This window comes from Solea senegalensis, linkage group LG13, assembly GCF_019176455.1.
Source record: "Solea senegalensis isolate Sse05_10M linkage group LG13, IFAPA_SoseM_1, whole genome shotgun sequence".
NCBI lineage: Eukaryota > Metazoa > Chordata > Actinopteri > Pleuronectiformes > Soleidae > Solea > Solea senegalensis.
The window spans coordinates 12,609,360-12,679,372 of record NC_058033.1 but is presented as its reverse complement, the minus strand read 5'-3'; the positions used below and the strand labels follow the sequence as shown (position 1 = coordinate 12,679,372).

The window sequence follows — 70,013 nt, the reverse complement described above, 5'->3', positions numbered from 1 at the left end:
GTCAATATACAGGGACACTAAACAGACAAGAGCCATGTTTGATGTTATAAAGCACGCACCTTCTGTGTCATATCAAAATGTCTACTGTGAAAAAATACCTATTCATTTCCTTGTCTATTATCTAGCTTTACATATTGTTTTTTGTGTTTTAAAGGGTACCTGTCTGTTTATGTAAAAGTTACACTCACTGTACCACTTACTATATTTATATAGAGAGTGGGTGAGAGTGGTGAGATGTCTTCTTTGTATAAACTGGTTTAAATATTGCTAATGACTGCTCTAATGTCTTTTCCATGACAGTCACACATGTTCAGACACACGTCTTGCCAACAGGTGGAGCTACAACAACATGTTACATATCTACAGCTGATTGAGCAGAATCCACAGTGGTGGAGTGATGACAACAATCAGCTGAAACTGTTGCAATTTGGTGGCTGATCAGTGCAAAGCCACGAAAGAAAGGAGAGACCCTCATCTTGTGAAGCTATTTCATCATCTACACACGAGTGACCTCATTTTTTTGTGTGACTGAACACATGGATCAATTGTTTCAAATCACAATTTTTCCAGTCCTCCAATTTACTACAGCTTTATATATACATAGACACACACACATATTGCGTGTGTGTATTGTCATGAACTGACATAAGATCAAACAACAAACAATAATAACAATGAGATATTACATCTGTATTTTCTCACTACCCATACAGTATTGATTATTAGTGAGATATAGCCTGCGATATTCAGAGAGAGAGAGAATTTTCTACATTACATTATTCTACAGAATATTATTTTCATGTGAAGCTGCTCATTAAAGATTAAACCATGTTTAAACTCAAATGCAATGATGCAAAACGTATACAACAATCTGCTTTTTTATAATTGAAGACAATGGCTGTGTGTTGTGAAAGAAATGTGTGTGTGGGCTTAATGGTCCATTATTATTTTGAAATCAGTTCTAACCCTATAATTCATACTCACTGCTATGCAACCAACTGAAGCAGGGCCGGTCCAAGCGTTTATGGGGGCCATTAGCAGAGTTTGATTATGGGGCCACTCCCACCACCTCGGTCAAGCACACCTCTTTTTATTGATACAAACGTAACACTATAAATTGCATTATTTATAATTGTGTTATTGACACCAAACCAGTTTTTTTAACCTTAGAGGGCAGTAAAATCACAAAAAGGGTGTAGTGTTAATTTACACTTTACTTCCTATTCAGAATGTGGTGATACTGAACTTGAATTAAACAAGCCGAATCACAACACCTTCCACTGTATTTGTCAGACAGAGACCTTTTTAATGAACTGATTTTAATGATCCAGTTACACGTTTGTGTGTTTGTGTCAGGTATAAAACGACGACCGTGTTATGACTAACACACATATGCCTTGGGCCGGCTCTGAACCAACCCACCAACTGACCAAACAGTCAACTAAACAACCAATTAAATAAACAAACAACCAACTAATCCCCTAATGGACCCGATATGCACAACGGGCCATTTTGACTAGTTTCAGGAGGGAAAGCACAGGTGTGACAGATCACAGTAACGATGGCTGTGTTCAGTCCATGTAAGTCAGGAACCAGCCTGCACCCTGGAACTCATTAACTCAATACTTTACACCTGTGCCTCTCCTTCTGTGACCTATCAAAAATGTCTGCAGTGTGCAAAAGGCACATTAACTGTAAAAAAATAATGTTTAAACTTTCCTTCCACAGCACTGCTCTGTGAAACATCAGCAGAGGGAGAGGAACACTGTAAGTGTGAAAATCACACCTGTCAGGATGAGGCACAGAGGTGGGGGGAGAAAAAAAAGTTCTGTTGCTTTGACTCTTCTTGTTCCACAGCAGGAGCCACAGGTCACAGAGCAGGAACTAGCTTCACATCCAATTAATGCATCAAACTCTGCTCCTGTAGCTGGAAACGTCCCCTCGCCTTCTCCTGTCGACCTGTTTAAGACGGAGCTGCTCCCTGCAGTTACACATCATTTCCTGCTGTTCCAATTTCACCTGTGTGCAGCGTGCGTTAGTCATGCTGTCATGGAAATGTCATTTGCTCTCGCCGTCTGTCCGTCTGCCAAATTGCCAACGTGAACGCGATATCACAGGACTGACTCGAGGGAATTTCCTGCAATATGGAACAAAATGTTAATTTGGACTCAAGGATCGGATGATTTGATTTAAAAGAAAATGATGAAATTACACTTTACATAAAATGCCAGCTTCGCTCTAACATCGTAATATTCAGAAAAACATATTTTAGATTTGCTCAACAGTTGACGAGGCGGGTCAAATATCTGTTTTTGAATTTGATTTTTTTACAGCAAGATATTTTCACATACACACATACAAAATGACTTTGGAATGAAATGTGTGAGCAGAACATCAACCACCAAAGCATGAAGTCAGATTATTGTATTACAATCAGTCAAACTTTATTTGCATAATTCCCTTCCTACAGTTTAGTGCAGTTGAATGTGTTTTATAATAATAAGACAGTAAATCATATGCCACAGATAATAATTATGAGCAAATCTCATTTATGGGAAATAAACTTGTGAACCTGTTAGCAGAGGTGTAAACGTGTGAGACATGAGTGAGGTGTGAGGTGTTTCTAATAAGAAAAGAAAATGTAACATGCAGGTCTTTGATTATGTCAAAAACAGGACAGGCAGCAGAATCCGTCACAGCACGATGGAGACTTTCAGTGGGGAACTGCCTGTAGTTCTTTTGCTTTGATCCCCAGACACCACAGACCCAGTAGCTACTGTGCAGTTGTGCTATTTATAATGTGGCTGTCCATCATGATGCCTGATGCCTGATGCCTTCCCTTGGGGGGGCAGGGGGGGGATTTACCACAGAACATTAACTCAAGTCTTCTGAAATGACATCCTGACAAACTTTCAACTAAAGTTGATATGATGCCGTTTAATTTGTGTAAATCTGTGTAAACACTTAAAATAAGGTCAAACGAGAGCTACACCATGGCTGCTTTATATGTTTATGTTGAAATGTAGGTGTGAGAGGCTGATGACATCTGAATATCAACATCACTTGACGCTGTTGTTTGATTTCTTCATTGACACAGATGAAAGGGAGGGACAAGACGAGGTGACAGAGGGATGAAGAGAGAGAGAGAGAGAGAGAGAGAGACGAGGTCAGTGTGATGTGAGTAAAATTATATAAAATAATTTCCACAGTAATACTCACAATCTGCATCACTCTACATACTGCATATTTATACATCTTGTATAAAGTACCTTAAAGGGATAGTTGAGTAAAAGAACGGCAAGTATCTTACCAGAAACTGACTTACATTTACTGTACTTAAGTACATTTTATATCATATATATATGATATATATATATGTATATATATATTACAGGGGGAACATTTAGGCTCACTTCAGTTGCACATTACACAACAAAAATTTTTTTATTAATGAGACAGAACCTAATTTTTGGGGACCTGGTTAAGTTTAGGGCCAATATTTTAATAGTAGCCCTTCACTGGCTATGGTTAAGGCAGTGTGTTTCTCAATCCTGGTCCTCAGGGACCCACTCCCCGCATGTTTTCGAGGTTTGCCTGCTCCAACACACCTGCATCAAATGAATAGGTGATTATCAAGCTTTGGCAGAGCATACTGATGAGCTGACCATGTGAATCAGGTGTGCTGGAGCACGGAAACTTCTAAAACATGCAGGGAGGGAATGTTCTCCAACCACCTCAACCCCAGCTATGGACTTTATAAACAATGTTGTGAGGCAGTAAATGCAGGTTCAGTCACTTGCTCAATTGAATCCTGTTTTTAGGGAAATTAATAAAAAAAAAAAGATCAAATTAAAACATTACAGCACTTGGGAAATATGTGAAAATACACACAATGCTCTCTACCAATATGCAAATTGCTTACTGTGGGTGTTTGCATGCATATGTGTTATTAAAGATTCACTGCAACTGGACACAGTTGTGTGTCACTCGTCTGCAGCAGCGAAAACTGTCACGCACAAAGTGGGAGTGGGAGATTAGAGGTGCTCTGGCCCCCCCAAAAAAATACAATATGGAAATTTAATAAAAATGTAAATTTTTCTCAAGAGTTCTCGAAAGCAATTTGAGGATCTGCAGAACCATGTTCAGATAATTGGATGGTGAGCACACTGATGGGTAGAGGTGATTGTTTACTGAGGTGTTCGGTTCCTGAAGTCCTGAAACTTGTTCTACGTGAACGTGTAATTATTGCAAACCAACAGAATCACAGAGTACAGTGTGAGTGGCCCTATCAGCGCACGTACTTGTGTTAATAAAAAACTGAGGAGAGTGAAATACATAGAAAAGGGCTGCCACTTATAATCAACGGCTGTTGATTAGGCGTGCGCTGGACCGGACTATTAATGACTTATCTCCATGCAAGCTGTAATGATAAACAGGAAACAGCACGGTTATGATTAGACTTTAATTACTAGATACCTGCTCTAACATAAATTACTCAGCCAGGGGTAAATTATGCAGGAATATCAGGTTAATCTAAGATACATGTTAATATAACAGAATAGATGACAAAAAGTGGACGGAAGTGAAAGGAAAGAAAGGATTGGACTGGATTAAAAATCCTTGTTCCCAGTTTAATATCCACAGCTTTGAATCATTGCCTCATTTTCACTCCACTGACTTACACACACGTGTCGGAGAACAACCACTGGCAGTTTGAACGGCTTCACCCGTTAATTTCAGTGTGAAAGAGGCTACAGTGACTTATGCAGCGTGACAAACTTGTTTCTTATTAAAGTAAAAAATGAAATTCTCTCTCTCACTCTCTCTCTTTGTGTGTCCAGCAGCTGTGAGCAGACATTTAGAGAAGCTGTTACACAAGAGGAAAACATTTCCCCTCCTACACTCACACTTTGAAAGATGGAAATGAAAAGTAGGTCAGATTAAAAATACATATATACTTAAAGCTACTATGACGTCATTTTAAAGGTGCAATGTGCCTTACAATGTGTCCAGAAACAAAAATTACTCATGATGTCCTGATTTCTTGTGGAGTGGAGAGTCGAGAGTGATGTCACATGTTACACTGGCTGGTCTGGATGTGGCATTTGAACCTTGGTGTTCAAATGAGGGTAGTTGTACTGTGTTCACAAGACAAGCCCATGTACTCTAAAGGCCCTGGTATACTTTCACGCATAGCGGGCGCGGACGCAACGCACACTCTTGTGTAGACTGCAGCCCAAATCGGATTTTTAAGCATATCCAGTCTGGACGGCCAAAAAACACATCCAATTTTTCCAAAAGCTGATTCAAACCACATACAGAGGTGGTTTCGAGCGCAATTCTGATCTAATTTTTACAGATCCGTATCAATGTGAATGTCTCGGTCGCACAGATAAGTCTTCAAAGTGTCAACCACCATGGCAACACCAAAGGCGGCACAGCTCTTCCATTTCTGTCACTTCCTTGCAATCAGAAGAAAGAGTCTGTGCCCTGGCTCCACGTAACCATTTGGGAAAGAAACATGATTACAAACACGATTTGGGCTGCAGTCTAAAAAGGTTTTCTGAAGGCGCCTCCTTTTGCATTTGCCCCCTTTTCTGGGACTTATGCTGTATCTTCAGAGCTCTATGTCACTGAAGACTAACAATACTATGTTTCATTTAGAGGTCAGAGCTTACAGTAAAGTGGAGGATGTAAAGCTGAGATGAACGTCTCTAGGAAACCTTTAATTATGCTTGTTTGTTATCGCCTTCAATACCAGCTGTGTGGTATTTTGCATATATAGCATGTCCACAGGATGAGGTCGCTGCATGTCTGATTCAGTGACACACAGACAAGACTAGACACGTAGTATAATACACTTTGTCCTTTGTCATGATCTGCCCTTTAAAGAGTGAGTGATTATGGTTTTTTGTAATGTTTGTTTTTCCTTACTGGTTTTAAAACACTGTTCCGTTTTTTCAGATTTATATTTTAATTATTTTACATTTATATTTTACTTTCTGCTTTACTTTGGCGGTTCCTTCCTGCCTGCTGTGTGTTGCACTCGCTGCACCTGTGTTTCCCCTGATTACCTGCTGATTGTTTTCACCTGTGTCTAGTTTACTTATATGTGGAATGTTTTCTCCCCATCTGCAGACTCAGCTCCTGTTTGTGCTGGAGTCTTTGTATTCTTCATGCCTGAACTGTCAAACCTTGTTTTGAGTGTCCAGTATTTCAGTGGAGCACACAAAGTCAATTCCAATGATTATTAAGGGCTCTCTCTTTCTCTCTCTCTCTCTCATGAGGCTTTTGGTGTCATGATCTAACCATATTATGACTAATCAATGGAGATAAACCATTTAATGCCCTTTTCAAGATATAACTGGATCTAAAGTTATCACTCAAAGACCATAATCCATGGCGAAGGAAAGAAATGTTAATTTTTCTATAAAAACATTTACCACTAAGGAAAGATTTTTACAGTGTTACTAACAAACTGACACAAATTGTACATGGTATAATTTATACATTTCATTCATTCATTCCTACTAACAAGGAAAATTAAAATAGTTTATTCATATTACTGAATCATATATTTTCTGTGGGTTTCCTGTTTTATTTGTGCACATCCTGTTTTGTTTCTCTTGTCATGTCACTTCATCACTTTCTCGCCTTTTTAATTACCTTGCCCCGCCCTAATTACCTAGTTTCACCTGTGCCTTCCCTTTGTTGAATCTGGTTTGCTCCTTGTATCCTGTTTCCCCTGGGGTTATTTTCTACGTAGGGTTGTTTTTTTTGTGTGTTACTTAACCCCTGTGTCCTTTCGCTTTGCTGTACTTGCTTTGTTCTTCTTTTATTTTTGCTTGAGTCTGCAATTACCCCTAAACTGTCCTGTAACAGAGGCCTGAAAAGAGCACTGAGATCCTGACGTCACTCTCTGCTCAAGACATGAGTTCTAAATGTATTTACACGGGTGATATTTGTCTTTGAGATTTCTTGTGTTGCATATTGGTTCTTTTCAGAAACAGAACATCACCGGTGATTGAAGTTTAATGCGTGTATATGTCTGTTTTCAATGGCTACAACAGAAGTTATTCACTGTGGAATCCCATAGTTGGTGAATGGAACATCAGATTGACAAAAGAAACATATTTATCTCCTCAACTGCTCAGAAACAATGAGCTCCAGGTTTCTCCTCACATTCATGAGTCTGTGAACTGACAGACCATCGATGTAATGTACCGACATTACATCGACGGTTAATATGCAGCTGTTGAAGAGCTTAATGGGCAGAATAATCCTCTTGAGTGGCAGAAAACATGCGTTCTGTGGAACATCTGAACACCTGACATGATGGATGCCACAGTCGGGGCTTGGCCCGTGTTGCAAGATGGGTTTTCATGTTTCCATAGAGCCCAGAGCTATAGTGTAATTTGTCATGTGAGCGTGGCTGACAGATGGAGAAGAATGAATCACATACTATGTGAGACTTGCAAATAGCCAAGATTGCCCCCAGAAAACCTAGATATATGAGATTTGTTTGACATGACTGACAGCAGGTCAGGACATGACATCGAGAAAATACTGGAGAATATTTACATTCCAATTCTTAATATAAATCAGCGCAAAATGAAAAGAAAATTCACCCTGGTACCCCATACTACATTATGTAGAGCCATGGTTCTCAAACTGTGGTATGTGTACCACAGTGGTACGCAAGCTTCCCCTGGTGGTACTTGGAGAAAAATCAGAAGTGCTGTTCGAGTGCGTAGAAAATGAAACAAATAACATAAAAATTTAAAATAAACTTTATATCAGTGTCTGAAGTATATGTGAGAAGTATTTGAGGCAAAATTCACACTCACAAAGAGTCAAAGGTTGAACAAAACCGGGAGAATATTGAACCTTAATCAGGTGTCTTTTGTGCCTAAAGCTAAACACATATATAACCAGAAAATGGTTATCTTCACCCCCAATTTTTTTTGCCACAGTATTACATTACATTGCATTACATTAAGTGCATTTCAACATTTCTTTTCCTCATTTTCATAAATGATCAAGGTATGGTGATTTATCGCAGCCTGTCACAGCAGCACAAAAGGACGCCGCAGCAAACCCTGGAACAAATCATAGATTTTACTACAAGTTTACAAAGTTACTTGCAGCTTCTACTGGATCCAAAATAACACAAAAACAAGAAGTGTTGAGTCGCAGCTCATCCTCCTCCCTGCACAGTTTTACAAACAGTCGCTGTAGTGAGCAGGTACAGTTTGTCAAATCACATCAGGCAACAGAGTCAACACAGGCAAATCGAGGCGGTGGAATGACTGTGGGGTTTCATAGGATGTCTCGGTATGGAGTAACTCATTGTTTCTCCAGTCACCTCCTGAGATACAGGTCCTCTTGCTCAGGCTCTAATTATAAAACACAAGGTTGTTTGTGTTCTTATGTTGGAGGAGGGATGTGGAAATAAAAGCTGAAGGTCTCATTTAAAGTGAGGGCCTCTTCTTTCTGGGAAGAACAGGTTCCTATCTGACATAATTTGACTATATATGCAAAAACATGAATGCTCCACATTTTTTTTAATGAATTGAAGTAAAAAATGTCATATTTCTTATACCAAAACAAATAACAGGCTTATTTCTCTCAAATTTGGTTCACAAAGGTGAATCATACCACAATGCTGATTAAAGAACATGATTATTGCACAGTTGTGCCTTGGACTGGTCCCAATAAAAGCCAATGTCAGTGTAAAGGATGTAGTGGGGTTCTAGGGTGGGCAGGTGTGAGCTGTGGACAATAAACAAAAGGTTAATTTTATTGAATGAGCAGATAAACATTTATGTCTTGCACAGCCCCATGGGCCCAGGATCTATACACACTTCCTGGAAACTGAAATCGTTCCACGTCTTGTGAAGACAATGTGTTGCACTGCATGAGATAAATGTTCTATCATTTTGAATATTGATAAACTGTACATTTGAGTGTCCCTATATAAACCCCTTTTCCACCAACATTTCCAGAAACCTTTATGACCAGGAACATATTTAACTGGGGAATATAATCCCCAGTAATCTGGTCCGGTTTGCTTTTCCACCGCACCTCAAAGTTCCGGAGAATGTATTCAAATCAGGCTGATGACAAAACAAAAATTGAATGCCAAACAAACACGAAGATGTTATGAAACGCACCCGACAAGCACAACCGCACTGGTTCCGGGTAATCGGTGTCTTTGTCGCATTTAGATACTTGAAAGTTTGGGGTCGAGTTTTTTTATGAAATGCAGCAAGGGTTTTCCAAAATCCCGGGTAAATGAGAAAAGTTCCTGCGGTGCTACAACCATGTTAATCATGATTAATGAGCTCATCACTTTTAAAGTTTAAGAAATAATGAATTCATTTTCAGTTATAAATGAAAAACAAAATGAACGGTCAAAATGACCACTTTGGTCATTCTAGTAGGTTCATCATTTCCGGTAGTTGGAGTGTTAATCAGCAACTTGATGTGTCTCACCTGCCAGGAGGTTAAATATTTATAGTAAAGGTGTAGAGCAGCAGCGTGTTGCAGCAGCACTTTAGGAGCAGACAAGCTAATGAAGAAGCTGATCATGGTTCTGAAACCCCAGGAAATGTTTGAGGAGATGAAAACAAGATCTATGAGAACATAGAACATGCAGTAGATATTGTAATCTGTTTTTTAATAAATGATTTGTTTATTGTATATCATAGACAGTCATTTTTAAAGAATTTTTTGCATGACAGCTGCAACTGAACAATTTATGTGGTACATTTCCAAAAAGCCTCACTGAGTCACAGAGTCTCTGCAGCAGTGGCTTCATCTATAGCTTTTTGTGGAGGGAGAATTTCTGCCCACATGATTTAGCCTGTCACAATGGGCTCCATTATTCAGCGTTATACATCATGTGGAGAAGAAATGATTGGACGTGATTTCTGCAAGGATTTATAAACAGAGGAGGAGGAGGAGGAGGAGGAGGAGGAGGAGGAATGTGGGGGACTGATACAAGTCAAGTCAGTTATTTTTAAAAAAAAAGCTCCAAAAATGTTCGGTCAGAACATTTCACTGTCTGCATCATCCTATATGTTGTTACACATTTGATCTGAGGAGAAAACAGTGTAGGATGGGTCGACCTTGGTGAATGGCAACTATAAAAGTACTAAAGCATTCTCTGTGTGACTAAATGGCAGCTAAGACTTTACAAACGCAGTTTTTGGAAAGCACTATATATAACACAATTCTCCTAGTGTCTTGGCATTTATAAGCATGAATTATGTTTCCACTGAGTATCTATTTACTTGTTCACTTCATTTCAAAGGTTTGATTAAAATGCTCAACAATAGTAACAAAAAAGAAGGCATAGAAATAAGGCTTTTATGAAAACACTGAATAAGAAAATGCTTAGTGTACCAACACAAACCATCCATAATTGCTAAATTATACTAAAATAGAAGAGCCTTTCAAATATAAGGCCTTTGACGATGAACTACAGGGACAAAGGGACAAATGCAGTAATTTGCTGATATTTTCTTTTTCTTTGCTCTATTTGATCAAAGTCATTTTGTGTGGACTCTATACTTTACAATACTATACAATTAGCTGGGAAATGCTTGAGCTTAGCTTTAAGTTGCCACAGTAGTCATCAGCAACATTATGTGTTAAATAAACGTTTTTTTAAAGGGGTGCAGATCAAGTGGATGGATCCTTTATTTGCCATTATACAGAGTACAGTATTAAGTCATTGTAGCATTTCACGGCAATGACGGCAGCCGCTTTGTTAAACAAATAATCCATAATTTAAGGTCTCATCCTAGGACTTTCTGTTGATTTTACAGCAAGTCAGCAAACAAACACGGCAGATTTGATTCGATGGCTTCATTTAAGTGTGACCGACAACTGGGAGGGAAGGATAGTGAGTCACTGAGGCTGCAAAGCATCAAGTATTAATGACTTTCATGCAAAGCTGCGACAACATGTCTCTGCAATAGTCTTTACTATGAAACCCTGTCCACAATAAAAACTGCTTAGTGCTCTCAAATGTGCTGGGGGGGTTAGGTTGCACGATGTTCTTGGGAATGAAATATTAAGATGTAGAAGTAGGTGACATATTTTTCAATAACAAATAAAAACCAAACTGGACATAAACAAGAAGAAGAATAGAGATATGTATTTGACTGTTTATTTGAATTGGAGCGTCTCTTTTTCAGCAGCAGCCCCCGAACGCCACTTCATTATGTCAACGGCGTCCCGTGAAATGACACATAAATAACAGTGAGTTTACAGATGCAGCGTAGAACTGAAACCGAGGCGACTTTAAGGGCGAGTCTGATGACTGTACAGGACGTCAAATACGAGACGCTTAATATTAATCTTGTAAATCAACAAGATTAATACGTTATTACTGACATCCAATATGTTTTTGACAGGTTCATTATTATACTTCAGTGCAGTCGTTTGTATTTTGGCAGATAGAAAACAAAATTAAGAAAGATATCTTAGGAGTGGGGGGAATATAGATAATTTTAAAAATCATTTTGCTGCCTGTTCGCCTCAGAACATAATGAAAGTTCTGTTTGTCAGCTTTTTGAAAAGACATTTTTCAGTTTTATTTGATTATCTTGTTTTTGTAAGATCTCTTCGTCTTTGCCCAAGTATCGTGACAAAAAGCATATCATCCCAGCTCTAACAGTGCATAATAAGAGTGTTTCTGTGTACACTTTACGCTTGAGAGGGTAATGATTTATCACAGGATTTAATCCTCAAAGACGCAAACCATTAATGTAAGAAAACTGGGCAAAGCACTCACCTCCACTGTTGTGAATGAATGAGTGGCAAAGAAAGTTTTTCCGAGTGAACTTCTGCTTCATATGAGCTTAATAAATGTCAAAATGTCTAAAATGCCACATTTTAGCTGCTGTACTACCAGCCGAAAAGTAAAGCATTCAAAATAAATGCACAAAAAAACAAGTATATTATCTACATGACGGTTTACAAATAAAACATAATGCACAACGTCATACAGTGTCCTCTCTGCAGTTTTATATTAATAAATTAGAATATTTATTGTCCCGAGCCAGGGCTCTTACAAGATTCTTCCTGACCGCTCAAACTGCGTCACAACTGCATCACCCCGGACAAGACAGTTGTCTTTCTCTGTTTGATACTGAATAATGAAGCGAGGCCATTTGGTCCATTCATAATTCAAACAACAAGATAAACAACCTTGGGCCAAGTTTTCTGCTCCAAATATGAAAACTACGGGAACATCTGAATGATTTAGAGGCATTAATACAAACATTCTAGTTTGATTTTTATTTTATTTTTTATCACGGTTATTGGAGGAATGAAAATGTAAACCCTGCATTGTTTGAATACTGTCGTAACATCTCATCCTCGTTGACAGCAGGTTTTTAAATAAGGCGACGGTGGGTCAGTGCTAAAGCTAGTCATCTCTCAACGTAAAGGTTGTGGGTTTGATTGCCGGCTCTGCTAGTATACATGCCGATGTGTCCTTGGGCAAGACACTTAAAGGAATACTTCACAGATTTACATTTAGCTTGGTCCGAGGTTTGAAATGGCATCAAAGACGCTGATTTGCCGGGTTCCTGCAACAGCGTGAGTGAAAATACCTTAATAATCACATATTGGCTTTGACTTGCAGCTTCTCAGCTTTCAGAAACCGTTGGAATTTTTCCAATAGCACAAACCGTCGCGTAATTACGGTAATGCAAAGTGGGCTTGTGCAAATTTAAAGTAATGTTTGCTGCTGGTGTAGACAGTAACACAAAGAAGCATGTAATGTCATTTAGCAGACGCTTTTATCCAAAGCGACTTACAATTAGCCAGGGGTGGAATCGAACTTGCGACCATGATGTCTTTGGTAAACAAGGTAGGGTCTTAACCACTGAGCCACTCCACCCAGCATGTGTTTGACTTGTCTTTATGCGCTATGACTCTGCACATCCTAAGAGAACTATCACCGCCTACAAAGTCAACCTGCAGACAGGTGGTAAATTAAATCTATAAGAAGAAGACAGAGGGACTCACTTTTGCCTCAGAGCGTTGGATCAGATTAATTCTGCCACAGTTTAATGACGTCACCGTGGTGAATATTAGAGCAACACAGCAACCCTGGGTTCAGTTAGGAAAGTGTATTTCAAATAATGACTTGTACCCTGACATCTCAAGATCATGTCATTATCGCACAACAAGACATATTCATTGGTGATCATGAGATTAAAAGGCACATTTTCTTGTGAAGGAGACGTCGATGCCATGATGTGTTTATTTGGGATGAGAACGCTCGTTTTCTCTTGATAATGACATAAATTGATGAGTTATCTCAGAACAACGAGAGTCGTGATGATGAGGTCATTTCTCTGGTTATCTTGCAATAAGACACAGTGTTAGACTTGGACTGAAGCACAGCCTGGATTCTCCATTTTGTAATATTTCAGCTAGTGGAAAAATGTTTACTTTTTTGTTATATTGTTATCACAAGAAAACAAGACTAATCATTGATCTCGAGGTAACAGAATTTAAAAAAAAAATGCAGTAGGATGTTCTTGGCTTCCATGGTTCTGTGATTTTTTCAGTATTATTATTATTATTATTATTATTATAGAACCCTGGAACACTTTTATCTCTGGACGCTGCTGTTTTAAAACTGTCTGTGTTTTAAAAGTGTAAGTGACAGAGCTGTAAGTGCTTGAAACAATGAAATGACAGGAATTGGACAATTATGTTTTTATAATATATTATTTTACCTTAATGACACGAAAGATGCTTATGTTCACCTTCTAATGACCTGAAGACAGCATGGGTTTTTTTTAAAAAGAAATCTCAATTTCTTTTCTCTTTTCATGTTTTATGTCCTTTTTTAGGACTACAGATGAATGTGTAAAATTGTAAAATTGTAATTGTGAAATTTCGCCACATCTATTAGTGTCACCCTTGCAAGTGGGTAAAAAAAAGAAACTATGTAGCCTTCAGTTAACCGTCAAAACTCCAAATACAGTTTGTTTAGTTTGTCCATCATGAGCTACTGTAAAAACATGGTGGACTGTGATGATGACTGTAATGATTGTACTCTTACATTTAAATAAAAACATATAATTTCATATAAATTTTACATTTACAGCGAGTGATTATTTATCCCCAAATCAAACTGTTTCACTTTAGTTGCGGAGAAACATCATTTTCATTATGTATGTATGTTAAAAAAGAAACCCCAAAACAAACAAGGAAGGTTGTTGTTTGTGAATGAAGTCTGAATCCAAGTCACTTCTCAGCGAGCGAAGCACACCTATAACTCTGTTTGAATCTGTTTGTTATTCCACTGTTCATTTCCCAACACAAAGGGCTGGGGAATCAGCCGCAGAATACTAATTGACCTGGGGAAGTGATTTGTTTGCTGGTTTGGGGAAGCTTTTGTGAAGCGTGAATTAACACACACTGTCGGCCGCCCACTGAGCCACTCAGAGACAAAACACCGGACCACTCAGCTTCACTGAGACTTTTTATTCCTGTGTGTGTCTCTCTCTCTCTCTCTCTCTCTCTCTCTGTGTTAGCCATCGTTGCTGCAGTCGTGTCAGAAAACTCGTGACGAGGTAGATGATGCTTTTCCTTTAAGGTCCAATCAACCTATAAGTCAAAGCAAACAGAAAACACCCTATTCAAACTCATGTTTGCCTATGTTTCCAGTTCATATTTGCAGTCCTCTTAATTCTGTAATTCGGTGCATGAACAGTTTATGCTGCACACTACTGTGCAGACTCTGCCCTAAATATTGCCTTCGCCCCTCTGGAGACCGACGTTGTAGGAGATCTGCGAGTCTGTCAAAGGGCTTTCATGGTCCCCAGGCACATTGACCTACTTGTTTCTTTTGAAAAGCAAAGTCGGGAGATAGAGCAGGAAGAAAGCATCCAACAGGAAAAAGAAGAAAATATGCAGCCAAAATCTGTATAAATATTCAATATTGTACAATTTAAATGTTGACTTATTTGTAACTTTGTGAAAAATGCCTGTATTCCTGATTTTAGTCGTTCTGAAATGATGCAGACTGTGCCGATGCAGATCAGGCGTTTGTTGAGGATCTTTGTTGATCACTGACAACGGTTTTGTGTTTGTAATTTCACAGCGTGTACTCTGGTGTGTTTTGTAAAAATACTCACATGACCACGTATATAAATAAAGCTGCCTTGCCTTGCCTCACCCATCGATCGTCTGGTTTTAAAGGCTGACGCTTTAATGCGATTTTTGCTTTTAAATATCACTTTCCAGGTTTAGTTGACTGAGGTGTAGCCTGTCTTTTTTGGCTCTGCTGAGCTCTACTGAAATGTAGAGCACCATATTTGTCTGGCATCAAACTCATGTCATTGTGGGATTTATAGTGTCTGATGGAATTTCATTTGGTCATTTGGTGTCACTCGGTTGCCAGGTTTGTATGCAAGGTTCTGCAGAAGCAGACACCCAAAGTTTTCTGTGTTTCAAAAGCAAATTGTAACAGTTATCCCTCAATATTTGAGGGATAACTATATTTTATCCTCTGGTTAGATAAAGGTTTCAGTAAAATACGAGATTTATACAAGGATGGTATTTTAATGTCTTTTGAACAACTGGTCAATAAATATAACCTTATAACCATACCAGAAGGAATAAGTCCTAATTTGTTTACAAAGCAAGATTCTTCTATAAGAGCTAGCAAAAGCTTATTTAGTAAAACATTATACATGGAACAGAACCACTTGTTAAAACACACACACACACACACACATGCAAAAACACTCCCACCCACTTTTATACTCACTAATCACTAGGATTGGGAACTGTAGAGGTCACAATTCAAACCCTGAAAGGTCACAGCTGCAGCATGCGCAGGTCTTATCTTAATGTCAGATGATGTACTGAGTTGCACAGGCAAGAGGAAGTAACTGCAGTACAAAAAAACACAAAACATTTTTTAACAGAAAACTCTGACCATATATGGAAGCCAGGGGTGTCAAACATACGGCCTGTGGACCAGAAGATAATGACCTGGGCTTTTAAAGAGAAGCGTACAAAGCACTTTTAGAATATCAGTGTCCCCAGAACTGGAGTGAGAGAGATTTCAGTGTTTGATTGATGGCTTCATTACTTTGTGGCTGAGTTGCATGTCTCACTTGAAACAACACAGTTTTCTTCCCATTAATCAGTGTAGTCCATTAAAGAAAGAGAGAGTCTCCTAATGTGCACACAATCCTGGCTGTATGACTGTTGCGGTGAGTTGCTGGAGTTTTTTTTGTAATCACTTAGGTGTCACATGACATGTAGCCACGATCAATTATCATTATTATTATTATTATAATTGTTATTTTTAGAGATTAAAGGCACACATTTGGTGTGTCACCCTCAGCAGCTAAGTATTTTCTTCTAAATGTCACATTGAAAAAAAAGAGGAGAAATGGCACTTAATGGTTTGTACAGGGTGATCACTCAGTGTCAAACTGTGAAGATGTTAATTTTGTGCTTGTTTAACTTAGTGGATGTTTATTTAAGGCACATCCTCTGCAGCAGGGGTGTCAAACCTACGGCCAAACGCTCACCACTGGGTCCGATCCGGCCCTCAGTTCCAGATACGTGTAAATGGTTCACTTGGGCATAGTGTTGAGATATGTATTGTTTCAGGCATGTTTTGTAAAACAATACTTCATTTAATGTAAAACAGAGGGGAAACAGTTTGAGTGCTTGTAGTTAATAGGTTATTATGCTATTATTGGACTAGTCCTGTCCACTTGAGATCAAATTGTGCTGCATGTGGCCGCCAAACTAAAAACGAGTTTGACACCATCGCTCTACAGGATCTAAGAAAAACACAGACACACACACACACACACACACACACACACACAGTAAACTCTTTTCCTCCTCATCCTTTTGTAGCTTGCAGACTGTCAGTCGCTCTCCAGTGTCAGTCACTGCTTATTTCACAGAGGATGGGGGTTGGTCCTGTCCTCAAAGCAGAGACTCTGTCAGTCCCATATAAATACACTCACAGTGTGTCTCGCTTCAAGCTCTGTCTGTATCCCTCACACACACACACACACACACACACTCCTGCAGGAATCAGACCATTAATAAAAACAGCAAGCACAACAAGTGCAAAACAAGACAAGAAAAAAAGTGGAATAAGATGGATAGAAAGTATGACAGTGAAAGGAAGAGCAAGGGGAGGAGAGTAGGGAAAAAAAGGCAGGGAGGGAGGGAGGCAGGGTTTAGTGGCAGTTAGGCTCTCTCCTCTCCTCCTGCATCTCATTCTGCGAGCGTTGGAGCACACAGTGTGAGCTCTGGCGTGCGTCCCCATCATGCACACATGTACGCTCCGCTCATTCATACAGGGACACGGCGATCATGTATGAATGGCCGCGACACAGATGAGGCGTTGACAGTGGCAAAGAGTGAAGAGATTCTCAGCCTGTTCTCTGTGAAATCACTGGAGCTCGGAGACAGAGGCAGTGGAGGAGAGGGCGACACATCACAGTCTGCAGCACAACTAAGGTCTGGACCTCTTTTTTACTCTCAGCCTAATGACATATAAGACACTGTCTATGCAATGTTTTTGTCTGTGCTTTTGCTGTGTTTTAAATCCCACTGTAGTCTAAACTACAATAGAGAGGAGTTTGTTCCACCTTCTGGTGTCTGTTGTGGTTGAACTACAGAGAACTTTGATGCTGATACAAGTGATTTACAGAAGGAGAATGAATCACAGCCACGACAGAAATGTTGAAGATGTATGTTCATCTCTGACTTCCTCTGTTGTTTCACAGCATGCAATCTGCTCTGGGAACTGTAACCACTGATCCATTCCAGTTGAAAAGACTGGATTTGTACTATGCTATAATGACCGTACAGAATAATTACTTGTCAATCACTTTATAGGAACACATACAGAAAATACTATTATTTCATGTTGAGTATCTGCTGTAAAAAAGAAGCTCTATTACACCACGTTCACCCACATCATTCCAATCCAAATGCCAATGATTGCAGAATTAAAAATAAAAAAACAAACAAAGCTGGTGGTGTCCTGAGACTTTTGCACAGTACTGTCATTCTTGGCTCCGCATTACTGAAATGGAAGTCCATTAATTAGACTTTGGATGATGTTCAAGAACTCTGTCTGGCATCTTTTGGGAAAAAAAACACACACACACATAGTGACATGAATGAAGATGCATGCAGTTCCCGGAACAAAATACATCTCACTCCCCTGCATTATTTGATTTAGATAGAAGAGAACTCTAGCAGGACCTCTGCTTGTCTCAGCATAAAAACAACAGCCCACTAGAAGCAATTAACTTGAAATAAACAGGAAAAATTCCCAGTCATTTAGTCGGAAGAACGCGTGTCACACCAGCAGGAACTGTGCTAGTTCCCACATTATTAAAAAAGGACGACAAGCAGATAAATGGATTATAACAATCAACCTGTGTTAGAAAAACTCATTAAGCCCACGGTGCTCAAACTGTGGTACGTGGACCACCAGTGGTACGCGGGCTTCCTCTGGTGGTACTTGGAAAATGAAAGAAAATGTAGAAAATGAAACAAATAACTAAAATATTATAATAAATCTGCCTCCTGTCAGAAGTCTGTAGCTGACGTTGCTCTGCCTGTTTACACCGCTGTATTTTAATATTGGTGATGCCGGCGTTACTTCCAGAGCTGAATATTTTCTCAGGTGGAACTTGGTCTAAAAGTTTTGAGAACCTCTGCATTAAGCTACGTCATATGGACAAAGGTATTTGGTCACACCTAAGTATGAAGTATTGAAATTCAATTCAAGTGTTTTAATCAGGCTTTGGACTAGGCCTCTTATCTCCAATGACGGACAATCTCAGTGCTTCAGCATACCAAGACATTTTGGACAATGCCAAGCTTTGAGAAAGGCCCTTATTCTATTCCAACATGGTTGTGCCCGAGTGCACAAAACAAGGGCTATAAAGACATGGTTTGCTGAGTTTGGTGTGGAAGAACTTGACTGACCCGCGTCCTGACCTCAATCCCATCGACCATCATTTGGCATGAACTGGAACAGAAACTGTGAGCCAGGCCTTTTGTTGTCCAACTTCAGTGCCTGACCTCATAAATGGTCTACAGAATGACTGGACACAAATTCACATTGAAACACTTGGAGAAAGGTCTTCCAAGGAGTGTGGAAGCTGTTGTAGCTGCAAAAGAGGGACCAACTCCATATTAAAGTCCTGTATATGTATCTGAATACGTCATTACACTCCCTGTTGGTGTAATAGTCAGACATATAGTGTATAATGACAGAGTACCACACTTAAAATGTATCACTTTAACTTTACTGTTGGACCCTTTACACCCTCCTGATGTTTCACTTCCTCTACAAGAACCACAGAGTCACATTTCTCATTAAAACGTGTGAAATGGCCGTGTGGAAGTTCGTTCTTTCTTTGCAAATATTTAATGAAGCCTAAAAAGAAGTTAATTAACATATAGCTCAGGCCCTGGGCCTCTTTTCGAATTATTTTGTTGTGGAATAAGAACACATTTAGAAAAATTCATTAGACCACTGTTGTAATGGAGAATGGAGAACTTCCCAGTACCTTTATTTCTGCATCAGTTCCTGTGGGACCCACACCGAATGCATCTTTAGCTCAGAAACATAATCAAGGGAAAATGTCGCCGATAGGTGACATCCCAATGGGTTGACAGTTGCGTGGATCACTACTATTTAATAATATTGCCACATTTCTTCCAATAATTAAGGCAATAATATCCTGCTGTGACTTGAAGGCAAAAACGAGAAGCTATAACAACTTGCACAGAATTGCTGTTTCTGGCTTTGATCGTGAGAAAAATTGTATTAAACTAATTACATGCCTAGCAGAATATTACACTTGTCCCCAGCAGATGTGTATGTATTATGATTTTTTTATGGACCTAATTGTCATTTGCCTCTGGCAGCTGCTTTAGATTCTATCATAAGAATGCATCAGTTGATACGACGGTTGTGTAAGCATCTTAGCATAATTATTACTTTGATTATGGTCACATTTAGTGAATTGATTCAGCAGCGAGACATGAATTTTCATCTTGATTGCCTCGAAGGAAACAAGAACATAATTATTTACTCCAACAACAAATTCAGTATGCAAAATACGAATAGCTGGGTCAATATATTCTCCCACTGCATGGAGTAATTAGATTAGCGTGCACCAGTTCACTGTTTCAGAGCAGTTATAAAAGTTTGACTTTTAAATCAACAAATATCTGTTACAAACAATTCTAGCTTTGTTTTTCAGTATCCACCTTATTCCCACGGCCCATGATACCTTGCGTGAACAGCGTACCCTGTCACTGAAGCCGAATCGACGTTTTCCATGGTAGCTGAACACTAATCATCCCGGAGCGACTGTGAAATTTAGCACGTGGAGACATCAAATGTTACACCTCACAGAGGGATGATGTGATCATTCACTGCCTGCTTCTACACAGTGAATGCTGAAGCATGAAAGCAAGAGTGAAAGTGTCAAATCAACACCAATTCTGATTAGGACAAGATGCAGTCGGGATTTGTGTTCAATTTAACTTGAAGAGTTTGCATGAATATTATTATAACATTAGAAACATGTGATGCAACGCTGTCTGTATTTCCGAAATAATAATAAATGTAAAAAGTCAAATTAACTGAGAGATGGTTTGGCTATGAACAATCTGAAAAGCTCTATATATAACGATTGCTAACGATTACTGACACAGGCACATTCAGACGGGACTAAAATCACTGAGAATCTTTTCTCCATGTAAAACTAATCCCGTCCAAATAGGGCCACCACTGCGTTCTGGTGGTGGTTATCATCGTCCTCATTGCCTTATCTAAGCCAAAAGTACCACAAGCAGTTAAAGCATGATCACTCTCTGAAGTGTGGTTCAAAAACATGAGGTCACACTAATGTGTGATTTGGAGAAACATACAGTGGTAGCATATAATCCTTATGACTGGGTTATACTGTACATCCACAAAAAACAAAATCGTTGAGAGGAGTTGTATTTACAGAGATAGAGTTGTAGCTGTGAAGCCACTAATTATCACCCGGACGCATGACAATTTGCATTTTAATAGCACACCTACACTTCTGTATGTGCTTGCCTTTGAAATATGTCATTAATATGTCTGTCTATCAAACTGTGAATGACATTTTTCTGCTTGTACACATAAACAAACGCAGACAGAATATAGATGTGAGGGTGTGATCAATTCTCTTCACACATTGTATGTTAGAAAATTGTAGCAGCAGGTAAAAAAGACTGAAAACTCTTTCTCTCCATGTCTAAAAATATGACTTAATAATGCACTGGAGCCATAGTTAGCATATCTCCTCTTCAAACACTGTAAGAATATGAACATTTCATCGAGCTTTATCAGCTGTTTACTGTTTTCTTGTGAGTGACTGCACTCGCTCCGACACGACTGCCTTTGAGATGTCGTCCCAGAAATATGTCTTCCCTTGATGCAAAAACACACAGAAAAGCTCTGCCACTTTATGAGGAAATGAAGTAGGGATGAAGAATTGAGAACCTCCACGAGATAGAGAAGAAGAAGTACAGGAAGAAACGCAGACTGTCATGCCCCGCCTTGCCTCCTCCTTTCTCTCCTGCTTCCACCTCCAGCATGCAATCAGCTCACCTGCGGCGGCAGCACACCTGCTCCCAATTCACTCATCATCTCAGCCTTCATATTTCCTGGTCCTGCAGTCACTCATCGTCGGATCGTAACAGTCACCTCAGTGGTAACGTCACGGCTCTCCTGAAAACCTCATTTACTCGATGCTTTTTGTTTTGCCTTTTTGCTAATCTCACCTGTGCGCATGCTGTGTTTGACGCTTATCCTCACTGCCGTTTGGAACCAATCGCCTACTCTATTTCTTTAACTACTTCCCTCACGTTTGTTAAACCTTTTGAATAAACAGTTAAAAACTGCCACGTCTCCTCACCTGCCTGCTCTTGGGTAACACAGACTCCTGTGGTTGCAGTACCACTGATGGAGAAAGAGGGAGACAGAGAGCAGGACTGTAGCTAAACCAGAGTAGTGTGTCGTTAAACTGAGACCGAAATGTAGAAAATATCGTTTCACTACATTTTTATTTTATATTCTGTGCAGACAATGATTAACAGCGATTGATTATGGTCCCCACTAAAGTGTATAAGGCTGTGTGTGTGTGGCAGTGCCTAAGGAGGGCAAGATAAAATTCCTCTAACACACATGGACTCACATGCGCAGTTTAGTTGTGGCCAAAGCAGGTGAACATCACTTCTCTACATGTTTGTTGGAAGTTTGTTATCAATGCGTTAACTTTAAAATTCTGCCAAAACACATGGTCAATATGTTGAGAAATGACTTCTTTTTGGATCCGGAATGGATCCTGAGCTTTCAGAGCAACTCGTCATTTACACTGAGTCTGTTTATGTGCACATATTATTTTTAGTAGCTCTGCCAGACACAATACAGCTAATGCATGAAAGGCTGTTTCTGAGAACCATCCCATGCTGCTCCCTGTTAATATATGCATGAATAAACAAGCAGTGGTGAGACGTTCCAGAGGAAAATGAGGCTGGTGCAGGTGGTCTGGTGCGTACATATCCAATGTTTAGGAAATATTCTAGATGAATGACTTGAATTATTCACTATGAGGATAATAATATCAGAGGAAAGAGGAGTGAAATTGGAAACTCAGGTTGGGATATTTCATATTTGAAAGTGAGAGCAAATGGGACAAATGCTGCTCTGTTGCTCAAAGCACTTTAGTCAGAGACAGAATGTAATTTACTTGAGATAACCAAATGTGAAAATTCAGCAAACTGTGGACCTACTGTGTACTGTTGACAAGTAAAGCCACAAGACCTTGACGATAATCACTATATCAAGTCAGTGCCTTGCTGGATTTAATGCTGATCTATTCTGATCATTTGTCTTGATTTGTTGACGAGTGGGAGTTCATGTATCACCATAATATTAGAAATCTGCCATGTTTGTATAAGCTGCAGCCAGAAGCCTGTAAGTTTAGTTTAGCATCAAGTTTGGAAAGATTGTTTGGCATAATTTTTCCACAGAGGTTAAGGGGTAGGTGGTGGAGTGTAACATAGTGAGCAAGAAGTCTCCAAGAAAGCATCAGATTACAGTTTGAGACCAAATATCTCTTGTTGTTCTTGTTGTTGTTGTTGTTGTTGTGGTAGATACCCTGCTTTGGAAGCTTAACATAAACCTAATACACTTACCTGCAGTATTTATTCTACTCACACCATTCAGTCCTTGTCAATTTGTCTTTTCACTCAGCTGAATAGACAACTCATCACGATATATTTTCCCATATAGTCCCAAACGATTTTTATCACAAGTTTTTATACTGCCAACTGTAGAGCATCTGTACTGAAAACTGAAGAAACTAGAGATTAGCTCGACATTCGAGTAATCATAGCTTTTGCAAGTTGATTGTTGTTGCTGTTGTCATGTAGCTACACCGCTGGTGGCAGAACTGCTTGGCTGTGCAGGTTGAGCTCAATTTTTTATGCTTTTTGTGTAGTCACTTGGATGTTGTTGTTTTTACAGTGATTGAACATTTGTATTGTTTCTTTACCGACTGGCAACATACCTTACATACCGGCTTAACTTGCTACCCGTTCACTTTGACCATACCTTAACCATTGTCATACAACTGATGTTGTGTAACCTTTCTTGTCGACAATGACTGTCTGACATAATTTTTGCTGCCCTCTGTTCCACTTTCGTTCACTCTGCTCTTTTCTTGCTTAACCTTCCCCCGGCAATTCACAAACGGTAGTGGTGCAGCCCAAAGCTGATCAGAATTAGAATTAGTCATTTTTGCACACACACCAATAAGTGATAGTAAATTTGTCCTCTGCCTTTGACCCTTCCCTTTTACACATCAGTAGTGAACACACACAAGCTGGGCGCAGGAGCAGTGGGCAGCACCCCAGCCCTGAGCAAGGCTGTCCCAGGAATGAACCAGCAATTTGATTCACTCTACCATCCTCTTTAGTGTTGAGCTGTTGTGTGTTTACTATAGACTGTATAACAAATGGATGTTCTCCGGTTGCAAAATCAGCTCCTGTTGTAAAGTGTAGTGGCAAAGTTAATTCCAAAGTCGGCCCCTTCCTATGGGCTTGACTCATAGGTACTGTTTTAATTAATCAATCACCAAGGCAAGAAAGAGTCGTGTGAAGGGTTTGCACATTTATTTCCACTTGCCGTACATCCAAGTTACATTTCTATCCACATACTGTATATCCAAGCTTCTTTCAGATCAACAACACATAGAAATATTCCAGGTCATGAATGACGATCTATTGATTTAACAGTAATATAACATAACCTAATGTAACATAGCGTGACCTTTACACAAAACCTAGTACAGCTTCTAACAGATCAAAGAATATTTAATCAAAGGCTCCTACATAAAGCATTGAGTTTGCGATTTGAGCTGCACTCAATAATATGAAGAACTTTGCAATTGTTTTTGCAAACAGTGGAGTCACTCCCTGGAGGCTAACTGCTACTTCCATCCTTATTCACTTTTCAAACTGAAAGGCAAGGTCCATTTCTGAAGGCATTTATGTTCTACTTACTGCTTTACACCTCAGTGTCTATATGTACATTTTCTTTGTCAAAGGCATATTTTTACACTCTGCCTTTATTAGACTTTTCAAGCAAAGGGGTCCATTCAGAGGGCCCTCCTTTCATATGCCTGGCAGGAAATGACAGCAAAGTGAACAGAAGTGTCTGACCATTGGACCATGTGACTTACTGTTTATGCCTCAGATAAACAACCCCCACGTTCTCACTGGGTCTCTCAATTTTCCAAATCCCTCTTCATCCATAAGTAAGAATTCCATTTATGGGGCTGTGACATTTTTTATGTGATTTATTCTATTGTTCTGGGTTCTCTGGCCATGGCTGCCCCTCCGCCCGTCCCCAAGCCATCAGCTTTCACAAACCCAGCCTTTGTTTTTGCAATGAGAAGCAGCATTCTTCTCGAGGGATGACCTCCCTTGTCTCTAACAGGGGCTGGCACCATGACCCTACCCAAGGATTGGAATGCACCCACCGGATGCTGTGAACAAATAGTTGTCACCTAAACTCTGCTGCTCAGCTGTGTACCAACCATGTCCTCCGTCACCAGGAAGATAACTTGATGGGTTCCATTAAGGCCCTATTTCATTATCAGCACTTCTCTTATAATCAAAGCTTAACAAGATAACTCTCTGCAGGGAAAGTGGAGCATCTTTTGTTTCTGTGAGTAACACTTGATGATTTTGATGATTTTAATTAGTAACTATCGTATTAACACTGTACTGTAATGCTGATATTGTCATTACAATGTTTCTAATGTGAATTCTTTTCTAAAGCTGAATTACTTTTCTTTGGCCAAAACAAGAACAATTTACTTTTTAGAAGCACTGAGAGGAAGAAACAATACCTAATCAATATTAGCCTTTGATATGTACTTTGTCAAGGCCTTGCGTTATTGATGCTGCAGCCTCCATCTTTCTGCAGCAGTCCAAAGTAGGTCATTGATGTGCTTGAGTAAGAGAGGAGTGAAATAAGGAGTCCTCTGTTTGTTACATTCTGCAGTTTCACCATGAGAGGTCACTGATTATTACTCACTGGATCCTTTAAGCATTCGAGTAAATACAGTTGGCAATAAGGACAAAGTCTCCAGAGTAAAAGCCAAGGTTGGAGGATGACCACAAAGATAAAACTGAAAAGGTGTAATCATTGGTGTCGAAAGTCAGTCAGGTATAAGCTGCATACAGTACCTCATGGTCAGTTCTCCAGGCCTGTTGCTCTTTAAATTGAGGACCTTTCATCAGCCTGTCCTCACTTTTATCTACTTCATAGCCCCTAGCACCCTCCTGACATTTGGCTGTCATTAATACGCCTCTGTTGCGTCTTGTGTGCAAAACCAAAAGAAGAAGGAGAGGACTGTCATTAGCGCTAACAACAGTAGTATAGACTTCCCACTGAGACAGGATTTTAAAGACGTGTCTCTGAGAGGTTTGATATCCAGAGAGACCTATTTATAATTCTCCTCATGAGCCTTCATGTATTTTAAATAAGCAGTAAGAAGCTTTCAGTCTCTCTCTCAGTGATAAAGGAATGTCCCTTACATTAAAACCATTGTCTTCAGGGCTCACCATGATGATCTTCTGCATAACTGCGTAATGAATGTTTATTCAAGTTACTGTTCCCTTTCTTATATTTCTGACCCTTTTGTACTCCACTGGACACCAATCCGTCTGGCACCAAAAGTCTTGTACTTCTTCTTCCTCTTCTCCTTTGAGGGGTCACCACAGTGGATCATCTGCCTTCGTCTTGCCCTCTCCCTGATGTCCTTCCTCACAATTCTTTTCCTCCTGTCCATATTCAACATCCTTCGTCCAATATAATCACGATCCCTCCTCTGCATGCGATCAAACCATCTTAACTCTTACCTTACCTTACCTCTCTTGCTTATTTTCCAAAACATTTAACCTGAGCTGTCTGAATATGCTAATTTTTGTCCATCCTGGTCACTCCCAACAAAAATCTCAGCCTCTTCAGCGCTTGTCTTTAAGCCATACATGATCAAAGCAGGTCTCACTACTGTCTTGTAGACCATTCCTATCACTTTTGCTGCTATCCTTTTGTCCTGACATACAACTATAGTGCTATGTTGCTGTTAGATTGTGTTACATGGATCCTTTCAATTGAATGGGATGACAGGTTGATGTAACTGGTCAACTGTCCAGGATGTACCCTGCCTATCGCCCGATGTCAACTGAGATTGGCACAGTACCCCCGTAGCCCTCATGTGGAGGATAAAGCAGTAGAAAATGGATGGATGGATATGGTTGATTTATAGAGCAGAGGGGCCGAATGTCTCTGACAGATATGGATTCTAAACACAAAAGGCTACACTGCCTCTTATTTTAGATGTAAATCAAAAATCTTTCAAAGCTCCACAAGTTAAAACAATGTCACACTGATGCACTCATCTGTTGACACGTAACATGTGATCCTGGCAGCTGTTTTCCTTTCTCCTCCAGTTTGTGCTCTGCTTGTTTGTAGTCATGACACTTATTCACTTGAAAATTATGATGCAACACGTTGAGTGGGTGGAAAGAGAGCCATGGCTTTTCAACATGATGTGTGTAGATAATTAGCTGGTCTACACCAATGCCATGCTACTCAAACATGACCCTATTAAACCCAATCATGACGTGTTAATTATCGAGCACAACTTTTGATCTCGGACCGGGCCTGATCTTTTTTTAATCAAGGATTAATTATGTCTAAAGACTGGTGATTAAACAGTGGAGTAAAATGTGGGGACTTAGCTGTGACTGATCCTACAAAAATGACTCTGACATCACTTCATGCATTTCTTTTTTTGCTGAATTAATGATGAACGACACAGAGGTTAATGCGAACGGCACAGGATCTCACAAGTTCATCTCTTCTGATGAACAGTTCCTCGATTATCCCTGTTTTCCATATCTGGTGTGGTGTCTTGTCATCTCAGACGAGCACGAGTACATTTCTGCAAAATATTGCAGTGTCTCGAACTGACAAGAGTTTGCGGAGAGCTCCGCAAATTCTCACAGCAGGTCGAGAGTTTGCACTGCAAGTTCCACAAGTAAATTTTTATGCATGCCGTCATGTGTGCATGAAAGCTAGCGCATGTCGCCTTTTTGTGCGTACGCACTGTTTATACATGAGGCCCCTGCCCTGGTGGGGGCGCTATTTTTCTGATGCACAGCTTTTACTCTGAATCTCTTACATGATGCAATGATTCCTTTCACTATCTCTCTCATGTGTCTCTCATACCAGAGTGCATGACTCGGTCGTGACAGTGTTTAATCAACAGTTTTCTTATTGTGATACATGATTGCCGTGATTGCCGTGCAATATATGGATAATCACAGAATTGTTTCTAACGTGATATTATTGGTATTGTGGACCCACGTATCGAGTATCATATCGTTCCCCCGCCACCTATGATAATTTTGCCTATATTAATTGATTAATTTATTTAAGTAATGTTTAAATGACATGTACTTTTTACCATGTTTTGCAGAAAAGAGATGTGTTCCTTTTAGACCAGTCTGTCTCAACAGCAGGAAACGCTTCCACATCCAAAAGACATGCATTGAATATGCTCTGTTGGTGTGACTTAATATTTCCACATAGAAAAATATAACAAAAAATATAACATAGCATTAAACAGGAACTTTTAAACTGTAGAACCCACAACGTACTGTATAATCCAATCGGGGCCAGAACCGCACAGTGAGGTGATCCTCTGAATAAATGCTAGAGTGAGTAAGTGCTGCACACTGTTCCTTCCACAATGGATGTAAAGCACAGTCACACTCAGCATCATCCCCAAATAACCTCACTACATTACTACATATGTTTATGACAAGGCAGGTCACATGATTAGAGCAACTTTCACACATATTAGAAATGGGGGTTTTCTTTATATATCTGCACCATCACCCCGAGACTAATGGAAACTCATCACATGTTTTCTGTCTGCAGAGATAATTGACTGGACTGAACCACTGATGCAGTTTCTTCTTCTTCTTCTCCTGGTGTTTTGTACCAAGAATCTGATCCTGGAATGACGTGTTTGGTTTGGTATAAACTTAGGTAAGGGTATTGTGTTTATATTCTGTTTTTAAACTCAGCACCATCCTGAGACCCATCACTCAAATATGACATATATTTTTGCCTGCACCAGTCATTTCATCTTTGATTTACTCCTGATTGAAGATAAGCTACTGTCAAAACATGGGATAAGTGTGGACACCCTAATTCGTGTCTGATATGGATTAAACTGGTACATTAACATCACAACTTTGAATACATACTGATATTGAACTGATACTGTATGTGTATGGTCTTAAACACCTGAACTGTTAATAACCGCTGAGCCATAAACCAGCAATTTCAAAAGCTACTGCTCAAACAAATATTCTTCCCCTATAATAGAAGAAATGTTTCAGTAGCTAACAACATGAGTGTTTTAGAAAACCTGTGCAGATGTATGCAGCAAGCATGTATTGATGGAAGTAATTCTGCATTACTGGGTGAATGTCTAGAGGCGAACCAGCTGAGTTAGAGATAAAGGTCTGGGCTTCTCTGCTACTGACCACAAAGGTCACATGGACTGTGTCACAGGCTATTTCAACTAAGACTACAAAGGACTGAATGTATGGTGCTTGTGTCTTGGTCAGCTGCTTCCAGGCAGAAAAGGGCTTTACACTTTCATCTGCTGAAATGTTATGTTGTACATTAGTTTGCTTTCAAATGAGACAAAGGGAAAGCTGGGAGCAGTTTCTGACCTATTTTGTGTCGAAGGAGCTCCAGCAGACTGCATCTTAACAAAAGGCCTCTTTCCTTATAGTGTGTGTGTGAATTGCGGCCACAGCATACTGCTGCTCACTAGATGGCCACTGTGTATGGATGTAAAAATGCACTGTGGAAAATGTGAAAAATTCATAATAATAATTCAAAATAAACTACCTCATTTACAGGCTTTAAGAGGGGATTGCTATAAAAGCATCCAATATTCCCTTTAGAAATAAGAGTAAACAGAGTCTGGAGAAAGACACTCAGAAAATCATCACTCTCTAATCTCAGTTTCTAAAAGGAAAAAAAAATCAGCTGTCTATGAGTCACACATTTTAAATCAGTCCCCTTAAGTTATAGATGATGAACAAAATGCTTTGAAATGTTCTTCAAATAGTTGAGCACCTTTGCAGTGGAGCATGTCAGACCAAAATCGTGACAGCTAATATCAGCAGAAAACTATCATGCAACATTATGAACTTACTCCCGATTCATTTGGGAATCCTTTCTCGTCTCACAGAGCTCTTTATGTCTGAGGCCTTTTTAGCCAAATAACGAGCATCTTTGGAAGATAATCCATCGAATTGCCTTCAGCTGGACACTTTGAACCATTTTCTGACAGTCCATTTACTCACCTGCTTGCCAAGTGCGACTCATGACGACTTATGTCTGGTGTTGTGTTCAAGAGAAACTTGATGACACGTCATATACACAGGACATCCTTAACTGGAGTGTTAAAACGTATGAACTGCTACCCAAACATAGACCGTGAAATCTCTCTCTATAAAACATTAATACTGTAGTTTACTGTATATTTAGTTAATGTTTTATTTCCTGATATCATGGGAAGGTAAATATTTCACTTGAAGTTGTAGCAGGATTGAGTTCCATCCAGTTCTGTATGCAGAGCGGTTTAGTAGAACTTCCATGTAAAGGCCAAAGTCTCCTGTCATGCATGGGTCAGGGCCTAAAATATTCTGCCCACTACACCTTTACAAATATGTATTCATGAAAGAATGAAGCTATGCAAAGAAATGTTTTTGCTGGCTTTGGATTGTGCGCCACATCAAATGTTTATGCCTAATAGTGACGTGTCTCAGGCCTGACCCTGGAGATGTCGAAAAGACGAGACATTGTCGCCGTCGTGTTGATCGTGTTGCCTTGGACTCTGCTGATTACTGTTTGGCACCAGAGCACCGTCACTCCTCTGCTTTCTACTCGAAAGGGTGAGGGTAAAAACATTTGTTTCCCGCCAATATTCATCATAGCAGAATGTTCTTTAATTCTCACAATCTCAATGTAACCGTTTTCCCCTCTTGTTAGATGACAGACAAGGTGGACGCTCCAACTCGAGGAACCCGTTTGCTGTCAAGCAGCCATGCTCACTGCAGAAGCGGGACATCATGGAGGTGATGCGTACTGAGCACATCTACAGTCGCCCTCCTCCCTGGTCTGACTCTTTGCCCACTATCCACGTCATCACTCCCACTTACAGCCGGCCAGTACAGAAGGCAGAGCTGACACGTCTGGCCAACACTTTGCTTCATGTGCCGAACCTGCACTGGATCTTGGTGGAGGACTCTCACAGGAGAACCCCTCTGGTTAGCCATCTCCTCCAGGAGACAAGGCTAAACTACACACACCTCAACGTGGAGACACCCAGAAACTACAAGGTACGCGGGGACATAAGGAACCCCAGGATTCCACGCGGCACCATCCAGAGGAACCTGGCACTGAGGTGGCTCCGGGAGACCCTCAGCATAAATACCAGCCTCTCTGGGATTGTCTACTTTGCAGATGATGACAACACGTACAGTCTGGAGCTGTTTGAAGAGGTAGGGAGCATAAAATCAAACATAACCTAGAGCTGAATTGTGCTTTTTGGGATATATGGAGAAAGGTGGAGATGACTGACTTTTGTCTTGGTCTGTGTTTCTTAATGCCAGATGCGTGACACCCAAAAAGTGTCCGTGTGGCCCGTGGCTTTTGTGGGTGGCCTCCGGTACGAGTCCCCGAAAGTAAATGCTTTGGGCAAGGTTTACGGCTGGAAGACTGTGTTCGACCCCCATCGGCCCTTTGCCATCGACATGGCTGGGTTTGCAGTGAACCTGCACCTCATTCTGTCTAAACCTCAAGCTTATTTCAAGTTACGTGGAGTGAAGGGAGGATACCAGGAGAGCAGTCTGTTGAAGGACCTAGTGACTCTTGGCGATTTGGAGCCTAAAGCTGCTAACTGTACTAAAGTGAGTCTCTTTGCATGTAACATTGGTGACATATTAAAACAAGCTGCATCTATAAACACTGGCAGTGTGTATTAAGATACTTGGCTGTCATAAAAAAACGTATTTTTAAAGTCACTAAACTGCCAACCTTGTACACTTAGAACTCCTTGAAATACTGTATGTTGCATTCTGCCTCTATACATTATGTTGTATATCACTATTGTGCAGCACAGGAAGCAAACATTTCTGTATTTATTGGGTGATTTCAGGTAAAGTGGACAAAAGTTTTCCTTGTTTCAGTCTCGCCTTTGTTTTGACACTGTTCACCCGAATACCCAAATTCACCTTATCTCATCACACTGACTGTGCTCCCTTTGCCTACATCCCCTGTCTTCTTAATCCACAGGTATTAGTATGGCACACACGGACAGAGAAGCCTATGCTGGTAAATGAGGGCAAGAAAGGATTTACAGACTCTAACGTGGAGATATGACATCCTTCATCTCACACGGGTAATGACAGAGATTTAGAAATGCAAATTGTAGCCTTATGCCTCCTGCAGTGTCTGTCATGAAAGGTTGAGTGATTTAGTTTGGATATTTTTGCCATTAGGTATGTTGACATATTGGGGCATGTGTGGGTGTGTGTTTCTGTCTGTTGGATCACTTAGCCTGAGGCCTTTAGTGGATTGATTGCCATGAAAATCTTACGGTTAGGGTTAAATCTATAGACATTCAAGGTCTTAAGAACACATTTTTTTCTGTGTGTGTGTGCGTGTCCAATCCGAAAACATGCAGAGGTTAATTGGACACTCTAAATGGACTCTTAAATAGGTTTGAGTGTGAGAGTGGATGGTTGTCTGTCTCTGTGTTTGCTCCGTGATGGACTGGCAACCTGTCCAGGGTGTAGCCCGCCATTTGACCTATGTCAGCTGGGATTGGCACCAGTGGCCCTGCGACCCTCATGTGGAGGATAAAGCAGTAGACCCTGAATGAATGAAATACTCAAAGTCAAGTTGTAAATAAAACTTTGTAGAGAATTTGTCATGATTTACAGTGGGAAACATGCAATATTGATAAGTCTAATATAACATGAAAGCATCATGCTGCCTTGTTCTTTGGTTGTCCTTGTCCTAAATGTAAACTTCTCGTTTCAGAGGAGGCATCGCTCCACGGGATTCTACCCCGATTCAACCAACCTCAGAGCTCCTTTGAGCCACAGCTGGAGTCAAAGACATTATCACAGAAACAGTAACTGCAGCACAGGCCCGGAAATGGTGTCTGGCCACCCCAGGAGGTGACGGGAAGCCATGTGCGTGTACCATCCAGAGCATCGAAGCACAACATCACAAAAACAAGCCTGTCTGTTCTGGCCGATGTGACACAGTGGTGGAACTTGCCAGAAGGAGACTAGCGAGATCTGCTAAGACAGACGATGTTACGCAACGTAAACGACAGGAAGTGATGGCACAGTGTGCAATAAAGAGCCATCTCAGCACAGACAACACCAGCAAATCTGCATTAAATAGGGCCCTTTTGCTCTAAGGCAAACTGGCTGTCAGGCACAGGGCTGCACAAAGGAATACAAGGGTTTCTTGTCATAAGAGAGTCGGCAGTGACTAACAGACCCTCCCAACTTGAACTGTACAACACTGGGCTCTTTAGATAGCACCGTTAAACCCAGTACTAATTAGGACTCCTGTTACTCCCCAGCACACATGAGTACACACTGCACATTATGAGCACACAGACACTGCAGTGATTTACTTCATTGTTTTGTACAATAGTACAAAAGTTCCATCCGCAACAGTCATTTACTCCTGACTATTGTTTTTAGTTTTTTTTCTCAATAATATGCTGTGTCACTACTGAGCTCATGTTTGAGAGAAGATTCTGTGTTCCTAATAAGGTTCACAGCCTTTATTAAGCTCGTGAAAAAAAAAAACTTGTCAATGAACTGAACGTTTCTCAGCAGAATTATTTATCGTTTCAGGGTAAGTCGTGAGCTATGTCAGGAAGAGTCACTGGGATATGAAGCCATTACTATAAAAAAACTGGATGCGCATGCCTTCACACGACTGTATTACAAAGAATAATTGCTCCCACCGAGGATGGCTGGCTTGTAATAGATGATTTCATACCCCACTGACTTGCAGTGACACTGCTCACAAATGTTAATTGTGCTCTCAGACTCTGCAACTGGTCAGACTCTGGTGGTCAGATGTCAAAAAACCTTGAACTGTCACTGTATGGCGAGGGTGCAGTGGCGCTACATTGCTGCTTGTGTTTCATTTAAGGGCATTCACGCCGTTTCTGTCTCGGCCCACATTGCCACAAACACCTTCTGTTGTTGTTTTTATTTGTTGTTTTACGGGCTGCTACACAATGTTCACACAAGCAATACAAATCTAACACAATGGCACATAACTACCATCCACAATCAAACAGTATTACTCATGTGGGGGTCCACCACCTATAGCTTGGGGGTCTGCTAAAATAAATAGCAATAAATTATAAAATGACACCTTAATGGGCAAGAAAATGGGTGAGGAAATTCCAACTTGTGGATGATTTCAAAATGCAAAGCATGTATGGATGGTGGAGCCACCATCAAGCCTCCAGCACTAAGCCTCAGGCACAACCACCATCCTAATAACAACATGAGTCCCCCCACCCCAGGGGTCCCTGGCCCTACAATGTTTGAGAGCCACTGCACTACAACATAACAATATGTAAAAAGTCACTGAACTAAAGGTACTGTATGTACATAGCTATAAATTGCTCCCATAAAAAAACATGTCTCGCTCTGTCTGTGTTTGCTCGGTGAAGTGTTGATATTTTGGGCTGTGAGTATGTATATAGATTTTAAGGTGTTAAAAAAAATCACACATCATCCGATGCATTTGCATTGGAATGTGGAAACTCCAGGAACAGAATATTCTGCACTGCTCTTGCTCGGCATCACAGTTTATTACTTTATAACGGTCAACAGTCCTTCAGACAAAGGGAATAAATTAGAAATACAAAATCAGCAACATTGAAGCGTCTAAATTGGAAGGTTTAATCGCACGTGACAAACTTCAGTCACTGGATGTCTGCTGCCATGCCAAGATCAGGCGTATCCTCAAAGTGGACCTTGTAGTCTCCCTCTTGCTCCTCAAACATAATGACCTTATTTATTTTAACAGAAAAACAATGAGAGACAATGAGCCAATTAATTTTTGACGACAACTTGTGTTTGCACATTTTTCCCTATTAAAATGAATCGAAAACGTATTCAAAAACACAACGTTTCAGTGTACCTGGTTAATTCCACTGTTCAGGAACGGACCAGGGAGGTACAACGCCTGCTGTGGACCAATGGACCAGTATCGGCCCAGATTCAGCCCGTTGATGAACACAACACCTTTCTCCCAGCCCTGTGGACAAATGTGTTAAAGCCCTTCGCATCGTGTAGAAAAAAAGTGTTATCTTTCACTTACTGGGAGCTTCACAAAAGTGTCACTTGGATACCCATATGCATACATCCTTCCCATGAAAAATCCAGGGAAGCTGGGATTTTCAGGAAGCGTTTTCCACGGTGCCTGGTAGAGACTGAGACAAGGTGTCCATTTAGACAAACACATTCGATATACAAAATGAAAGTGATGCGCAGTGTGTGGTAGGTTCAATAAAGCACACAAACCTATCAATGAAGCTGGGTTTCATATCCAAACTGTATATTGTAAAATCCCGCAAGGGAATATTGTTTAATAAAATGTCTCCCACGAGTCCTGAAAGAGCATAAATCAAAAGTGACTTGTGTACTACCCACTGATTGCGTGAGTGCTTTCATAGCATGCAATAACAATGAACTACTTATTGTGAGTCAATCACCTTTATGTTGTTTGTCAAGGTCCCTTCCCTGGTGAACTCGTCCACAGTTTTCCACCAGTAAACTCAAGGTCCGTCGACCCTGCAGGGATTGTTCGCTTTTATGTATTTGGGCATGTTTTACCATTCCAACACTTGACAATCCATTATATTTGATAAAGCACTGTTAATAATATTTATTGCACATGTGCTGCCATTGTCCAACTTGATGCCATACCTTACCATCAGGAACCGCCAGCTCCACATTCTGGCGCTTGAAAAGTCCTATGTAGCTTCTGTCTACAAACACCTAGGAGGAAGTATGTCACAGAGTAATACATAGTTTCAAGCCAGTTCAGTCATCTACAGCTAACTACAGAAGATGGGTAACTTCACAGATAGTTTGATAAGATCCGTTAGACTCCCTTAAGAAGGTTTAAGGCTAAAGCACGTCAGTATGTATTTTAAAATTATGATCTGCAGTGTTATCATTTGTCTTTTATTACATTAGGAGTTGGTCCTCGTCCTCTGTGTTTACCTTTTGGTCACCATATAAAGTCTTATAATCAAGAATGAAAAGAAACCACCATAGTTTCTCATACTCTGGAGCAGGTACAGTATTTAGTTGCAATATTCAACTTTATGTATAAGTGGCACAGCCAGATGTACAGTAAGGACTCACCATTGCTCTGTCTCTGACATTGTCTCCAGAGCTCAGTAAACCTCCACTGGTGATGGTAGTCTCATACAGCATGTATCCATAAGACTGGCCATTTCCATTGTTCACAGGTAGACTTTCCATATTCACTGGCCTGAGTGACTTAAATGGCTGTGGGGAGATTTTAAAATAGTTTTCCCACTTGACGAAGAAGCACAGTTCCTTTCATGACACTCCTAGTTCACTAGTTCAATCTTACGTAAAACATACTCCCTCTGTGAATCTCAGAGCGTCCCATAAGGACAGGTGGTGGTACATGATTGCTGGTTCATAAGCCTCCCTGTAATGTAGTGCTGGCATATCAGGGAGATCCACACCTCCTGAAAAAGGTCAAATATTCTCAGATCAAGCAAAGTGGTCCATGACAGCATCGCCACTATCTCATCAATGTAAACTGTTGTAGAACTTACTGTTATGGCGAGACAAAAGATCTCTAAGGAGATGATACTTTGGAGTGTACTCCCCAGCTTCAGTCAAGGGAGCATCAAAATCTGGAAAAAGGAGCGACAGACTAGTCATGCATTGCCCCCTGCTGGGTATTAAGGGCAATGCTGAAGTGTATGCCTCAGATCTGACAGAGCACAGAGCTTCATCATTGTCTTTTGTAAACATTTACATGGCAGGCACAACTGATTTGTTTGTTCACATGACACAGAGAAACCAACCGTAGCTGGGGACCAGGGCTTTGTAGGATGGGTCAGCGAGCGCTCCGCTCATGAAGCCAAATGTGGAGCCTCCATGGAACATGTAGAGGTTGACCGACATGCCCCGTTTCAGAATCTCCCTCATGGTGGACACCATATCTGTCAAGTAGATCCACATGTTCACATATGAACAAACGGATTCATTGAAAAACACAGAGGTTCCTGCAGCAGGACAATGCCAGTCATTATAGGTCTTCTGTGTTACTGTTAGGTGAAATTATTTTCATCTAGCAAAACTTCACCAATACATGTTGCAAAATTTTACACAGTGTACCTTAAAGTTAATACGTGTTTGGGGATTAAAATTATTTTCTATTCATCCATACATTTTCTACCACTTTATCCTACACATGAGGGTTGTGGAGGGTCTCAGCTGCCATAGGGTGAAAGTCGGGTCGCCAGTCCATCACAGGGCCACATAGAAACAATATACAAACATCCACACTCACACCCACAGTCAATTTAGAGTGTCAAATCTTGCCTAATTTAAATTATTTTCATTCTTTTTTATTCATAATTCCTTAAAATGTGTTGTCCATTGTTTTCCGGACTCGTACGTGGAAGACCTTTAAGTTAAGTGTTTTCTTTGTCTGCATTTACGGTCGCCCCTGACTATAAAGGTGTCTCTCTTGTTACTACAAACACAACACAGACATGTGACAATCCCGGTGATGACAACCTATTGTAATAGAAAGTATTTTGTTTGCAGCACATGAGAGAACATAATGTAGCCTTCAGTTAGTGTGACAAAATTGTAACCTGGTAACAAGGCTGCCCCGGCCTGTGATATAAATATAAAAGTTTCATTCAGTGGTAAAAGAATAATAGCAATTCAGGTGACTGTAAAATTTCTAAAATGTGTACCTAAATTTTACACACTGGACCTTTAATATCATGAGTATTACTTCTGACCATAAACAACCATCCATCCATTCATCCAGCTGACATTGGATAAGAGGTGGGGGTTCAACCCTTCATGCTCACATTCACAACTGGATTATTCTGGTAATTTGAGTGTGAATTAAACAGAGATTCATCTACAGGTCCATTGATATAAATATAGAAAACTCCTCTACCCTCTGGAGGGAGCACGTGGTGAAGGTCACCCCACATGTCAAACCAGCCAGTCCAGAAGTCCATCACCATGGTGGGGTTGTTCGGCTGACGAACAGGAAACAACAGTGAGCACAGAGATCAGCCTGTGTATTTGACATCCACAGTGACAGCAAGTGAATCCGTGTGGAAATGTGAATGTGAAGTACACACCTGGATGGAATTCAGATCCTGGATGTCTCTCTGATTGAGCTTCTGCAGCTTCAGTGATCTGATGGCTACAAGATCACAAGATGAGCAGTTTGTGTGTGTGTATGTGTTATCATCTGTAATTGTGATAATGTGTGTAAAGTGTACACCATACCTCCATCTACACCCCCTGACTTCAATGTGTTGTGGTTGTCTGATGTGAGCAAGAGCTCACTGATCCCTCTGGACTGTAAAGCCTTTTAAAATAAAAGAGTGTCAAGTGAATGTTCATATCCTATGTGCTATAGCCGATTTTAGCCAATCAATCACTTTACCTCTTTGATATAAAACATGTAACCGTCATCCTTTGAAAAGGATCCGTACCCGTTTTCCACCTGAATTGCGATAATGGGACCTCCTTTCTTGAACTAAAAAAGACAAGAAAACATTCCATTTCAAGAATGACAAGTGTTTGTTTCGAGCACAACTGATTTAATAAAAAAATAAAAAAAATTGACCTGCAGCTGAACCAATTTTGGTATAAGTTTGTCAAAAAAGGTGTTGACAGCCTGAGTGAAGCCTGAGTGAGTTGTCCTCAGTCTCATGCTGCTGTCACGGAGCAGCCAGCTGCAAAGAGACAGACAACAGCGTGCTGAGGTATGACGCACTCCACAGAGCTGCAGGACAAGTAAAGGTACAGTAAACCTATACTTTACCAAGCTTTGCATACTGGACAAGCCTTCCCTTTCAGTACAGGTGTGACTTTTTCATAGACAAATAGATGCAAATGTAAAGTTTTTTTTGCTTTATATTGTAAATCATTCAGTTGAATGGTTGATATATATATATATATATATATATATATATATATATATATATATATATATATATATATATATATATAGATATAGATATAGCACCATTGGTAAACAAGTGCAAAGCAATATCAAATAGATTGGAGGGAATGCATCTATCTGTTTGTGTTTGTCTGGTGCTAGGTCAGGACAGAGAGCCACACTCCAAAACCTTAAGCATTTTAATAACGAGGCTCAACGGCCAACAGTTTGTCTCGAGATCCTGCCTACTACAGCTTTATCAGCAGCAACACAAGGTATAATAACAAACATTGGACGGCCTAGAATTGAACGATGAGGCAGCATACTGTACTGAGACAACACGGAAATAGAGGAGGTTATGATAAAGGAAAGATAAAGAATAAGACTGTAGTGATTAACTGAGAGACAACGGCAACAATGAGCTATTAAAGTGAGATGGCTTCAAATGGGTGAAGTACGACTGAAAATACTAAGAAAAACACTCATGAGAAGTTCTAAAAGTGAACAGAGCCCGTTTTCAATTGGAGGACACACCATACAAATGATGAGAGACAGAATAATAGCATAAAGAATAATGCACTCATTTACTTGCCCTACCTGGGCAGTCCTCCGAGGTCCAGCTCAGAGGAAATGTAGGGTCCTGGACGTAAAATCACCCACAATCCCAATTCAGCAGCAAGACCGATGTAGGCTCTGCAATAAAGTCATAAGAAGAAATTAGTAATCATTGTGTTACATTGTGAGTTTAGACCCTATCTCACCGTTTGAGTTGCATTTGGGCAACAACAGCAACAGGCTGACACGTCATGTGCCTCTTCACTTCTCTGCGTGTGCTTAATTGCTTGATACTTTGCTGTTGCCATGGAGACAATGCTGTTGTCAAGTGGTACTCTGAGTCTAGCTACTCCCTCGAGCGTGTGGGCAGATAATGGGAGAAAAACGAGAGTATTCCCAACACACCTTATGGCAGGTAACACTGTTAGTACTGAAATTAGGGTGGGTGGGGGTGTTTTTCGTGCCAATTGTCTTTTTACAGAACATTTGTGCAATAACGAAAGTCCCAGAGCAGCACACGGTGCGGTGATTAATCACCATCAACAAGCGTTAACTTCAAATTACTCCTTACTGCAAATCCAGCTGTGTGTGGAAGTTGAAAACCCCTCTCTCTGGCTGGTGCAGACTCCATGGCACGTACCTGCAAAGATATTCTTTGTGAATGCTTTAAAAAGGTGACCAGCACCAGACACAAAACACATGAGAGGCTGTTTTCCCTACGTAGTGAGTGTGTTGATGCCACAGGCCTTCATTTTCATCAGCCGGTCTCTCCAGTAGGCCCTAGGCACACGGAAATAGTGGATGGATCCCCCGATGATTTGAAAAGGCTCTCCCTCCAGGGTGAACTGGGAGACGTTGGCTCTCAGGCCCACTTTCCTGCTCATCCCCCGTCCCCGTGCTGGCACTCTGGAACAAGAGTGGCGTTTTATTGTAGCACAGAGGCTATTGTATTATGACTGACCACATGACATAGTTGATACAGGAATTCGCAGATGTCTCGTGTTGGCAGCAGGAACATATTCAGATGTAGTGGCAAGACGGACACTTAATTTTTTTACTTTTTAAGTTAGTTTTATATCTTTTCTGTGAAATCATCCTTCATTAATGTCCACAGGGCAAACACCCAAACAATATTCAGGTGTAACTGTTGAAACTGCTGTTTGTTGTAGTTCCACGACATTTATAGATTCTACATCAACAGCTCAGCAGATCATGAAGAACACTGATCACAAACTGCCTCAAAGTAGCCAAACAATTTAAACAAGGGGAGGAACTCACCTGAGATATCTGTAGAACATGATGAACCCAATGATGAGCAGACAGATAAGAGCATATTTCCTTTTGTGAACATTTCTGATCCTCAGGACAACCATTGATGGCGTGTGTCATACAGGCAGCGGTTAAGTCCACAGTAGCGCTCAGTAGAGCTCAGATGAATGCATGAAGTGGGCATGAAGATTGCACCGCCTCGTGGGAGTGCCTTTGCACAGCCACAGAAATCTGATACACCTCATTAACACAGTGTGCCTGTGTCACTCTCTTTAGGTTTTCTGGTGTGTAGTATAGGTAAGGATAACCTTTGTTCAAGTAGTGATCTACAGTACATGTATAGTGCAAAAAATGATTATCCTGATATAACTATTTGTTTAATTAACCATAGTTAACTCAGTAAAGATTGGGTTCTCAATTAATTAATCGATTGCTTTTAATATAAAATGACTATCAGGGTTCATTCAGTTTATTTTTGTAGAGGAAAGAAAATTATACAAATTAAAGAAACTAATTAATCACACAATAAGAAAACATAGTAGTTATTTTCAAATTAGTGAACTAATTTGAACCTATGTGTAAAAAGAATGTAGCAAATAATATGAGCATCTCCAATAATTTGAACACTTCTACTATTATGTACTATTAAATACATTTTGGGAAAATCAAAACAAGTGGCTCAGTTGTTAGGACCGGTACCCTGTGTGCAAAAGACATCATGGTTGCGAGTTCAATTCCCACCCCTTGCTGATTGTACTCAATTCATTGTAAGTCGCTTTGGATAAAAGCGTCTGCTAAATGACATGTAATGTAAAAAAACAATACACTTTTCTTTATGAATTTGGATAAATGTTGTCCAATCTTTCTTTTATTTTATTGACAAAAAAGATCACAATATCAAGCAATTATTTGCAGATTAAGTGATATTCAAATATTTAACTGATTATTGAGACTTGATGACACAATAACCCAGCCTGGACAAATACATTATAGCTGCTTTACAAAAGGCTCACCCAATAAAATCTTATTCTGTGTAAGTCTGTGATGTCTTTAGTCTTTATCAATATATTATATTGTCCACCATTTTTTTACTGTTAGACAGCCTTTTCCAGCTGGAAAGTGAAAACCACTCACTCTCCCGCAGTGAGGAAATCAGGGAGCTGCTGCTCTGCCGCTGTCGTCTTTGGCAATTCACTTACCTGAACAAAGGATTTCAAACATCAAAGCCAAATAGTATACAAATACAAATGCATTGGTGGAGGCAGCACTGGATCAATAGTTGATTTTCTCTGTGGACTCAAGTGCAGGGAGTGAGAGGCGTGAGTTACGAGCTGAAAAAGGGCTGCCTGGTCACAACGTAAAGTGACAAACATTCTTATGATACCGTAAACTTTAACAGGTAAGATTTTAAGTCTTTAATCAAGGGAGTGTGTAGCTTTTATGGATTTTTGTTGTCACTGATGTTATTTATTCTGCCTGTGAGGGCAACTTTATCTGTGAGATTCTGAGTTGAAAACCACAGAGGGACAGTATTTTTGCTATTAGGGCCCTTGACGCTCTACAGCTGTCTGAGTCAGTGTCTTCCTTTAAGTCTCACTTTAAAACATATTTTTATTGAAAAGCTGCAACATGTTTTTCTTCACTGGCTTTCAGTTTCGTTTCTCAAATTGATTTTAATTTGCTTCATTTAATGTTTTTTTGTCATTTATTTTGTTTCTATACTCTATCAGACCTGACTCATGGAGTATTTGTGTGGACAGCAGTATTGCAGGCGCAGGCAGGAACAAGTATTATAATCCCATCAAACTATTGAATGATTGAGTATTTCAAGCAATATAATTAACTTTACTAGTGTAATGGTGCTGTTGCCTCTGTCTGTCTTGTAATAATACAAATCACTGTGACTTGTATGAATTGTAGTTGTAGATATTATAGATAGCTATAATGTCATTATCTGACTATCTGAAACTTAATTCAAGATATTTAAAAATGACAGTGAACTCTTCAGTTGAGGATAAATTAAAGATTAAAAATTAAAAATTAAAACTGAAATTAGAGATATTCATTTGTTATGACATCTATAATGACAAATACATGACAGGTAAAAGTGAGTAAAAACAGAATTGCAGATACCTGTAACTGTAGTTTTGACTAGTAAGAATGATGCTGCAGATATTGGTAGTAGTAAATTTAAAACCACTTGCCATACCATTACACTGAGAAACAGCGAGAGTTGTGTATGGAGTTACTCAGTTAGCATTGTGAGACCTCATTTGACAATGGCTTGAGTGTAGAAACATTTGTTAAACTATAAAGGTTACGCACTTGAATTTAAAATGACTAAAATCCGTTTTCTCGAGTCCCTGTCTCTCTGTGAGAGAGCGGATGTCTGTATTCCATGCTGTTTCTCCAACACCTCAAACAAAAACAGTGAAGTATCTCTTTAAGAATATGAGGACTACACTTCCGGTGAGACAAAGAAGTTGGCGCTTGCGCAGTACGTTTTCCACGGCCCTGGCTGTTGGCTGTTGTGTTGTTGTTGTTTTGACATTAAAGTGGCTGAAAGAGAAAAAATAACCAAGTTAATTATATCCAGATCCTGTTGTATGAGGTAAGGAAGACGCCGCGTTTCGTTGTGTGCCGTTTCTCTGACTTCTGTCACTTGGCTCAGTGTTGTCATGTTGGAACAACAACGAAATGTGTTGCTGAACGTTACAGAACAGTTAGCTAGCAACAGTAGCTGATAATCTATCCGAGCACAGCCATGAACAATCTAGCGAAAGTCTAATCGTGTGAGAGCAGAGACTCTATGATGACCAGACTAACTCCACGCTCACGGTGTCCACACGTCATATTTGCAAAGGCCTGACTATTTCTACGTGTGGCCAGGGAGAGGCAGCTAACACAGGTCACCCCTTTGAGCTAACCACTGAGTCAGCTTTGCTAATGTGTCACAAAGAAACACCGGCAGAAGAATCATTTTTACTTCAGCCTCATTGTGAAACGTGCTTAAGGTTATTGGACTGCATATAGTCAGGTTTGATGCTGCCGTTTTGTGACATTACCATGTAAGCAAACTCACAATAGCTGCAATAATAAAGCAGACACCACCTTATCAGTTCTTCTCTTATCTCAGTTAGTTAATAACTGCTAATAATCACACCAGGTCCTGTTAGATTTTCTCTTTTCAGTGCTTATGAAGCTGAATAACTAGTGTATGTTCTGTTTTTCTTCATGTGATACACATTGCACTTCTCAAACTTTACATATTCAGGCTCACGTTTGAGAAATGGCAATCTATAGCAATCTATTGTGATAGACAATACAAGTGGTTTCAAGAGCAATTCTGGGCTTAACATAGTAGTATTTCTATGTTTCCTGCCATTCACAAAATGAGTAATAGCAGAGCCATGAAATTAACCTACTTACTCCAATTCCATTGAAGTTGGGACACTGTGTAAAATGCAAATCCCACAAAGATTTAACTGAACCACTACAAAATAAATGTAACTGAGATGGTTATTTTGGATGAATATGGTCAATTCTACTTCTGGGTGAAACTGACATATGAAAGTGGGAATGTTAAGTGCAATACTGTCAGGGGTGGAACAACAAATTGAGGAATTTATTGCAAAATTAATTGCAAACCTTTTTGATTGTTGATTAATCAGTTGTTGTTTTCTGTAAAGTAAAAACAAGGTCTCCAATTTTCCAGCTTCACTCCGCTGTATCCATAAGAAACCAGAAACATTGAATATTTTGAGAAGCAATGGTCAACATTTTCAAATGTTTTATGGACCAAACATCCAATTGATTAATTGAGAAAATAATCAACCGATAAATTGATAATGACAACAATCATTCGTTTTTGTAGATTGTAAGAAAATTCACTACAGAATATGAATTGAGGTACTGTGTATCTCACCACACCAGAGTGAGACTTCAAATTGCTAGATAAAGTCCCACCTGCCTGCTCTGTTGTAATGTTGGCTGTGTGGATTTGGGGTTTTTGCAGGTTACTGGGTGAGCCCCTCCCTGCCATGAGAGCTGACCACAATATCACCACCCCCCCCTCCTTCTGCAGTTGATGGATCTGCAGCTGGTCCAGAGATGACAGACAGCGTCAGGGCCTTCCTCCGCAATGTTGCGACGGTCAGCAGAGCCACACACAATAACATTGACCCATTAATTCATAATAATCGATTTATTGAGTGGACACTCACTCTCAACTTAACATCTAATTGTAATATTTTTTAGCGTCATGAATGTTAATGATGGTGATGATTAAATAAAGAGCCCACCTTCCAGTATAACGCCGAATATTCTGCATTCATAACATTAGTCTTATTGTAGAATTCATCGCAAAGCAGTTTTATTGTATTGTACACGTGCACCTAATAAAGTAGAAAGTGTAGCAGGTTTGTTTGTTGTTTAGCTAAGCAGATTAAAGATTTTAATCAAGATATACTGACACGTGTTATAGTCAAGAAAACAGGTGCCATACGTCCACAACTCAACACACACTCACTTAGATGTTAATGATATAATTTATGTCATTATAAGGACTCTGTATGTGTTTGTTGTTGCGTCTACACTTATTGAGCAAGGGCTCCCTGATCATACTTAGTGGTGGATAAGAATCTAATCTAAATCTAAATGTTAATTACAAATTCAAAGTTCTTCATAGTGTATGTGTGTGGAATAAGGGCAAATATTACTATCAGACAGAGTGGCACAGTTATTGGTGCATTTTAGTGAAGGACAAATGAAGATGGCTCAATCAAATTTTCTATGTATTATCTCAAACCTTATCATTGTGTGGCCTCAGCTTGTATGTGAGCTTTCTGTTCTCCAAACAAGTCCAGAGATAACATTTGACTTTGGAATACTTATCTCCTTTTTGACCCCAATAATAGAACTTCTCTCTCAGCTACTTGCATAAAAGAATAGAGCTTGTGGGGCCTTCCATTAAACCATTGGTGTACAACAACTTAATGTCAGTGGTCTGGTTACCATTATTCACAATTGGATCTCAGCATAATTTTCTCTCACAATTCAGCCTCCATTATCCATCTGTTACATAATAGAGGCATTTCTCGTGTACCTGGTAAGGATAGTAGATAGTTGCATGGAGAGAACTGGACAATCTGGCAGGGCATTCTGCTAAATAACGTTTGCTTTGCATTGTGTAAAACCTGCCATGAAATATTCCCAGTTACATTACTGTTTATGAACAAAATCTCAGAACATTTGTGCACATTTGCTTGAGGTTTTCAACTTAAGAAATGATTGTCCACAAACTGATATTTATAAGAAATAGCAATGTTGACCTGGAACATTGATTGTGATAGGACACAAAGCTTTCTAATTGCTTTGCTCAGCAAGCGCTAGCTTTGACATTTTACATTTTAATCTCAATAAGTTGGAAACTTCCTGATCACCGATCTCTCTTGCTCTGGGCTGTGTAGGGGATCAAGGACTCCATATTGGGGATTGGAACAATCTCTAAGCTGGATACTCGCATCCAGCAGAAAAGGGAAGAGCAGCGGAGGAGAAGGGCAAGCGGAGCTCTGGCTCAGAGAAGAGCACAGAGCGAGGAGCGCAAACCAGACAAGTAGGCCTGAAAATAAAAAGCTGTATTTTTTGGTTGTGATGTTTATGGTTCATACCGTATATAGTTAAGAGTAACGTCTTCTAAAGGCCCAGGGCTCCAGCTCCTCAATTCTGAGATTTTTTTGTTGCAAACTGAAGAATTGTAAAACATTATGTAGCACTGTGTGTGGTGTAGTATTGAAGGCTTTCTAGCCCTTGTACGATTCTCACAGGTAGAATTTTCTGCCCCAGAAACTCTCATGTTTGTATCTGTGTATTGATTGGTACATGATGGATATTTTGTTTCTGACTAACCAAATTTGCATCACTTCAGAAGATTATATGATGATGAAAACTGTATACATTTGGAAAATACAATACATTGTTGTAGTCATCAGTTGGTGCGAGGACATGAACATTTGAAAGACCGTAATTGGTAGCTGATACAACTAATCACATTCACAATGGGAAATAGCTTGAGTGTGGGCAGATATATATATGTGGTAAAACTGAAGTGAAACCACACTTTTCTTTTAGTAATCTACAGTGATGGTTATTATCTTTTTTCTCCTTCAGTGAACCTAAAGTAGCCAGCAGGATTGTTCAGTGCTGTGCCTGGAATGGAGGAGTGTTCTGGGTAAGTTATTAAACCTAATTTTAAAGCAAAGCCTTATCTATCTTCTCACAGTATATAAAACTATATAGCTGTGTGCTAAATTTCATGCCACATGTTGGAATATGCCCCTCTTGTGAATATCAATATATGAAATGATTTACCACTGTACTAGCTATTGTACATGTGCAGCCTTAAATCTGGGGTAGGCAGACTATTTTTGGTGTTACTGATCAATAACCTTTCAGCATAATGTAAATCAATTGATCCGAGAGAGACTCCTGCAGAACCTCTAGGCTCCGTGTACTGCCTTGTAGAAATTTGCTGGAGAAATTTCACCTTTAGCTCAAAGCTAGAAGATGTTCCTATTGGCTGTTTTGCTTAGGAGACACAAATACACATCCTATGTTTGGAAATGTTACTATTTCTGCTTTAGAAACAACTGCATATGCTGCATAGAAATGTAAACCTGAATTCTAGCGATCCTCTCAAAACAAAACACTTCTTTGTATGAGGAAGCGCAGTATTGACAGTGCCCTTTAGCCGTGTTTCCACCGAGTGGAACGGTTCAGTTTGGTACAGTATGGTACATATTTTTTTACCTTACGGTCCCAGAGTGAAATAGTAGTGTACAGTGTAAATATCCCATGGAAGTCAAGGCAAACGCACACAGTCTATACAACAGCCAGATGTCCTCTGTTGTGTTGCATTCGATGTCATCAAAACTCAAGCCTGACCCAGGGCTTTAGTGTTCCAAACTGAACTGTACCATGGATGGGGCCTTCCATTAAACATTTACTATAAGTGATTGAAACACAGCATTTGAGTAATGCTTGATGAAGTTATCTCACATCAATGTATTTGTTATCTTTCAAAAAAATGTTGCTGGTTATTATTTTATACCTCTACGAGGTGACAAGTAACAACAGCATTTTTTTCTGCTTTCCAGCTCAGTCTGTTTCTCTTCTACCGAGTGTTTATCCCATTGCTGCAGACTCTCACAGCAAAGATCATCGGTATGTTTTAATGCTCTTGAACCTTAGATGGATTCTCTCTTTCTCTCTGGTAGTAGGAAGCATTCAGAAAAATCAGCTGATTTTTATTTTGTCCAGGTGACCCCTCCCTCCATGGCAGTGTGTGGTCCTGGTTAGAGTTCATCCTCACCTCCGTCTTCAGTGCTCTCTGGGTTCTCCCTTTGTTTGTCCTCAGCAAGATAGTCAACGCCATCTGGTTCCAGGTTAGGCCCTGTTCTGCTATGCTGATGAGTTTTAATTAATTACAAAAGTAATTGTCCTAATTTTTCTGATCTCTACTGGCGGTCTCACAACACAAGTTTTTGCTTTCTCCTGTCATCTCTTATAATGTCAAGCAAAATACAATTTTGCCATGTGTTAATTTTATTTTATTTGCTGTGTTGCAGGACATTGCCGACCTAGCATTTGAAGTGTCTGGCTGTAAAGCTCAGCCATTCCCCAGTGTCAGTAAGATCATTGCGGACATGCTGTTTAACCTCCTCCTCCAGGCACTCTTCCTCATTCAGGTACATTCATACGAGACCAGAAGATCGCCATTATTTGTTCTGAAGCTACAACTTTATCAACATTATTTCTTATACAAAAAAGACTCTCAATGTCCTAGCAAATGAAATGAAATAAAACAAACTACCCTCTCAGTAGTGTGAATAAAATAATAAATAACAATTGTCTTGTGTTTTCTTGTCGTCTTCCAGGGTATGATTGTGAGCCTCTTTCCCATTGATGCCATTGGACAGATGGTTAGTCTCCTGCACATGTCTCTGCTCTACTCCCTCTACTGCTTTGAGTATCGCTGGTTCAACCATGGTGAGACACTGGCATTATACTTATATAACCCAAAATAAATGATCTGCATTGAATGGACAAGGCCAACAAAGAGTGTCTGTTTGTTTTTTAAAGGCATTGAGATGCACCAACGGCTGTCTAACATTGAGAGGAACTGGCCCTATTACTTCGGTTTTGGTTTACCAATGGCTCTGCTCACTGCTCTGCCCTCCTCATACTTCATCAGGTAACATTGTTATATTCTCCACTCATCTAATACATATTTCACTGTCCGGTTATTTAATATCATAAGGAACATCAGTTGCAGCACTATTCAGACCTGAAATAGACTGTTTGGCTACAGCCAAACTACTATCTTTCCATTTGGTAACAGTTTTCTTAAAAATAAAATGATCTCTTTCCAGATGAGTGTTTCAACTCCATATTAAAGTCCATATAAATATAAAAATACGTAGTATTTTCTGGTCTACAAGTGTCTGAATAGAGATAAAGACATCTTTATCTTTTAACAAGAGGAACAGCTACTTTTTGTTGTGGTTAACTTTTCCCTTACTACCTTTAATGTATGTCTCCTCTTTATCTTCTGTTTTTGTGTAGTGGCTGCTTGTTCTCCATCCTCTTTCCTCTATTCATCATTAGTGCTAATGAGGCTAAGACACCAACTAAGCTATAGTAAGTACAACAAAAAAATACATATTTTATGTTATCAGTCATTTTAGTGCATGAGTCACTGACCACATTTTCACTCCTTCAGCCACTTCCAGCTGCGTCTCTTCTCCCTGGTCGTGCTGATCAGCAACAAGCTTTTCCATAAAACGGTCCACCTGCAGTCCTCCCTGTCGTCATCTGCCTCCTCAGAGAGGCTGTCCTCCCCCCACACATCTCCCTCCCGCCAGAGACTCATGCCCACCCAGTAATGGATCTACGTCCAAGGAGATGAGGAGTAGCTTCACTCAACATGGGAAAAAAAGAGGAAGCGATTCTTCCAGAAGGATTCCGCTTAATGAAGACGACGATGTAGCTTAGGACGAAGGGTCTCTGTGTTTTTATCTGATCTATGGCCCTCTGGTCATTCATTTGTAAAAATTGACTGCCCTGTGCCTCACACTCAAAAAACACATTATATACTCCACTATAGACTTTTTGTCCTGTGGGTTTTCTTTCTTTATTTTTTGGATATTGTGCCATTTGAGTGGATCTCCTTTAGTAAATCACAGCACAAGATAGAGGTTTATTCTGTCTCGACAAACTTGTGACTAAAGGATTTTTTTACATTTACTTTTGATGTGCTTCCTTTGCTTTCTAAAGCAATGCACACTCTTGTTTTACCCATAATACATGACACGTCACATCCCCTCCTCATGTGTCCTCATGGGTGTCTCTCTTAAATGATGGTGCCCCAGCAGTTCCAGGAATGACCTTAAACGGTTATGGGGGTGGGGGTATTTTATTTTAAAATGTAGGAGCTGCTATCATACGGACTTAGTATTAGAAATCAAATGTTCCACCCGTTGTGTGTTAATGGAAAGTTTGTCTGGTGCCTCATCCCAAATTCAGATGTAACTCCACTGTCTGAGGAGATGCACATTTTATAAATGACAAGGTGACACCAGCAAAGTAAAGGCTGCAACAGTGTTTTAGAAAGTGATAGGTGAGATAACACTGCCAAACTGCAATATTTATGTTTTGTTATGTTCACTTCAACAATTACAATGCTAAGATGTGTAGTCAATAAGTTAACACAAACATCAAATACATTCTGAATGAAGCAGAAACCCTCCACTATTTGTCAGCCCACTTAACACGTTTTTACTCACTCACTCATCAGAGGGGAGGGATCTTGAGTTTGAAATGGTGTGCAATTATTGTGTGAGGGACACAGTGTTTGTGCAGACTGATATTTGTGAGTGAGGTTTTGTAAAAGTTGTGCGTCTAATTTCAATAAAGTTGATCAGTAATCAAGACTTGACTTTTGGCCGTGTTCAGGGATTTGCAACTATTTAATTACATTAACACAGTGTCTTTCCAGTCCAGTTGCTAGTGATTCAATGATTTTGGCAGAAGGTACACACTACATCTTTAATGCATTCGTTTTTTCTTTATTTCTTCATTTCTGTGATAATGAGGAACGACTGTAGAAGCACTTCAAGAAGCAGCAAACTTAACATGCTAACAGAAACTCCCCAGCTGGTGGCGCTGCGTAGCATCCAGAAATTGGCGTCTTGAGCACTTTTCTTGGGAGTAAGAGTTATCAACCTACAGGGGGCGACACACTTTCCTTCCTCACTAAGGACACGTCACTACACTACAGCAGCAAGTTAGGGGACCACATTTGAGGAGCAGCCAAGCAACCAATCAGCTGTGTGTCGCTTTGCTGTTGACTGAAGCTAGACCAATAAACGCGCGCGCTGGCCCGGCAGGGGCGGGACTAGCTGACGGTGAAGGTTGTGTGTGAAAAGTGTATGACTAACAGGAGCGGAGCGGGTGAGTCTTAACGAACATTAAGATTTAAACGTGTGTTCGTGCACAAAAACAAGAGGTTTTTGTATGTTGAGATGTTGTCCTGCTGCCAAGTGTTGAATTGCAATCGGTATTTACATAATACGCCGGGGACGAGGGTGTTCATTATACAGCAGCTAGCAGGTTAGCCTCACTAGCTACTGACACACTTCTAGCTGGATGGAAGCAGCATCACCACAAACCGGCCTGATGCTGACGAGCTGCAAGATGCTGCTGTTGGATCTTTAGAACTACGTGTTTATGTAAACACTGGTTTGTCAATTTATATATAGCTAACGTAAACTAGCTGCTGTTTTCTGGCTCTGTGGTCTTGGGAAGACACCAAAGCTGCCAATAGTGTCAGTGTTCGCTCTTTAAAGGCGCTGCATTCAAATTAGTTTAGGTGGCCTGTGTCGAGCTTAGTGCTTTTATTTTCAATGAGCAAAACTGTTTTTAATGGTTGAATCTGAAGTGGACTGGCTCAGGTCCATGCAGGAGCTTTCTGGAGTAGGAGCTTCCTGGTTCCTGACGCCACTTCGTAGTGCGTGGCCTTATCTGGTTGGGCTGGACGTGGAAGTTGACTCTTGAGAGCTGAAAGACTTTAATTTGTCTCCTGAAAATTCACCATGTTGAAAAGGGTACAATATATTTAAGAAATGCAAAAGTGCCCTTTTGTTGCACAAAAAAATAACTGTTGCATTCTACTTAATGGTCCTTGTAACAGGACTGCAACTGTTCATAATCGATTAATCTGACGATTATTTTCTAGATTAATCAAGTACTTGTTTGGTCCATAAGAAGTTGATCAGTATTCACTTAGAATAATTTTTTTGTTACATTGAGCAAATGATCCAAATTATCCAGCTTATATTTATTACAAAATACAACATAGTTGTTTAAAGTAGTTGTGGGTAAAATAAAGAGTTTTTAAAAGTGTGTTTAAAGGGAAAATAAGCATATCATGGAGTGCGTTGGGCTGCACAGATTAAGCTTTGTTTTTTTTCTCACCCTCTTTTCAGGTAGTACGGTGAGCTGTCCCTAACCTTACCAAAATGACCAAGCTGGGCTTTTTGCGCCTGTCCTATGAGAAACAGGACACGCTGCTGAAGCTGCTCATCCTGTCCATGGCTGCTGTCCTCTGTAAGTCCTCTGCATGTGATACACACCTGTATATCCTAAGTGGTTGTTAAGAGTAAATGTAACAGTAGATCAACTGTGTGTTTTTCATTTTTTTCCAGCATTCTCCACCAGACTGTTTTCTGTCTTGAGGTTTGAAAGTGTCATCCATGAGTTTGATCCGTAAGTGTTGCAGGTGTCTTGATTACCGACAGTAATATTGGATGATTTCCATCGACAAAGTCATGTTTTAATTTTACCCTTTATCGCATCTCCAGGTACTTCAACTACCGTACCACCCGCTTCTTGGCAGAAGAAGGATTTTATAAGTTTCACAACTGGTTTGATGACAGGGCATGGTATCCTCTGGGGAGGATCATTGGTGGCACCATCTATCCAGGTAAGAATCTAAAGAAATTACAATGGACAAGTACAAACTAACATATGCCACCTTATCAACTTGTGTAATGTTTGTGCCACATTTGGTATAAAAGTTGTCATACACCGGTCAGCTGAAACTATTCAATGGGCCTTTTAAGGTCTGCACACTCATATGTATATGTATTTTCTCCCTCACCAGGACTGATGATCACATCTGCCGTCCTGTATCATGTCCTACATTTTTTTCACATCACCATTGACATCCGTAACGTTTGCGTCTTCCTGGCTCCTTTGTTCTCCTCCTTCACTGCCATAGTTACCTACCACTTCACCAAGGAGCTGAAGGTAAAACACACTTTACAATCCTTTATGTACAACATTATTCAATATAATATAATTTTGGGGTGGGCGGTATAATTGGTATGCATTACAAAAGGTATAGATTTGGCCACAGTAGAGATTTTATGTGTGTTGACGTCCTCAACTTTTGCCAAATCAAAAGGTTTTTTCATGACTGAGGGAAACAAGTGCATGGTGACTGAGAACACACCTAACATTTTCAGGGTTTCCCATGCAGAATCAACACTGACGTCACAAATTGATTCTGTCTTCTTTATTCCAATGCGGTTTAAGAAACACAACGTTTTGTTCCGTTCATTTATGTCCCTGCAGCTCTCTTACACACACAAACACATGCACTAACAGCTGATTTGTCTGACCCTTTTTGCCACACACGGCACATGCAACCTATTAAATGATAATGCTCAGAATGATGTAACATGTCCTAGTATTTCTCTTCTATGAGCGTCTTAGTTTTCACCACAGGTTGGATGAGGTGGATGTGATTCAGAGACAATACTCACTACAGTAGAACACACCACACCAGTGTAGTATTGTAGTATTCATTATATAGTTAGTGTAGTGTAGTAGTTTCATATTTTAAACAGAGTTATAGTTATTGAATAAAGTCTGATTTGAAGTTGCCATTAATTTTGCTTATTAAGCATTTGTATGCTGCCCTGTATGCCAAAATGCTGTCCCTATTGATTATTTAACCAGGGAAGCAATTTCACCAGTTAATGTGTGTGCATACTTGTGTGCTTCAAATTAAGACAAACATTTATCTACGCCGTATTCTTGTTCACAACCCTTACAATTGAGACAAGAGAAGTATCTTTCTGGCCATGATAAAAACTCTTAAGCAAAGGTATTTGGTGCCTTACCGAGAAGTGGAAATGCCCAAATTGTATGTCCAGGTCCATGAGCAAGGCCAGAAAGAATTCTGTGAAGTGTGCAATGTACATACCCAAGAATATATTGCATTGTATACCATTATTGCAAGGTGTTTCATATTACACCGAAATATGAGTTTTAAGCTGTACCACCCAACCCTAATGTAATATTGTATAATTAAATAATATAATTTGATCCAATGTTGGTTTGCTTTCAGGAGTAGTTTGGACTCATAATTATTTGAAGCCTTAAATTCCCATAATGCAACTTAGTCTTTCATGAGGCTCTTCTTGCCTAATACAGTACATGATACCACATCTCTCAAATGCTACACAGATTTGCTTAAAAAACCTGATGCAGATGATATCTGACCTCAGTCAAAAATGTCCCTTTAGAGTCCTATGTGTAGTCTCATTGTAATGAGAATGTTATATTTTGTTTGTTTCCAAATGAGCTTGTTCTGATTAGTGTTTTGTCTCTGTAGGATGCAGGTGCTGGGCTCTTGGCTGCTGCCATGATCGCTGTGGTTCCTGGTTATATCTCTCGATCTGTTGCAGGCTCATATGATAATGAAGGTACACATAAATATATGGTGTGCATAACTATGCTATTCATAGAAAATATCTGACAAGGATTCTTAATCAAATCCGTTGGTGCTGTCCTACTTAGGTATTGCCATCTTCTGCATGCTGTTGACGTATTACATGTGGATCAAGGCTGTGAAAACAGGCTCAGTCTACTGGTCATCCATGTGTGCTCTGGCCTACTTCTACATGGTGAGGACACCAAAATTTTAACTCATTTAATATGCAGAGTTAGTAAGGGTAATGACAAAGTGTTTGTGTGTGTATATGTAGGTTTCCTCTTGGGGTGGCTACGTGTTCCTGATCAACCTTATCCCCCTCCATGTCCTGGTGCTGATGCTCACCGGCCGATTCTCTCACCGCATATATGTAGCTTACTGCACAGTCTATTGCCTGGGCACCATCCTCTCCATGCAGATCTCTTTTGTTGGTTTCCAGGTACGTTCCCAGTTACCCTGGTTCTTGTGCCTTGGCTTGCTGATCAAATTCCTGAATTAAACATCATCAAGCACAAAGAAATTAAAAGGAAAATCATTGTCACGTGACAGCTCACCTCTCTTTTTCTTCTCTCGTCCACTAGCCAGTGCAGTCATCAGAGCACATGGCAGCCTTCGGTATGTTTGGCCTCTGCCAGATTCATGCCTTTGTGGACTACCTACGCAGCAAACTCAATGCCCAGCAGTTTGAGGTGTTGTTCAAGAGCGTCATATCCCTGGTGGGCTTCATCCTACTGTCTGTTGGAACTGTTCTCATGCTGACAGGTGAGAGGAGAAACAAGGAAAACTGTTCCTGCTTTCTCCTTTTATTTTTTTGAAACACTGATTTTAATTTTTTATATGTTGATTTGGACTGTGTCTGATGGCATAAACTCTGGTCCCTCAGGTAAGATCTCTCCCTGGACTGGTCGTTTCTACTCCCTGCTGGACCCCTCCTATGCCAAGAACAACATCCCCATTATTGCTTCTGTCTCTGAGCATCAACCCACCACCTGGTCCTCCTACTACTTTGACCTCCAGCTGCTCGTCTTCATGTTCCCAGGCAAGCATGCACTCAACATATACAGTATATACAAATTTATATTATTGTATACTTGCTGGGTTTTGATTCACATCATTTTTTCCCCCCTTACAGTTGGCCTGTACTACTGCTTTAACAACTTATCTGACGCTAGAATCTTTATCATCATGTATGGAGTGACCAGCATGTACTTCTCAGCTGTCATGGTACGTTTTAAGTGGCATGTATTAAGTGGCACATGTGAAACGCTCTTCGAAATCGCTGCTCAGGGAGACATTTGTGTCTTTTATGGAATTGTGAATGAAAAAACATGCATGAAGGACTTTTTTTATCCTGGTTGTTGCCTCCTCAGGTGCGTCTGATGTTGGTGCTGGCCCCTGTCATGTGCATCCTGTCGGGCATCGGTGTGTCCCAGGTACTAACCACCTACATGAAGAATCTGGATGTGAGCCGACCAGACAAGAAGAGCAAGAAACAGCAGGACTCCACTTACCCTATCAAGAATGAGGTAAGAGGTTAAAGAGGCGGGTTCTTACTGATTGTTTATAAGATGTATACTATCATTAGATTCACCCATTGACAGTGTTCATGTTACTATGTAGCCAAACCAAACTTTCTCAGGAGATAATAATTATATTATAATACATTTATTCATCTTAGATGTTAAAAGTTTGCTCCATGTTGCCTTGGTGATTATTAAAATATTGTTGAGACTATAAATATATAATTTCTCCTACTTTTCAATTTTCAACCAATATTATAATCTGTTTTTAGATATATAATATCTAAATTGACGAAACAAGCATTAGTCTTTATAGCCATCAGTAAGTGAAGTCTTTGCAAATAAACCCTTTGCAATACTATGGAAAAAAAAACTTATTTTCAACCAGTCTGAATGGAAAGAAAATTGCCAGTGTACTTAAAGCTATCTGACCTGCATACTGTGCTGCTCATTATAATAATGTCATGTGTTGTCTTACAGGAATTTCCTTTCTGTATTGTGTAATTTGGATCTTGTACAATATCCAAAATATTTAGACTAATTTTTAATTTGGTCCTCTTTTTCTTTTACCTCTGCATTGTAAGAGACAGACGTGTAGCATTCCCTAACTTTTACAACCTGATTGACATGATTGTGTTGTGTACTGTCCAGGTTGCCAGTGGGATGATTCTGGTCATGGCCTTTTTCCTCATCACATACACCTTCCACTCTACCTGGGTGACCAGCGAGGCCTACTCCTCTCCCTCAATTGTCCTGTCTGCCCGTGGCGGTGACGGCAGCCGCATCATCTTCGATGACTTCAGAGAGGCTTACTACTGGCTCCGCCACAACACTCCTGAGGTCGGTCATGGCCACAGAAACGAAGGACTAAATTGTGTAGTGATTTAGAAAAAGTAATGGCTAGTAGGTTAGGGTTTGGTTCCATTTAGTTACTTGAGTCTGATTTTGTGTTCCCAGGATGCCAAAGTCATGTCATGGTGGGATTATGGGTATCAGATAACTGCCATGGCCAATCGAACCATTCTAGTAGACAACAACACATGGAACAACACTCACATCTCCAGAGTTGGACAGGTGATCTGCGCAACATTCAAGGTACTTGCATTTCTAAAGTGCTACCTGCAGTGTTGACCGACTGTTTGCTGTTTAGGCCATGGCGTCCACAGAAGAGAGGGCCTATGAGATCATGAGGGAGCTGGACGTCAGTTATGTCCTGGTCATCTTCGGAGGTCTGACGGGTTATTCCTCAGATGGTAAGTACCAAGTGTTATTAGGTCAGAGAGTTGGTGAAACACTCACAGTCTGCCTTTTAGATACTTAAACTTTATTGATCAGCCATAATATTAAAACCGGGTATCTGTTACCATTATCACTTACCATAGCACTTGTTTGAAAAATGTCATCACAGGGTCATGAATCTGTTGTGAGTGAGAAGTACTCCGCTGTCCGCTCTTATTTTATTGAACATGCCACAGATGCCCGTCATGGTGAAATATTTACTGCTGGGCACTTGGTTTTTCATATCATTGACAAGGAGCAGATCACGGCAGTGGAGCATTCATTTACCAATGCTCTCATAATTGTTGGCTGGTGATGACTGATGGCCGTGCTGATGTCAGTTTCCTCCCAAGATGAGTCGAGTTGAGCAGGCTATGCTGGGTTATAGACACTAAAGGCAACATATGGCCTTATTTAAATACTCAAAAATAGTTTTTACACTATAATCCTTAAGTCCGCCTTGTCTCTATGTGATGCATGAAGTGTTCCAGTTCTCCATGGATTTTCTTTCAAAATAAAATGCGTAGCAGCTGTTCGATATACGATATTTAACAAATAACGGCAAATATTGTGATACACAATAATGTCTACTATTGGCCCAAGCCTAGTGCAGCCTATTATTTCAGCCACTGTGTTGAGATACCGTACTGTGTATTAATGTGTATTACAAATTATTTGGTTCCTTTTGGATGAAGCAAGTTGATCAAACTGTTATGATCTTATAATTCTTAAAAAAGTGCAATGTGAGTGAGGTTTTTGTTACAGGCGCCCATGTTAATTCATCTCTGTTCATCACAGACATCAATAAGTTTTTGTGGATGGTTCGGATTGGAGGGAGCACAGACACAGGCAAACACATCAAGGAGCACGACTACTACACTCCCACTGGGGAGTTCAGAGTGGATCGTGAAGGCTCACCTGTGCTGCTCAACTGCCTCATGTACAAGATGTGCTACTACCGCTTCGGCCAGGTCTACACAGAGGCCAGTAAGTAACAGTAACCAGGGTTTTTTTCCTTAGATCACCTGAGCTCTTGGCTTCTAAGCTGACGGCACTGTCATCTGAAAAAATATGAAATAATGAGTAATGTGGACATTTTTATTTTGTTGTGTCCACACTTAAGTAATTTAACGGCCAATGTGTAAGAATTGGTGACTTCCAAAGGTGTGGTGTGCAGTCCTTTACCAATCAGGGAAATATATAGTCCAGGGAACCACAGTAGCCTTCAACATACCTGTTTCTGTTTTAAGTGCCTGCTTCAATACACATGGTTTGTCTGTTCAGATAGCTTTATGAACATGGTGTTAAATGTCTTATTTTTAGGGTTACTAAAACTATTTGTATTTTAATTCTTTAATAATTATACATTTATACAGACATAGTTAGGGGTAGCCTAAATGTTATTCACTGGACCTTTGTTAAAGTGGGTCTCAATTCTGTGTTGTAATTCCGACTTCTATTCTCTGCAGAGCGCCCACCTGGTTATGATAGAGTGAGAAATGCTGAGATTGGGAACAAAGACTTTGAGCTGGATGTGTTGGAGGAGGCCTACACAACAGAGCACTGGCTGGTCAGGATATACAAGGTAAAACCTATTGTTATTGGGCAAATGTGTTTGATTCAGGAAATACATGACACATGGAAGGAAATTCGAATAATAGAAATAATTTTTAAATATTTTTTTTTTACAGGATATCAAGGTAGACTTAGAGTTTTGTGTTTTGAGATCACAAATTCAGGCTAACCTGAGGCTTTTGGTGCTTTTCCTTCATACAGTTTTAGCATGACTTAGCTCTACTCGGTTTGGTATCAGTCACGTTGTTTTCCATTACTATAGAACCTGCTAAACGTGGGCGGGGTGGTCATAGCACAGCTGCATGAAACTGCCGTGACATTATTTTAAACCTGACACAAACTCGTGCTGGGATCTGTAAAAATATTCTGCCGTGAAAGAGACCTCTGGACTTGTTTCTAACTTCACCCCATGTTTCACATTGCAGGTGAAAGATCTGGATAACCGAGGTCTTTCAAGAACATAAACGATCAGATGGCAGTGAATGAGAGCCTTTTAGCGCACAGCACTGAACACCTTCCCCTGTGGTCTGCAGATGAGTGAGAAAGGAAAAAAAGAGTACTTTTTTATACTTTTTGTTTTTGGGGAAGAAAGTTGCATCAAAGAGATTTTTTTTTTTGTGGATGATTTTCTTTTTTTATTTTGTTATAATGAAATGTCTCATCTGGGATCAGAGGAAGCAAGTGTCTAAACATCCAGTCTGATGTCCGGAGTTTTCCATGGTGGTCAGAAGAATCCAGTGTTCATTTGAGAAGTTAAGATTTTTACAGTCTGTTCAAATAAAGTGGGAATAATCGGGAAGAAAATTGTGACTTTTCTTTCTTCTCAATCTGTACAGAGTAATATGAAACATCTTAAATTGCGGCTCTGTCATTTAAACAATAGACAGGTTAAAGGAGCAACAGTGACGTTTGTGTGTTCTGAGCAATACCTGTTTGTTCACTGTCGCAGCAGTGATAAGACACCGGTGCTTTTTCTCAGAACCAGTGCTGTGTTGTCATAAAAAACACAATCGATTTGCTGTTCTTTGTTATGGAAATGAAATAATGGAGTTCCTTTGTACTATAAATCAAAGAGCAATGCTCCGATGCAGATGTCTTTTTTTCTTTTTTGAATCACCATTTAACTGTGCAGTCAGTGTAATCACAACAGGTTTACAACAATCCAAGTTTTTAATTTCAGCTTTATTTTGAAGATTTGGTAAGAAGAACAATATTAAGTTTGACATGAGCTTCAAAATAAAAAACAAAGAACATAATCACATCTTTTAATTTTACTGTCCAATTACACTGGGCTTCATTTAGGTTGTTTTGCACCCATTTTAATCAAGGCAAGACTTAACTGAAAATAAAATTTAGTTTTAAGCAGAATAGTCAGACTTCATATTGCCTCTCTGAACTACCGACACAGTAGCTATCAATGTTTTTTCCACAGCCAGCAGTGTGCAGCAGTAAACTGTGACTGGGCTGTTGTAGGATCAGCTGCCGGTTCCATATTTATTCGTAGGTTTATAGCAGTGTGCTCATATCTAGGTAATTCAATAACATTGGATATTATAAACTACACATGCTACCAAAATTAATATTGAGGCAATCCTTTATAAGTACTACATTCCAATAGTGCATTTGAACATTTAAGATTGGGCTTACATTTAAAACGCTGAGAACATTGTAAAATCTGCAGTCAAAGACTAGAAAATCAAGGTCAACTACATTTTACTGGCAGTTTCAGAATAGTTTTATACTGTTGGGACATTTTTATTTCACATTCCCTTTACAACACATCTGCTGTATGAAGTCAGATTTTCTTTTTAAACCACAGGTCATTTAATATGCACCATATATAGTGGACATTAAAATAACTGACTCCAATAACACAACCATCTAAAATCAGAACCTTCTTTTATTGTAGTGCATTTGGCAATACATTTGAACATTACATTAAATAGATAAAAGTCTGTAATACACTCAAAACAGAACAGACAAGACTTGTTTTCACCCCAGAACAATAAACAACACATTAATATTGTTAGTATTTAAAAGAGGTGCAGATTAGTACAAACATCTAATCTTTGTGTAAAGTGTCCAATAGCCTTTGGCTTGTATCACTGAAGCCTTTATTTAGTTATTAATTAATTAATTTATTTACATTAACCAAGACCGATATTCAGAGCCGCTTACAGTCGTGGCTCATCCGGAAGATCTTCCAGAAGAGCCAGGTTTTTTCTGTAAATGTAGGCGTTGGGATCGTCGTCCAGCTTCACCAACTCCGCCAGCGACGACACGCATGGGTCGTGATCAACCAGCATCATAGGCATCCGGGATGATTTGCGGTTGATGCGCGTAGAGCGGCGCACCGGTGTCAGAAACTTCAGGTCTTTGATGTTGCTCTTTCTCCTTGATGTGCTGACTTCACCTTCAATTGTCTTCTTGACACTAAACACATTAAAAAAATTTAATTAATTAATTACTTTTGGCTGCTTAATTCATAGAAGAATTGTGGAATAAAATGATCCAGACAAAAGATTGTCCTCACCTTTGCAGGTATGGAGTCGTTTTCACGCTGTATTTTATGACCGAAGCGTCTTCCACCTCTGGTTTGGTCTCAGCCACATCATCACTGTCATTTTCTTCTTCCTCCTCATCATCATCATCTGACTCCACCACATTTTCATCACTTTCTTCTGTGTCACTTGCCACCTCCTCTTTTTCCTGTACTTTATTTGGTTTGGTTTGTTCCATTTCAACACCACTGCACACATCTGGCTCCTGTATAACTTCTTAAGGAGAGAAAAAAAGCATGTGTGTGTGTAAACTTATAAATCAATAAGTGCAATAATCAGAAATACCAGTAAAAACTTAACTAACTAACTGAATCATCAAGTCAAACTTTGTTAGCTGTAGCCATAGAACAGAACACAGCTAAACTTACCATCACTGCAATTAGAGGGCGTCGCCATTGCCTCCAAAGCGTCACACAAGTTCACAACAATCTGTCAAAAATGAAAACATAGAAGAGAACCCAGTGTTTGTGTGGACAGCGATGGATTTAATGCAACTAGATAGAAACTCTGCTAGTTTACTTACATCATCCACTCCAGACACATCTCCAGAGCTCTCAAGCAGCTCTACTGCAGAGTTGATAAACACTGGCGTTGCGATGCCTGTTGTTAACACTTCCTGTGTGTCTGCACAGTCTTCAGCCTTGCATGCTTCCAGTCTGGGTTCTGGTTCAGGTTCAGGTTTGGAGTGCAAAGCAGGCAGAGTCTCGGCACAAGACTGGGATCTGAGATCAACTCCAGGCTTAGAGACTCTGGTGTTTGAAGGTGCTGCTGCCGCCATGGCTGGTCTCTTCCTTGTCTTGCCCTTAGCAGCCAGCCAATCAGCCAGTTTTGCTCTGCAGACAAAAAACGACAAACATTTTTGGACTCTTCTGATGTTCAAAGTCAACGGTGAATGTGTCTGTGAAGAACATAAAATGTTACCTTCTTTCCTCATCAGTCTCCATGTTTAATCTGTAGTGACTGAGGGAGCTTGTGACAGGAGGCTTGCTGACCTTTTTGTCTGTCACTGGAACCTTTGGCTTCATGGTCAAAGTCCCACTTCCCTTGGTGGCAGCCACAGTACGGTTTCTGGAGCTGATACTGGTTAGTGTTGCAGGCACAGTCCTAGCAGTAAGACAAGCCAAGTGGAATACGGCAGGAGGGCGACTGGCGACAGCAGGCTTGGCTACCTGAGCTGGTCTGCTGGAGGCGGGTGCAGGTCTTCTTGTGCCACATTGAGGCAGATCAACAGATTTGGACCTTTGTTTGGAAACATTTCCATCTCTCTGATTTTCAGTTTTGGGATCTGCCCTGTCCAAACTGGTGCTTGACTTCCAAATGGACCCTATTTTAGACTGGACAATCTTGCCTTTGTACATACCAGGGGCTGACTTGGATGACGGCACAACAGCTGATGGCTTTGGAGCTTCGGCAACCATCTTCTTGTGTTTGGTAGCCTGTTTTGCGATAAAGGCCTGACTATGTGTCCGTTGTTCGGTGGCATAAACTCCTTTTTCAATTTTCTGGGCAGTTTTGACCTTTTTTGGAGGCTCACTGGACATGGACCGTATGCCGGTCTCTTTGACCTTGGCTTTAAGAGGACCATTCTTTGCCTCTGTGTCTTTATTGTTGCTTTTCAGATGGAATGGAGCAACAGATGTTTTATCTCTTCCATATGCAGGCTGGGCATTCTCCTTGTTTACCTTAAACAAACACATCATATAGAGAGAGTTTAGTTGAATATTTGTTTATTAAATTCAAATGTATAGTACTATTCACTTCAATACACTTACTTTATTGGCGCGATTTCGTTTTAAAACTGCGACGTTGTCCATTGTGTCGCGTCAAAATCCACTTAACCAAGTTGAGTTTTCTGAAAGAAGCACAAAATAACGACAAATGTGAGGAAACCGTGTCATGATCATTTATCGCGTTACAGTCATAGTTGCAACCTAGTCAAATCTTATTACTACTTTTGTTTTCTATCTTCAAGTTTCATATTAAACAGATTTAAAAAGTTCACAGGGGGAAAAAATAAACATGTGTTCATTCACGTAAGCTATTATAGAAGATAAACTGAAAAACAGGTCCGTTAATGGCGGTTTGACAAACCCAAGTGTTACATAACATTTACAGTTAAATGTATGTCTTACTTAGAATGAAAGTACAAACGGTTGACTTACCGGCTGGAGTAATTTATATGACAACACAGACAGAAAAACCCTCAGCACCGCAGCTCCGGAGCGAAACAAGACTCTCCTCTGTGTCTGCGGAAAACTGCATTCAATTTGACTTGGCGCTGTTGAGCTCCAATTGGTTGAAATAGTCTCGCGAGAGACCAGGAATGGCCAATAGAGTGTCTTCATATGGACAGCGAGACTTGGAGAACACCAGCTCTCTTATTGTGTTCCCGGGAAATATTCATTCTTTCTGTTAGAAACGTTTGAAACCTTATGAATTCCTCTAATACCGGTCCTCCTCCCCAGAGGAGCTACGCCCAAAACATTCACAGCTACACATAGACACAGCTGATGTTCATCAAACTCTGCAAGCTTTTGAAAAAAATGTTTTAGTATTCATATGAAATAATACTAATATATTAAACACACACACGCACACATATATATATATATATATATATATATATATATATATATATATAAAACTGTAACATCACAAGAAAATATGACATTACATATGTAATATTTTGAGCTCACCGTCAATGTTTGTGTTGCTTTTCTCTCACATACAGTAGGTATATAGATAAATCGATATATATATCTAAATAGAGCTTTACTCCCTTATTGAACGGTATAAAATGACTTTCAACACTGTACATTTATTAATATAAGACATACAATATGGTAACATAAAAGAAAATGTATTAATTTGTGAAGACAAACAATACATCCATCAATCACATAAAAATAAAATAATAATAAAATCTATTATTATCATTCTTCTTATTCTTCTTATTGTTGTTGTTGTTGTTGTTACAGCTGATACTACAAATTCCGTGTTATGTTTTACAGTCTATGTGATCTGGATTCTGGAATAAGTCAGGGCATGTTTCAAGGATTTGAAGAAACCGCTAAGGATTATGGGAACAAATCGAAGCGCGCGCTTCCTTGAGTTGCACGTTATGTTAAGTTTGTGGTTACACATTGGCTGTTGAGCGCAACGCGTTTTTCAAAAATGACCAAGCAAACCAGTTTGCTTTCAAAATAAAAATGACTGTTTTATGCTATCACTTAAACTAAGCGCTGTACTTTTTTTTTTTTTAACTCTCAGGTGTACACAAATATATTTTAGGGAAAAAAAGAAGTGACAGGTCACAGGAATCCTGCATTGGTTTTAATGGACAGGATGTGTGATCATGCTATCGACGTAATAACGTAAGATTTATTGAAAGGGACCGGGGTGTTGTTAGAATGTCTACTGATAAATGTGTTAAAAAAAATGTTTTCATCTTCCACATTCTACAATTTTCAATGAAACACGTTTTTTTATTTACATTTTTTTATTTTGAAATCCAGAAGCGGAAGTCATATTCTCGTGGCAAGTAACTTGATAGCTATAAGCTAACGTTAGCACTTTGACACTCTGGGAACAAAGGTGTATGACACAAACTTACGATGCAGAATCACTGTGCTGCACCGAAATGTACGAGTGGGAAGTCCGACCCTCAGCCACTCTTCAGGTTTCCTCGTGACGCAGAAAGGTAACTAATGTTAACGCAATGCTAAAACAGGTAGCTAGACCGGTAGCAACACACTCGGAGTGGTTCATATTGTATAGAGCAAAGTATGCATGTGAAAACAAGGCTTTCATTTTATTTAAGTGTCATATATGGTTCATTAGAATTGTCGTAACCAATCTACACATTTATTCAAGATGTTGCATCCATTTAAGGCTGGTTATTCAAAGGTTTGACAGCTTCGCAGGGGTGTACACACCAGGACTGAAAGCTTTATGGAAAACTTTATGATCTGACGTGACATCTGAAGTGTTTGATTGTGTTGAAATGATAGTAGTACATGAGATGCATTATTATCAAATGCATTATTTAAATGTGACCTATAAAAAATACATGTTTTTTCTAATATTATATATTACATACAACACAAGTCAAGACATAAATTCTCTGCCATTGGAATAGACATGTTATAAATTGCAGACATACATACACACATTTAATGAGCAAACACTGGATGCATCTCATGCAGTGGGTAGTGCTGCCTCAGTGAACCTTAAAACTGAAATCTCTTGTGACTTTTGACCTTTTTGAACTTGATTTGAACACCTGTTTCAGGTCCAAGACGTGGGCTGAGAAATGTCAGAGGAAAGACCTCATAGACAAATCGCCGGAGCAGCTGCACAGATACTACAGACTGTGTGGAAAACATTTTGACTCATCTCTGATTGATAGTGTGAGTTATGCTTGTTAAATTGATTATTTTGATGTTGGACCAAATGTTCATGGATAATTTGAATTGAATTTAAATCATTTTCATACTTACTATAATTATTTAATCAAATTATTGAATTAACATTATAATAATGCTTGGATTTATGCTCAATTCAGTCCGTGTACAGTGTATGTTCTGTTTAAATAATTTTTTGAGGTGTTTTCAGGATGCTCAGAATAAAGTGTTAAAGGATAATGCCATACCAACTGTCTTTGATGTGCCAAACCAACCTCAAACTGGTCAGATGAAGCGCACCAAAGAGCAGGTGGGTGAAATAGATTTGAACGTGAAAAATAATTTGCACAATTTGATTTAACCATACTTTTAATTTTTATCTTGTGTCTCTTCATTTTTATAGACCAACAATGATGAAACGGAGAGCAAGGGGAGAAAAAGTAAGTTGAAATATTACCACACATTTATGGCATTTTCCCACTATACATTTTTAGTACCTGCTCTGGCGAGGTTGCTGAGCTGAGCCGATACCAAAATGTGACGTCAACAGACTTCCGGCCAGTGATTGGCAGAGCGCGTAATCACTGGAAGAGTCATGAGTGTGACGTCCGACACAGAAATCCACCAATCAATGGAGAACTGTAGATCAGTTTAAAAGACGTAAAATCCTGAAAACCTGCCTTAATGTCCAACATTTAGCAAGGACATTTCTAAAATCTCAATATTTAACAGAGGAACCTGATGTTTTTAGCACCAGCACTGCCGAAAGCCGAAAATCGGAAGTCGCATCACAACCCGTTCAGCCGTATTTTAAATCAGCGACTATGTCAGATGGGGTCTGCGCTTCGTTCATGCAGGAAATACTGGACTAATCTTTTTACTAAACTTGTAATGATTCAGTATGCCAACTAGTTTGTGTGTTTGTGTCACGTCTAAAAGAAATGTCAGCTGTGCTATGACGACTCAGTCTACGCTGAGGATGTACTATAGTAATAGAAAATGACCCAAACCGTGTAGAGTTGTGCCATGGTACAACTGTATAGTGGAAATGCACCATTATTATTTATTGACAAAGAAAATAAGATAAGTCCCACAGCCACATTTGTAACATGATGAATGCTGAACTGAACTGGTTCCTGTCCTGCAACTGTTTTTCTTGTAGAAGTGAAGAAATCTCAAGCAGACGCCGATAAGGAAGATGTCCCAACTGTTTCAGAGGAAGAGAATAACGGAGAGTATCTCAAGTCATTATTTGAAGTTCTTGTTCTGTTGGGAGAGCAAAGCATTCCTCCTTCAGGGCCTGGTGATGTAAAACAGGATGGTCTTAAGTCAAGCAACTTTCAGGCATTGTTAGAATATCGCATGACATGTGGGGATGATGTCCTCAAGAAGAGGTACGAGGAGAATAAGGAGTGCTGCTCTCCAGCTCAGCTGAATCAGGTGACTGAGGTGTGTGAGAAATGGATCCGCAGCAAGCTGGTGGAAGAAGTTAAGCAACATGGCTGTTTCTCATTAATCACTGATGATTTGGTGAAGATCTCAGGAGACTGGTACCTCCCTGTGTTTGTCCGGTTTATGGACCAGTCTAACTGCCAGTGGGAGAGGTTTTTTGGATTCCTGAGCTTTGAAGGTGATGGAGATACCCTTGCAGAGACACTTGTGTCTGAAATGACTGACAAATGGGGCCTGGATATGGAACAGTGCAGAGGCCAAGCCCATTCCTACACTGGGATCCATTTTAGAAAGATAAAAGCATTTTCGGCCAAACTGATTGAGAAGTATCCAATGGCAGTACTAACACTGAGATCCACTAGTTTACTGAACCTGTCACTTGCCGATGGTATGCCTTTGTCAGGGGTTCAGCTTGTCATGTCCACCTTGAAGAAGGTCGAGTCGTTCTTTAGTCAGTCCCAATTACTGCAACTGGAGTTGGAAAACACCATTTCAATGTTATACCAGGACAAAGAGGACAGAGCCAATGAACTGAAGGAGATCTGTCGTACCAGCTGGACCAGACAACATGATGCATTTGAGGTGGCCGTGGACATCCTAGAGGCACTGCTGCTCTGTGTGGAAAGTGTGCATGATAATGAAGAGATAAAGTGGAGTGATCTAGTCGCACATGATGCCTTAGAGATTTCAAAAGCACTGACCGATTTTGAGTTTGTCATGGCATTGGTCGTGCTCAAAAACACAATGACGCTTACTCTGGCATTTGGGAAGAATATGCAAGGGAAAGAATCAGATGTCCATTTCGCTGCAACCAGTTTAAATGCTGTACTGCACTCACTGAAGGAAGTGTCAGACAACATCGATGTATATCATGAGTTCTGGAATGACGAGGCAGTTAATCTAGCCACTGCCATGGACATCCCAGTAAAGCTTCCTCGGTCACACTTGAGAAAGCATCCATCAGACTTTGGAACCACCCAACCAGATAGTTACTACAAGAATCACCTGTCTGTTCCTATGGTGAACCACATCATCCAAGAAGTTAATGAGCTCTTCAGTGAGGACCACCTGAAGTTCCTGAGAGGTCTGTCACTAGTCCCTGCCCTCATCGAGCAACAGAAGTCTAGTGAACCTGAAGAGGAGAGTATACAGGTGTTTAAAAATTACATCCCAAATGCAGCAACCCTCTCTGCTGAGCTCCACTGTTGGTGGGTTAAATGGAGCAAAAAGGTCAAAGGTGAAACAATACCTTCCAATCTCCATGAAACACTGCAGCTGGCAGACGTGAAGTTCTTTCCAAACATGCTTGCTGTCCTGAGATTAATCGGTATTCTGCCAACCTTGGCTCTGGAGGACAGCCGCAATGTAGCCTATAAGCGCTTCAAAATGTACATGGAGAACACCCCTGACCAATTCAAATCAAAAAGTCTTGCACTTTTGAACATGAACTATGATGTTGAGTTTGATCTAGATTCAATGGTTGAGAGCTATATGAAAACATACCCTGACAGAGAAGAAAATCAGGTGTGATATTGTACTTTCTGGATAGATAATCTGTATCTTTGCTCATAATGTACAGATTGTGTATGTCTGTCTTTGTCTTTTGCCCTTATGTTAATTTCTTTGATAAAATGTAGAATCTAAATGGACCAAAAAACATTTATTTGGTCTCCATTTGTTGTAAAGGAATTATGTTATAGACTGGGTTTAGAGTTATGTACATTTTCAAAGTATGTGTGCGTCACCGAATGGTATTTAATAAAGTGGGTAAGGGGGAACAGATAAACCATAAATCTCTCCTTTACATGAAAATAAATAAAATACATTCTTTGGTTTAATAACTATTTGTACTTATAGTACAAATAGTTGATTTCATGATTTTAATTGACCCTGTTCTAGAATAATCAAAGCTAGTGCTAATGTAAAGCAGTATGACACTGAAATTCTCCTGTAAATAAATAGCCCTGAATTTTTCACCACTGCCCTGTGTCTCACCATCCATCTTTCTCTTTGGCAACTGCATCTGTGAATGCAGTGTGAGCCCTGTTGGTAAACAGCTGAGTCACAAGCTGCTCCGAAGGTCAGATTTCCAGTGTGGTGCTTTGTTTTGATTAAATCTGATGCGATCGAAGACTCACATCACTTGATCCATGTACAATGTTTGCATTACAATGAACTGCCTGAATAAAAAAAAGATATTTGAGCCAGTCTGTCTGTTCTAATCCATATACAGTATACTCCTCAGCTGGTACAGGCACACTTTCACTATAAATAAGTCATGCCACAATTTATTACTTACTGCAAGGGGATTATGTTTTTGGTTGTCTGAGCAGCATAAATAATAATTATAATTCAAAAAATACCACCAACAACAACAACTAAAGTTATAAAATAACTAACACTATTAACCCTTATAAATTGTTTAACTTCTAAAAATGTCACTCTCACTTGACACAGCTAATAGTGCCTCATAAAGGTTTATGTTACTGTGTAGTGTGGTCAATATTATAATAGTATACCATTTTTCTTTACAAATAAAAGCTTGAAAGAAGTTTCACACAACCAAAAATGTCTTAT

The 70,013-nt window shown here is 39.9% G+C and overlaps 6 protein-coding genes across 7 annotated transcripts; 4 read left to right on the top strand and 2 right to left on the bottom strand.

Moving 5' to 3' along the window:
- Positions 1–17,305: 17,305 nt before the first annotated feature.
- b3gat1b (beta-1,3-glucuronyltransferase 1 (glucuronosyltransferase P) b) lies at positions 17,306–35,413 on the top strand. The gene is made up of 7 exons (XM_044042589.1): positions 17,306–17,532; positions 28,601–28,711; positions 30,501–30,639; positions 30,737–31,248; positions 31,360–31,656; positions 32,042–32,147; positions 32,792–35,413. Exons 3-6 carry the CDS (start codon positions 30,528–30,530, stop codon positions 32,126–32,128), a joined length of 1,008 nt encoding a protein of 335 aa, XP_043898524.1. The 5' UTR covers positions 17,306–17,532; positions 28,601–28,711; positions 30,501–30,527; the 3' UTR covers positions 32,129–32,147; positions 32,792–35,413.
- On the bottom strand, positions 34,584–40,975 carry LOC122779913 (beta-galactosidase-1-like protein 2). Its single transcript, XM_044042588.1, has 19 exons — positions 40,820–40,975; positions 40,262–40,447; positions 40,113–40,181; positions 39,584–39,679; positions 38,669–38,777; positions 38,486–38,578; positions 38,326–38,407; positions 38,175–38,239; positions 37,985–38,069; positions 36,870–37,007; positions 36,615–36,695; positions 36,415–36,524; positions 36,169–36,315; positions 35,725–35,796; positions 35,511–35,589; positions 35,320–35,407; positions 35,117–35,228; positions 34,937–35,053; positions 34,584–34,805 (listed from the first exon to the last, which is right to left on the bottom strand). The coding sequence occupies exons 1-19, from the start codon at positions 40,912–40,914 to the stop codon at positions 34,719–34,721; spliced, it is 1,911 nt and encodes a 636-aa protein (XP_043898523.1). The 5' UTR covers positions 40,915–40,975; the 3' UTR covers positions 34,584–34,718.
- Positions 40,976–43,300: 2,325 nt separating this feature from the next.
- Positions 43,301–50,799, top strand: ei24 (EI24 autophagy associated transmembrane protein). The gene is made up of 11 exons (XM_044043082.1): positions 43,301–43,421; positions 44,826–44,962; positions 46,279–46,424; positions 46,979–47,039; positions 47,965–48,031; positions 48,128–48,252; positions 48,436–48,555; positions 48,745–48,856; positions 48,950–49,061; positions 49,433–49,507; positions 49,590–50,799. The coding sequence occupies exons 2-11, from the start codon at positions 44,921–44,923 to the stop codon at positions 49,750–49,752; spliced, it is 1,023 nt and encodes a 340-aa protein (XP_043899017.1). The 5' UTR covers positions 43,301–43,421; positions 44,826–44,920; the 3' UTR covers positions 49,753–50,799.
- Positions 50,800–51,242: 443 nt separating this feature from the next.
- On the top strand, positions 51,243–60,106 carry stt3a (STT3 oligosaccharyltransferase complex catalytic subunit A). Its single transcript, XM_044042222.1, has 18 exons — positions 51,243–51,319; positions 52,354–52,474; positions 52,573–52,633; positions 52,729–52,850; positions 53,031–53,176; positions 54,549–54,639; positions 54,734–54,840; positions 54,922–55,086; positions 55,229–55,409; positions 55,531–55,686; positions 55,780–55,871; positions 56,018–56,173; positions 56,819–57,007; positions 57,125–57,241; positions 57,318–57,420; positions 58,244–58,432; positions 58,915–59,030; positions 59,446–60,106. Exons 2-18 carry the CDS (start codon positions 52,387–52,389, stop codon positions 59,482–59,484), a joined length of 2,118 nt encoding a protein of 705 aa, XP_043898157.1. The 5' UTR covers positions 51,243–51,319; positions 52,354–52,386; the 3' UTR covers positions 59,485–60,106.
- Positions 60,107–60,902: 796 nt separating this feature from the next.
- si:ch211-266i6.3 (cytoskeleton-associated protein 2) lies at positions 60,903–63,839 on the bottom strand. Of its 2 annotated transcripts, none has more exons than XM_044042224.1 (7): positions 63,744–63,839; positions 63,354–63,433; positions 62,503–63,263; positions 62,105–62,414; positions 61,950–62,010; positions 61,554–61,794; positions 60,903–61,453 (listed from the first exon to the last, which is right to left on the bottom strand). In XM_044042224.1, the coding sequence occupies exons 2-7, from the start codon at positions 63,393–63,395 to the stop codon at positions 61,195–61,197; spliced, it is 1,674 nt and encodes a 557-aa protein (XP_043898159.1). In that variant the 5' UTR covers positions 63,396–63,433; positions 63,744–63,839; the 3' UTR covers positions 60,903–61,194. The 2 variants fall into 2 exon arrangements, with proteins under 2 accessions (XP_043898159.1, XP_043898158.1); XM_044042223.1 differs by having other exon boundaries at positions 61,554–61,797; positions 63,744–63,838.
- Positions 63,840–65,048: 1,209 nt separating this feature from the next.
- Positions 65,049–69,639, top strand: thap12a (THAP domain containing 12a). The gene is made up of 5 exons (XM_044041199.1): positions 65,049–65,281; positions 65,873–65,990; positions 66,196–66,294; positions 66,388–66,424; positions 67,147–69,639. Exons 1-5 carry the CDS (start codon positions 65,196–65,198, stop codon positions 68,964–68,966), a joined length of 2,160 nt encoding a protein of 719 aa, XP_043897134.1. The 5' UTR covers positions 65,049–65,195; the 3' UTR covers positions 68,967–69,639.
- Positions 69,640–70,013: the final 374 nt, after the last annotated feature.

What these genes read in the sequence shown, in the direction of transcription:
- LOC122779913 (XM_044042588.1), bottom strand. Translation starts at nt 40,914, where the DNA reads ATGGTTGTCCTGAGGATCAGAAATGTTCACAAAAGGAAATATGCTCTT. An exon ending in TCTTTTGTCTCGCCATAACA is followed by an intron (nt 36,525 to 36,614) that starts GTAAGTTCTACA and finishes GACCTTTTTCAG; the next exon opens with GAGGTGTGGATCTCCCTGAT. An exon ending in TGAACAGTGGAATTAACCAG is followed by an intron (nt 34,806 to 34,936) that starts GTACACTGAAAC and finishes AAAATAAATAAG; the next exon opens with GTCATTATGTTTGAGGAGCA.
- thap12a (XM_044041199.1), top strand. Translation starts at nt 65,196, where the DNA reads ATGCAGAATCACTGTGCTGCACCGAAATGTACGAGTGGGAAGTCCGAC. An exon ending in TTTCCTCGTGACGCAGAAAG is followed by an intron (nt 65,282 to 65,872) that starts GTAACTAATGTT and finishes CACCTGTTTCAG; the next exon opens with GTCCAAGACGTGGGCTGAGA. An exon ending in GGAGAGCAAGGGGAGAAAAA is followed by an intron (nt 66,425 to 67,146) that starts GTAAGTTGAAAT and finishes TTTTTCTTGTAG; the next exon opens with AAGTGAAGAAATCTCAAGCA.
- b3gat1b (XM_044042589.1), top strand. Translation starts at nt 30,528, where the DNA reads ATGTCGAAAAGACGAGACATTGTCGCCGTCGTGTTGATCGTGTTGCCT. An exon ending in TCTGCTTTCTACTCGAAAGG is followed by an intron (nt 30,640 to 30,736) that starts GTGAGGGTAAAA and finishes CCCTCTTGTTAG; the next exon opens with ATGACAGACAAGGTGGACGC. An exon ending in GTCTGGAGCTGTTTGAAGAG is followed by an intron (nt 31,249 to 31,359) that starts GTAGGGAGCATA and finishes TCTTAATGCCAG; the next exon opens with ATGCGTGACACCCAAAAAGT.
- si:ch211-266i6.3 (XM_044042223.1), bottom strand. Translation starts at nt 63,395, where the DNA reads ATGGACAACGTCGCAGTTTTAAAACGAAATCGCGCCAATAAA. An exon ending in AACGAAATCGCGCCAATAAA is followed by an intron (nt 63,264 to 63,353) that starts GTAAGTGTATTG and finishes TGTTTGTTTAAG; the next exon opens with GTAAACAAGGAGAATGCCCA. An exon ending in GCCCTCTAATTGCAGTGATG is followed by an intron (nt 61,798 to 61,949) that starts GTAAGTTTAGCT and finishes TCTCTCCTTAAG; the next exon opens with AAGTTATACAGGAGCCAGAT.
- ei24 (XM_044043082.1), top strand. Translation starts at nt 44,921, where the DNA reads ATGACAGACAGCGTCAGGGCCTTCCTCCGCAATGTTGCGACG. An exon ending in TCCTCCGCAATGTTGCGACG is followed by an intron (nt 44,963 to 46,278) that starts GTCAGCAGAGCC and finishes TGGGCTGTGTAG; the next exon opens with GGGATCAAGGACTCCATATT. An exon ending in GAGGAGCGCAAACCAGACAA is followed by an intron (nt 46,425 to 46,978) that starts GTAGGCCTGAAA and finishes TTTCTCCTTCAG; the next exon opens with TGAACCTAAAGTAGCCAGCA.
- stt3a (XM_044042222.1), top strand. Translation starts at nt 52,387, where the DNA reads ATGACCAAGCTGGGCTTTTTGCGCCTGTCCTATGAGAAACAGGACACG. An exon ending in ACTTCACCAAGGAGCTGAAG is followed by an intron (nt 53,177 to 54,548) that starts GTAAAACACACT and finishes TTGTCTCTGTAG; the next exon opens with GATGCAGGTGCTGGGCTCTT. An exon ending in GACGGGTTATTCCTCAGATG is followed by an intron (nt 57,421 to 58,243) that starts GTAAGTACCAAG and finishes TGTTCATCACAG; the next exon opens with ACATCAATAAGTTTTTGTGG.